At 41.7% G+C, this 72,089-nt stretch overlaps 1 protein-coding gene across 1 annotated transcript; it reads right to left on the reverse strand.

Moving 5' to 3' along the window:
- Positions 1-29,887: 29,887 nt before the first annotated feature.
- LOC147610261 (osmosensing histidine protein kinase SLN1-like) lies at positions 29,888-50,567 on the reverse strand. The gene is made up of 9 exons (XM_086786435.1): positions 48,114-50,567; positions 46,528-47,547; positions 46,284-46,400; positions 46,017-46,138; positions 35,448-35,673; positions 35,055-35,163; positions 34,409-34,967; positions 33,659-34,328; positions 29,888-30,617 (listed from the first exon to the last, which is right to left on the reverse strand). Exons 1-9 carry the CDS (start codon positions 48,474-48,476, stop codon positions 30,405-30,407), a joined length of 3,399 nt encoding a protein of 1,132 aa, XP_086642561.1. The 5' UTR covers positions 48,477-50,567; the 3' UTR covers positions 29,888-30,404.
- Positions 50,568-72,089: the final 21,522 nt, after the last annotated feature.

Consider the following 72,089-nt stretch of genomic DNA (forward strand, 5'->3'; position numbering starts at 1 on the left):
TAACATCTATATACCTTTTGCTCAAGGGAATACCCAATAAATACATATTTTTTTGCTTTTGGATCTAGCTTAGTATGCAACTCATCTGGCACATGTACATATGCAATATATCCAACAACTTTCAAGTAAGACAAATCAAGTTTCTTGCCACAGTAAACTTCTCCTCTGGTGTTACATCATGTATGGCTATAGAAGGCATCCTCCTGTTCATGATATAAACTGCAGTAGACACAGTCTCAGTCCAATAACTATGCGGCATATTCTTCTCTGCCATCATTGCTCGTGTTATCTCTACATTGGTCTTGTTTTTTCGCTACGCAACTCCATTTTGCTTCAAAGTGTATCTACATGTAAATTGTCTCTGAGTGCCATTCTTTCGCAAGAATTTAGAGAACTCATTGGAGAAGTATTCTCCCCTCCATCTGACCTTAGGCACTTCACGTGCTTTCCTGTTTGTTTTTCAGCCACCATCACTCTAAAATTCTGAAAATGAGTGAACACTTCACTCTTCTCCTTCATGAAGTACACCCACACTTTTCTCGTGTGGTCATCAATGACTGTTACGTAGTACCTGCAGCCACCCATAGACATAGTCTTTGCAGGACCCCATACATCTGAATGCACAACATCTAGTACATTCCTGCTCACATTTTTGTCATGTGGAAATACATGTTTTGTTTGCTTTCCAAATTGACATGCTTCACATACTTTCTACATACCTTCAACTTTAAACTTAGGCAGCCTTGTCACAATTTCTTTAGTCTACATGGACTTCATTCTTTGCACATTTACATGCCCAATTCTCTTATGCCAAATGTCTATCTGTAAAAACTCTTGAACCATTTGCAAACATTGCAGCACTCACTTTAGGCATATTTACATTCAATGTAAACATTCTACCTACTTTGTTGCCTTTGCAACTAACCTGCACTTATCTTTAAAGTCTTCTTCAGGGTTAAACCGAACCTGCAAAACCTGCTCAATCATCTGGCCAATAGAAACCCCGCTCAATCATCTGGCCAATAGAAACCAGATTCTTTGTAATGTTCAAAACATGAAGTACATTTGTAAGGTACTTCACCTTACCATCCTGCATAGACAATGGCACATCTCCAGCATGGACAATTGGATGAGCAGTGTCATCCCCTGTTTTAACAAAACCTGGTTTTTCAAGACTCTTCATTTCCTTGAACCACTCACCATGACTTGTCATGTGGTTCAAAGCACCTAAATTAACATACCATACATCATCCTTACATGCTGCTACATCATTTCCAGACACAACATTTACTACATGTTGCATAATAAACAACCTCTCATTATCCTCATTATTTCTGCTAGAGAATGCACAGTTGTTTTGCTGCACTTTTCCATTTGGCACGTCACTCTATTTCTTATAGAGCAATTTGCCTGCACATGTCCAGGCTTACCACAATAAAAACACCCTCGTGTATCATATGTTGCCTTTTCCAATTACCACGATTTCTTTGACTCCCCTTTCCTCTAAACTAGTCTCTTCCACCTGTGTATTGTTGTTGTGAATCCTGGGATTATTGCTGCTGTGCTGACCATAATTCTGATTACCTATTCGGCCCACCACCTTGGTGGCCACATCCACGACCTCTACCTCGTCCTCTACCTGCACTTGTGTAAAAGGCCTGCTACTTTGAACTATTTTTGTTTTGTGAAGATTGTTGATCTTCACCCAAGTTCTTCTGAATAGACGTCTTGAACACCTATATTGTGGCCCAACAGAAACACCAATTGATGCAAGGGATTCCAAAATACCCTTGATCTTCAAGGCATAATCATTCACAAACATATTCTTCTTCTCCACAGTATGAAGCTCATTCTTCTCAACTGGATCTTTCGTGCCTTAGTGTTAGTTTCATACAGCTTCACCATACAGCTTCACCAAGGTGTCCCATGCCTCCTTGGGTGACTTGGCATCTTGTATATGCTTAATCATGGTGTCCTGTATACTAATAGAAATCCAATACATGATTTTCCTTGCTTCTTGATTCCAATCCTTGAACTCTTTTACATCTGCAGTAGTTGGATTAACCTCCGGTATCTCTGGTGCCTCCTCATGTTCACCTTCAATTTAGTCACACTAACCTTTTCCCATTAGGAAATTTGTCAATCTAAACCTCCAAGAATGGTAGTTGTTCTTGTCTGGAACAATCTGGTTTATTCCATCATTGGACATCTTTTCTGCAACACAAATTTACCAAAAACAGCACTCTTGTTTGACTTACACAAATTGTTGTATTCCTGCAGCGGTACTATACTGTACCCAAACTGTTACAACCAGTGACCTCAATTTGCATACATACACCCAAACTGTTACAACCAGTGACCTCAATTTGCATACATACACCCAATGGCAACTTTGAGACCTCTTTGCAGCACACATAGTGTCTGCACAACCAATCGCCCTTCCTGCAGTTTCAAAAATAGAGTTCTGCAGAGAATTGAAACTTACCCGCAGTGCTCATGAACGCATGTGAACTAAAAAACGGAGGTCCAGGCACGCCCGAAATGCGTTTTTGACTCAAATTTTTTTTTCCCAACGAACGGTATAATTGCTTGTAGCTCTGCCCTCGTGAAGAAAGCTTCTCAATCAGAGTTTGTTTGTCGGTGCCTCTCGAAGAGCTCCCGACAAGGCTGTGGTAGTTAACACAAAGGGGGAAGAGTAGATGAAGCTCTTACCCTCGTACCGCTTCATGTGCTTCTCTTGCTGCTGCTTAGCTCTTAGCATGAACTAAGCTCTGATACCATGAAAAGATGAAGGGGAGGAGAGAGTTTGAGCTCTTACAAGCATACACACACTCACACAAACCCTAGAAGACAACACACAAGGTGAGAGGCTGAAAATTCTTCTTCTTCTTTACACAACAAAAGAGATCTACAAAGAAGATAAAGTGACTAACACACATAATAGAGTATATACAAGCGGTCCATAATGTGAGCATGCTAAGAGGAGTGGGTAGGTGTGGACTAGTTGGTGTAGTCCAGCTGTAGAATCTGTGGCGAAGATATGTCGTTTGCCAGCTACCAAACCCGCCAGTGATATAAATGTCAAACGGTCATGTAGGCACCTCGTGAGTGTCAACTCATGTTGAGCTTGACATCTCAACATAATAAGCCCTCTATGATAGGCAGAGTCACCACGTGGCTGCTTATCTTGCTAGAGTTCGATTTCACTATTATGGTGAGAAAAGTCTCTCAACATGTTCTAGCAGACCACGTGTCAAGGATCCCCAATGGAGAACCGCCAGTGGGAGTAGACGATGATTTACCAGATACAACTCTGTTCCAACTTTGCTTAATTCCTGAATGGGGTGAAGAAGTGGCTCACTTTTTAGCCACCATTGGCTTACCAATTGATCCTCTCCTCAACAAGGATCATGCCTGTTGCTTAATCAAAAAAGCAACCCTGTATCAACTGATCGCAGGTCAACTTTACAAGTAGGGCAAGGAAAAAATCCTAAGACATTGTGTTCAGGAAGAAGAATATGTCTTCCTCCTTGAACATGCTCACTCTGCCTATGCTGGCGGGAACTTTGCCTGCAGACATCAATGCTCGTAAGGTTCTCATAGCTGGGTTATGGTGGCCCACTTTAATGGCTGACGCTGTTGAGTATGTCAAATGATGTGATGAATGCCAACGCGTAGCAATCCCTCGTTTCAAGGATCACATGCCCCTGAGAGTTCAATTAATCATCTAGTTTATATACATAAATAATAATAAATCTCAAATAAATACTTATGAAGTATAGTTGTCAATTGCTGCCACGGACTACTGCACCCGGGTTGGTAGAAGCTCACGCCTCACGCAACCCGCAAAGCTGATGCTCAATGAATGGCCAAATTTCTCTATGAGTCTGTAATCACATGCTTTGGGTGTCTTCTCGAGCTTGTCAGCGACAATGAAACGCATTTCATCAATGAAGTAATCAAATTCCTTTTACAAGAGTTCCTTGTCATCCATTGGAAGTCCTCCCCTTACTATTCTCAAGCAAATGGCCAAGCTGAAAGTACAAACAAAATCCTGTGTGCCATTCTGACCAAAACAGTGGAGGCCAGTCTCAACAATGACTGGGAACAAAAATTGATGGCTGCACTTTGGGCTTATAGAACTTCATATAAGGCAGCAACTAATGCTTCCCCCTTCAGTTTAACCAATGGCACTGAAGCAGTCATGCTCATGGAGTTCTTAGTCCTAAGCATACATGTCGCAGTGCACGAAAAACTCACCAAAAATGCTTAAGCTGTCGCCTATTCAAACTTGAAAAGCTCAATGAAACCCACCTCCTTGCAGTCTACAGCATGATCGTGAAAAACTAAGGCGTAAAAAGTGGTTTGACGACCGACTCAAGGACAAACAGATGAATGAGGGTGACATGGTCCTCTTATTCAACACAAAAATACATAAGAAAAAGCTTAAACTCCGTGGGTTAGGACCTTTTCTGGTCTCTAAAATCACACCACAAGGTGTTGTGCACATTGAAACCCTAGATGGTGTCGAGATGGCAGGATAAACGCTACTATGGCCCAACTGGGGCCACTTTGAAGGCCATCCTCCATGATAAAAAAACAACAAAAACAAGACCATGAGGATATGAAAAAAACTACGCAAGAAGAGGCCAAGGCGAGGCAAGCCAAGCTAAGAAAAATGGGTAACATGGCCCAAGTAATCGACTTAGAAGAAGAAGATTGGGAGGTGAAGCTAGCTCAGTTATGGTTAGGAATGAACACATCAACCAGCTTTTCCCAAACATTAGCTCTTGTTGATATAGGGGGGCTAGTTACAATTTACTGTCCTATGAAACATGGTGCTCCCTTGGGAGACCCACATTGAAAGAAACACCTGTCGTCGTCACCACGGTTGCCTCACAACATATTCATTGCATTGGCAAAATCATACTTTTGTGCCAAATTGGAAATAATCCCCTAGAACGGAAGTTTTATGTGATGCCTACAGGAACTATGAGTGAAGAGATCATCCTCCGCAGGGGATGGATGGGGCATAATAGACGCAACATCAATTGGGATGCACAGACGGCCACCCTACGATTGGCTTCTGGCTGGTGGCCACGGCTTCTGGCCACGTTACCGTTCTAATGACATATGAAGAACCAGTTCCCGTTACTCCCCCATGCCACGAACTCCCATTCCCACCACCCACAAATACCCCAACACCTCACCCTTATCACTCCGTTCCCCCAAAAAAAGAGGCCTCTCAACATGCCATCCACACCAATGCCTCTCGCACCCACACACAGTGGTAGTGCGCTCTCACATGGCCAAATCACAAGAAGCTACCACACCACATCATACTAACCAAACTAACACTACTAACCATACTAACAAATCTTCACAGGGTTTGATATCTCACCACTGGGTGCCCAAGCAACTTCTTGCAAGACAAGGCTACTATGAGGGAACATCTCCATTGTGGATCCCCAAAAAGGTCCCACCATCCCCCGCCAAAACGGGCATCTAGAGTTTCTCGTCCCTAGAGTAGGCCCCCCATTTGCCAACCTCAAGCCTACAAGTTACAGGATCGACACAAATCTACGTGCCCTCCTAGGTGCTCGGACCCTTGACCGAACCCTAAACTCAACCCTTCAGTGGATCCCAAAATCTCTTCTTCTCGCTCAACATTACTATGAAGGCAATCATACCCTATGGATCCCCAAACCTCTCCAACCTAAGCTTCTACCTCATGCCACACCTCAGTCACCTACCCTTCAATGGGAACCCAAGGCAACATCTGCAGTTAAGATAACTCAAGACAAAAGGGAAGCAAAATGTCCTATGTGACACAATCACCCCCAAGCCACCAATGACAAACTTCATCATAGATATACCCTCAACGTCAGCAATTCCTCCACCTATCATTCAGAGGCTCTACAGGATCGCAAAACTCCCTTCAACTCCCTCAGCCCCAACTACTTCCTTGCCACTCGCATATCGGAATCTCTTCACGAAGTGCTACCCCCTACTTCGGCATTACCTAGTTTGCATAAACTCCTTTCTTTGGCAAACTGGGCATGCAGTTAGTACAAAACCTGTAATGGGGTGCTGGCAGCATAGCCTTTGTGTACAAAACCTGTGATAGGGTATACACCCTAAATAATAATAATCAAAGTGCCATGGCCGTTCCTTTCTCAGAATCAAAGTGTCACGGCCATTCCTTTCTCATAATTTTAAGTGTCACAACCGTTCCTTCCTCAAACACAAAGCCCGTGGCCATTCGAAGTTTTGTGGCCGTTCCCTTCTCAAAGTTTGACTTGCCCACGGATGTTTCTAGTTTGGAATGGCCATTCCCTCTCCCACACATTGCCATGGCCATGCCAACTCTCTATTAAAAAGCCCTGGACCATTCAAACTAGTCCCACAAGCCCGTGGCCGTTCAATCATCTTGCTGTGGTCATTTGATCATCCTGCCATGCCATGCCTGTACGCTTATAGTTGCATGCCCGTTCCCAAAACTTTCCCACGGTCGTGTCTTCTTTACAGACCTATATATATGGGCCCCCTGCTCCCATTTTCTCACTTTTCACTCTCAGCCTAGCCAAACTCTTGCCAAATTTTTCCACAAACCCTTACCCTCACAATCAGCCTTCAAGATGTTCGAAGCTTCAAACTCCTCCCTGGAGGTGCTCCACCATACTTCCTAGGCGAAAGAGACCTACCAGTAGATGCTTCGAGGAGTACATGAAGCAACCCACCCAACTCTCCCATCTAGGTGAAGCACTAATGAAGCACGTAAATGGACACACTATCCATTCCCTAGATGAACCATTGTAAAGTTGACCACAAGCTCTTTTACTACACAGGGCCGTGCTATAGAGCTATTGTAGCTGACTCGGATTAGGACAACTACCCACACTGGAGCCTTGGGGGCCAGACTTGTACAACACATTACATTTCACAAAGACCTATGATGCAAATCAGCACACAAGTATCATTTTGGATATCGAGGGCATCCAGTCCATCTTAACATAGGACTTGTGTGAGAGGCACTAGCACTACCACAAGTGGAACAACCATATGTCTGCCTCATCAATGCCCTTAAGCTCACCCGTGGTATGTATAGAGGGAATGCCAACAAGGATGGAGTTGAGTGAGGCAACATTTCCCAGATGACCTTGTAATGCCAGCACACACTTTGCAGTTTCTTCATGACAAGGTGGATGGACAGGTTTAGCAAGTGCAGTGTGACAACCTTGGCTCGTGTACACCAGCGCCATCAGGTCAATTGGGCCGACTCCCTCTTTCAAGAGCTCCATGTAGTCTTCTCCAACCCCCATGGCAAGTTGGCAGTTGCAACATTACTTATTGGGGTTCTTTATTATGTGGTGGGATGGGATGAGCTGCCCCCAGCCATCTAGTTGAGCGAACCCAATGCCACAGTTGCTTCTTTATACCCTCCATCCACCTCTCCCATTTCCCCACCAGCCAAAAGGCCCCACCATGAGCTCGCACCTACAGAACATGCACAATCACCCCCAAGCCCTAGGCCCACATAGGAAGAGATTGCTGCTACTGTGCAACTGTGAGATCCCATTGCCCCCTCCGCGCACCGGATTCCCGGTTGCTAGCAGCAGATGTAGCTTCCTCTTACGCAGGAGGGCAGGGTTTCCCACTCGGGGCCTTGCCCTTGAATGTTCGGACACGAGACTAATCTGGTGGTCATTTCGAAACCGAAACCAAAAAAATTTTCCTTGCCCGAAAAACGGGGACGATTCCACCTTTTTGAATTTCTTAACGAATTTTCTAACAGGGTCAAGCGAACTAAACTATCCTTCACCTGATTAAACCAGATAGAAAGAAAACTATTACAGACTTAACTTGAAGAAATCAACGCTTTTTTCCTAACCACAATCAGGCATAGCCGTTGATCTAATCATTTGAGAAGTCTTCAGGTTATTATTTAAGTACTCGAGTTCTAAGCGTATTCCTATTATTCAATTTCATTATTAAAACTCCACTTATTCCAGCCTAACCCCATCCGGCCCATGGATTAGCCACCACCCAACCAGTGGAATTGGTAGAACCAGACAATTACTCACCCACCCATAATTAAATGCCTTTCTTAACTTTTGCTTTCGAATACAGATACGCACACACTCCTCTTTAAAACTTTAACTTATAAAACAATTGTTACCATATTATAGTAGTGATGTGTGTGAACACACTTAGGACCGCCGGGGCACTTTTTCCCTCACTAGGAGGTTTTTTCCCCCGTGCATTGTATATACGCCCATTATCTTCTAGGGCTTGTTATCTTTCATTTTTGGCACTCATAATACACTACTGTGTTGTGCTCAAGCTTCCTCATCTTCTTGAAGTTGTGTGTGCATTCCTGCAACCCTAATTCCAACAATTGGTATCAGAGCAGGCTTCCTCCTCCCGGGCAGCATCACCGGCACCTGCCGCTTCATCTCCTCCGATTGCGACGAGGTTTCACGAGCGTCTGCAGGTTAGTATATGCCGTGGGATAGGCCGTAGGGCTAGTTCGTTTCAGAATTTTGATCTGAAGTCATTTCGCCCTCCGTTTTTGCATTCCAAGTACTACGCAGGCAAAATCGTCCTACTGTGCAGATTTTCTGTCAAGATTAAAATCTGCAGGACAGGTGCCCATTCGTCTGTTTTGGGATGTGCTACATAGCACAGGTCGATTTTATACAGGTTTACCTCTTACAGACAGCATTTACATCTAGTAGTACAGTCATTGGCCATGGCTGACAACAATGATGTATTCCGCATGTTGGCTGCTGAGGATAAGATGGATGGCACCAACTATCCATTGTGGGCATATATGATGCGACATGTATTGGTAGCAAAGGGGTTATGGAACATTGTGCAGGGTATTGATGCACGTCCTATTGTGGCTGGGAATGCTGCAAACACATCAGAAACAGGTACTGTTGATGATGGTGCAGGCACAAGTGCTGTAGCAGCTGTTCGAGAACCACCACTTTCAGCAGAGCAGATTCGTTGGGATGGTAGAGATGCGCAGGCTCATGCCTTGATTGCGCTGTCTGTCAAACGTACCATTATCCCACATATTCGCTCCTGCAGGACTTCTAAGGATGCTTGGGATGTACTTGCCACATTGTATCAGGCAAGAAATGAGGCTCGTGTTGCTTACCTCCGAAAACAGTTGGAGAGTGAGCATATGAACGAAGGTGATTCTATGGATAGCTTTTTGACAAAGATCAAGGATTTCAAAGAGCAGCTCATTTCTGCAGATGAAATCCTGTCAGACAGTTCACTTGTGCAGACTGTTTTGAATGGTCTACCAGATTCTTATCAGGGTTTTGCTTCCACTCTTCGCTTGATGATGAAAGGCAATCCCAATGCCTTATCATTTGAGGAGTTAGTTTCTGTTTTGCTGCAAGAAGACCAGTCAAGGCAAAACAGGAATATTATGCGTGTCGCAGATCAAGCTTTCGTTGCTAGTCAGAGAAGCGGGAAAGGTAAAGCTGGCTTTTCTTCTAGTAAGCAAAAATCTGCAAATGCTGCGCAACCAAAGAAGGAAGACAAAGATGAGAAGAAGGGTGACAAACAGAAGACATTCTGCAAGTACTGTAAGGGAAATGATCATGTCATCAAAGCGTGTCCTAAGCTGGCTGCGAAAGAGGCTAAAAAGAAAGAGGCTGGTATGGCTGTTGCAGATGCCTCTCCTTCTAACAATGAATCTGCTAATGTTGTTCAAGATACAGAATGGGCATTCAATGCGCAGTGCAGTTATGATCCATCTTTGCATGACACATGTATGTCTGCAGTAGATTCAGATGTATGGTACTTTGACAGTGGTGCCACTAAGCATATCACCTCGCAGCGTAGTTTATTCACTTTCCTTGAGTCTGCTCCCACAGGGAATACTGTCACTTGTGCCAATAACTCCTCTTATCCCGTTAAAGGAGTTGGACAGATTGTGCTGAATGTTGCAAATTGCAACACCTTTACACTTTTTGATGCATTGTATGTGCCAGGGATCAAAAAGAATCTGCTGTCAGTCTCCGCATTTGCCAAAACAGGTTTGGTTGTAAAATTTGTGGATGACAGATGTACTGTTCATGATCTCTCTTGTGGTGACATCATTGTAGCATCTGGTTCACTATGTCGAGGGCTGTATAAGCTCAATATGGATGGCAAATGTGTAGAGGATTCAGCATGTGCTATTATGGATACGCAGGCTATTTCAAATGCAAAACTGTGGCATGCACGTTTTGGTCATCTGAATTTTGCAAGTTTGCTGCGCCTGCAGAAATCTGAAATGGTGTCTTCTTTGCCTAAGCTTGAGGCACCTGTCAAGCATGTTTGTGAGGGCTGCATATTGGGTAAAATGCAGCGTGCTTCCTTTCCCAAAGATGGATCAGTGAGAGCTGAACGCAGATTGCAGCTTGTTCACAGTGATGTTTGTGGTCCCATGCAAACTCCATCATTTGGAAACTACCTTTACTTCGTGACTTTCATTGATGATTTTACCAGGCATGCATGGGTATATCCTTTGAAGGCAAAGTCCGAAGTGTTTTTGTGCTTCAAACAGTTTTTGGTTATGGCTGAAAATGTGTCAGAAAGTAAGATGGGCACCCTCCGTTCAGATCGAGGGGGGGAGTATATGTCTTCAGAATTTAATGCATTTCTGGCTGAGCGTGGGATAAAACACCAATGTACAGTGCCGTATACACCACAGCAAAATGGTGTGGCTGAGAGAAAAAACAGGTCTCTCATGGAAATGGCAAGATGTATGGTTAAGAGTCAAAGTCTACCACATGGTTTTTGGCTTGAGGCTGTCATGTGTGCCACTTATGTACTAAACAGGTGTCCCACCAAAGCATTACAGGTTGTCACTCCATATGAGGCTTGGCATAGCCGCAAGCCATCTGTTGGCCATTTACGTGTTTTTGGTTGCCTGGCATATGCATTAGTGCCTGTGCAACATCGCAGAAAATTGGATGACAAAGCTGTCAAATGTATTTTTGTTGGATATAGTGCTGAGAGCAAAGGCTATCGTTTGTATCATCCACAGACAAAGCGCATTTTGGTTAGCCGTGATGTTGTATTTGTGGAAGATGCAGTTCAGCCCTTGGTTTCATGTACTAAGGAGACAGATATCAGCTCACGTGATGTCTATGATACATTGTTGCCTCTTTTCAGTGGTGCACAGTCAAGTGCAATACCTCATGAGGCAGTTTTTCAGCCTATGCAGGTTTTAAATGATGGCACAGATCAGCCTATATCTGATGCAGATGTGCATGATGCACTTGAGGATGAGAGACAAGAGATTGAGGGCTCTAGGAACATGCCTAGATGGCTGGTGCAGACTTTGCGTGACAGCAAGTTGGATGCCCCTTTGTCTAGTCGCACTCGTTCTGGCTCTCATGGTGCCTCTTATGCGTCAGATTGTTATGCATTGGCTGTTTCTAGTATGTGCGATGAAAGTGAGCCTGTTTCATTTGATGAGGCACAAAGTTCAGAAAATTGGATGGCTGCTATGCAAGCAGAATACGATGCTATTATGAAGAATAGTACATGGTCTTTATGTGACTTGCCCCCTGGCAAGAAGGCCATTGGCACTAAGTGGGTATACAAATTGAAGCGTAAGCCTGATGGCACAGTGGATCGCCATAAGGCTAGGCTTGTTGCAAAAGGTTATGCTCAAGAGAAGGGCATTGATTTTGATGAGACTTTTGCTCCCACATGTCGTATGACCACTGTTCGTAGCATCTGTGCATTAGCAGCTCATAATGGTTGGAATGTACATCAGCTGGACATAAAGACTGCGTTCTTAAATGGAGATTTGCATGAGGAGGTGTATGTATCGCAGCCTCGTGGTTTTGTTCAAAGAGGGCAGGAAAACAAAGTGTGCAAGTTAAAAAAGGCTTTATATGGTTTAAAGCAAGCTCCACGAGCTTGGTATGAAAAAATACATGCATATTTGACTGCACATGGGTTTCAGAATAGTCCAACAGAAAGCACTTTGTATGTTAAACGTGTGGATGGTGTACATCTAATCATTGCTCTCTATGTCGATGACATGCTGCTCACAGGACCAAATGAGAGTCATATTGCTGATTTTAAGGCTGATTTGAATGCCTCTTTTGAGATGTCAGATTTGGGGCATTTGCATCATTATTTGGGGATACAATTTAAGCAGTGTGATGGAGGTATTGCTTTGTGTCAGACAAAGTATATTGAAACATTGTTGCGGAGATTTGGCCTTGAAGACTGCAAGCCTATTGCTACTCCAATGGAGACAGGTTTGAAGTTGAGTCTTCATGATGCTGGAGATCACTTTGATGTCACACTCTATCAGACAGCTGTTGGTTGCCTCATTTATGTATGCATTACGAGGCCAGACATTCAGTTTGCAGTCTCACAGGTGAGCAGATTTATGCATAGCCCAGGCATTAAGCATTGGCAGGCAGTGAAGCGTATCTTTCGCTATTTGAGTGGTACTCGGCATCTTGGGTTGTTTTATCCCAAAGGGGGATCATTGCCGCCAGATTTACATGTTTTTTCAGATTCTGACTGGGCTGGTTGTTATGACACACGCGTGTCCACGAGTGGTTTTTGCTTCATGCTTGGAAGCTCATGCATATCATGGTTGAGCAAGAAGCAGCCTACTGTGGCCACTTCTAGTTGTGAAGCTGAGTACAGGGCAGCTTTCACAGCTACGGTTGAGTGTGTGTGGCTCAGACGCCTTATGGCTGATTTGGGTGTTGGGCAGCCATCTGCCACCACCATCTTCACTGACAGTCAGAGCGCATTGGCAGTTGCGCGGAACCCAGTGTTCCATGCTCGTACGAAGCACATTGAGGTGCACTACCATTATGTCAGGGAGAGACTCTCTGCAGGAGAGATCAGTTTGGCTTATGTGCCAACATAGGATAACCTTGCAGACCTTTTCACAAAGGCTCTGCCTCGTGAGAAGTTCGAAGCTTTTCGCAAAGCTTTGGGCTTACTCCCTTTTGTGGATTCGTCCACATAGCTAGACACTTCCCTATACATGAGTGCTAGCTCTTGTTCACCGCATCACTCCAGGGGGGATTTGTTACCATATTATAGTAGTGATGTGTGTGAACACACTTAGGACCGCCGGGGCACTTTTTCCCTCACTAGGAGGTTTTTTCCCCCGTGCATTGTATATACGCCCATTATCTTCTAGGGCTTGTTATCTTTCATTTTTGGCACTCATAATACACTACTGTGTTGTGCTCAAGCTTCCTCATCTTCTTGAAGTTGTGTGTGCATTCCTGCAACCCTAATTCCAACAACAATCCATTGACAAACAGTTATTGGTTACAGATGTCATAACTCAAAATTTCCACCAATCCTTTGTTTCTCAAAAAACAGAATCACTTTGGACTCTCTGTTGACCAGCTAGTCAGCAAACGAGATCAGCAAACGAGATCTAGTATAACATAATACAATAATCATTTGTCCATCATACATATCTTCCACCCACGACATACGCATGGGTGTCCTAGGCACCGCGAGCCCGTGAATCGCCTGGTCAAAATCCTCCAGGATCCTCCTTAGGTGTCCTGGCACTTCACTCAGGGACCGCTTCGTCGGCCTCATCCATCGTACTACCGGAAGCGCACCATTTTAACTGTACCGAGGCTAGTCAAGACCTGGGCAGGCTTTGCTGCATGAGCTGTCCTTTGAACACTCCCCGCCACCAGCTGTTTGCAACCGAATTTCCCTTAGAAAAACACATATACCAAATGCTCCCTCCCCAACATTCTAGCGTAAGAAGTCCTTTAAGAAAACAGGGTTTCTATGCAAGTTTCCAGTTTGATTTTCTTTTGAATACAATGAGTATATCTTAAATCAGTATCCCAAAACTTCTTGATCGTAATTCTGAATTCCATAACAGAATTCCTTGAATTCTGTAACTTGATCCACAGATCAATTCAAAGGGTCTCAAACTTAGTTTTAGGTTTGGCGGGAGATTTGAGTGTATTTCCTGAACTGGTCACATCTTCTTTCCTCGAAACTAACGAAGAGTTTGGTCTTGGTCATAGTCTGATTCAGGGTTCGAATCTGATAAGATTTTTCCTGAACTATCTTTCTCAAAAAGGGGGTGATATTTCAATTACTATTTTACTGAATTTCATTCATTGAATATTCACTTAACTGATTTTTAAATTAATTATGAATTTTGATGAAGAATAAAGTAATCATTTATCTGAATATTTCGACTTCGATAGATTTTTTAAATTTTCTCTTTACAATCCGAGTGAATATAAAACCATAGAAATTTCTCTCTCAGAGTATTTACTTATTCATTTATCAATTACTCATAGAAATTAAACATAGAATTAAAGAGAATTCTAATTTTGATATAAAAATTCTTTATGCATCTATTTATGCATAAAAATCAACGTCAATGGGAATAACACTTTTATATAAAAGAAAATTCTTTTATGCATCTATTTATGCATAAAATCAAATTTAATAGGAATAACACTTTTAAAATAAAAAAGAATTTCTTTATGCATCTATTTATGCATAAAAATCAACTTTTACAAGAATAATGCTTTTTTTAAACAAAATTTCCTTTATGCATCTTTCTATGCATAAAATTTAAATTCAATGAAAACAACACTTTTATAATAAAAAAATTCCATTATGCATCTTTCTATGCATAGAAATTAAATTCAATGAAAATAACACTTTTATAAAAAAAATTCCAATTATGCATCTTTCTATGCATAGAAATTAAATTCAATGAAAATAACACTTATAATAAAAATATTTTCAATATGTATCTTTCTATGCATAGAAATTAAATTCAATGAAAACAACACTTTTATAATAAAAATATTTCTAATATGCATCTTTCTATGCATAGAAATTAAATTCAATGAAAAGAACACTTTTATACTAAAAATATTTCCAATATGCATCTTTCTATGCATAGAAATTAAATTCAATGAAAATAACACTTTTGTAATAAAAATATTTCCAATATGCATCTTTCTATGCATAGAAATCAAATTCAATGAAAACAACCCTTTTATAATAAAAATTTCTATTATGCATCTTTCTATGCATAGAAATTAATTTTAATAATTAATATCAGTGATATCCATGCATATTCATAGGCATATTCATAGGCGAATATGTACATGGAGTAAATAAGAATATTTCTTTTAGAATGCACAAATGGTGGGAATTACTCTTTTACAATTACATAAAAATAAACTTTCTTTTCCACAAAATTCAAGAAAATTTTGCCATAACCTCCTTTGTATGGTTGACCGTTTCTCAAATTTTAACATTCTATTTTCTATTTAAATTAACCCCAATAAGATATAAAGGACTCTAATCTACACAATTTTCATTTTGAAGAGAGTAAACAATAAGAAAAGTTTAATTAATTTATTTGTTAATCATTCTAGGATAAAGAAAGGCTGAATTGTAAAGAAGAGAAGGGGATAGCCTTTTCATCAAGGCATAGCATCAGAATTCACTTTTAATCAACTATAAAAAAACAAGGAAATCAGAAAACCATAGATTTAAAATTTAAAAAGTAGAAATTTTAGCTTACATGGAGTTTGTAAGCTTTCCTTTGGCTTGAGGTATTAAGGGTTTTACTCTTCTTTGGATCAAGAGGGGCCACCAATTTCTTTGGAGAGGATTAAGTCAAAAACAATTGAATTATCAAGAAAATTCAATGTAATTGGCTCTGGGTAGGAGTACAGTAACAGTGCATAAATGCTATTAAGCTTTTACAAAGGGGGAGGCTTCTATTTATAGGAGAAAGTGAGCCTCAAACCAAGCAAACTGATTCTAGAATTTTTCAGAACAATTTGGTCAATTTTTGACCATTTTTGGGTCAGTTCAGCTTACTTTTTGGAACTAGACTTGAAATAGGAGAGAGGAGAGATGAAATATCTCATTTTATTGATTTAAAATGGAAAATAATGATGAGAAAAAAGGTGCCTCCTTTATGAGGGGGAATCCCCACTCTGAGGTGTCAAAAATTCAGTTTTTTAATGTTTCCTTTGGTCCTTAGTCCACTCTTCATCTTATGTGAGCATTTACTCATTTTTGGGGGGTTTTTCTTTATTTCTTCAATTTATCTCCTCCCTACATTTGGATTAATCTTATTGGTCCCTCAGAACCTTAATCCAAAATTTTCAGAAAATCTGGACCCTTAGGCTAAGGTCTTTTGAGCAGATTATAATTTATTTCTAATGCACCTTGGGAAATTCTTTTTAAACTTCTGTTTCGAGGAAATTTATTTTAATAAGAAAGGATATTTTTCCATCCAAAGATATCTAAAAACTAAATTATCTCTCTCTAGAATATTTTCTCTCTCTAGGCAAAACAGGTAAAAACAAGATCTTTTATTATTCTGAAAAGGGGATTGATTACAAGGGAAGATACTGGACATCTGGAGGGACTGGGGAGGAATCTTACAGCAGCTATGAAGAAGCCACCACGCAGGTCGCAAAAGAGGGAGAGGATTGCCAGAGGCAAGAATTCCTTCACAAAAGTCTATATGAGACCCCACCCCCTGATAGTTTCACATAAATGCAACCTCATGATCAAGCCGGGCCCTCATCCCCCCAGTGACACCCAAAATACCGTTAACACTCTCCATTGGGCCCGCGCTGGCAATTTCAGATCTAGCCAAAATTATGCAGAAAGCATCCATGCGGCCCGAGGAGACATGCCCAATTTTGCCCAAGGTTTTGCTAATATGGCACGAAAGCTCATCCAACAGATGATAAACTGCATCTCCCGACAACAAGAAGTGGCACAAATTTCACAAAGGGAAATGTTATTAGCCAAAGCCCAGGAGAGAGAGCAGTGTCTGAGGAGTTATACAGACAAATGTCCAATTCATGGAGCTACAGAAAAAATTCGATCAACAAACAGAGCAGCTAGGCACAACCATTTTAAGAATTACTGAGCTCCACCAGCAACACGTTAACCAAGCCCATGCAGCGGCCGCGATAGCCCACATAGAAGGATTGCATCAAGAGGCCATGAGATGGGCCCCAAACAGCAGAGGAAGCTCTAGCCCACACCAGCGCAGATTTTGCAAGGCACTGAAACTTAACAGAGGCCACCCTCCATCACTTACATGAGCAGCTCGGAGAGGCAGAGGCCCGGGCTGCCCAGCTGCCAACCACTCCATTAGCCCCTTCATCTAGCTTGGTCGATCATAAGGTGGACGCACTTATGGAGGCCGCAATAGAGCTCCCCATTTTGGCATTCCCCCCTCAAACCCCTTATCAACTCCTCGACCTATAGTTCCGAGCCATCTGCCTGAACCTCCTCCAACGCGATATTTATATAGAGGAGTCCCTCTCTTGCCAATAGTTTACTTATGCTCTCTCCAAGATCCCCCTCGATAGCCTAAGCCTCATCCCCCATTTTTTCTTCCGGGGCTTGATCACCTTTCAACACCCTCATGACTTCTTTGAACTCCCCTTCCACCCCCTTCAAGCCACCCTAATAGCCTAGAGGCTATTGCTTAGATATGGTTTCCCTGCCTCATGACTTCTTTGAACTCTCCTTCCACCCCCTTCAAGCCACCCTAATAGCCTGGAGGCTATTGCTTAGATATGGTTTCCCTGCCTCATCCCCATCTAACCTCATTGAATTATCCTTACCAGATGGTGTCTGCCCCTACCCTCCCCCTCCTCTCGAGCCAGGCGTTGCAGTACCTTCACCGCCGCTGGCTGGCATGTCGTCCAACATGACTCCTACATCTCCCTCCTTATAGATCCTCTACCACCCTACTCAGAACCTGGCCTCCTCATTCTCTACCACCATTGCTTCACCCAAATCAAGGTCATGGAGGCCACTGGCATATGCCAGTTTGATGACTCACACATTGCTTTTCCATGGGAGTTTAGCAAAGCCAAGGCTGCAATTGCAGTTAATTTCTTCTATGCCCATGGTCCTCAGGTTGGCGTTGACTGTTGTAGCTGGCCCTGCCCTCGATGACAACGATGATGGCACAAATGGCAGGGTAGCTTGCCACCTCCAAACCCATAAGCGTCTTCACCACCACCCCCTCCTCCACCGTCAGGGCCCTCGTCTACATCTCCTCACACACAACCCCCACCCCCCCTCAAGCACCTCCACACTTCCACTTTTTGGTGCCCCAACTTCTTCTCCCCCCTTCACTTTCCCACTCCACCCCCCTCGCCACCTTCACTATCCCTTAACTTAGGAATGCACACAGCATTCAGGGATATACCCTCCAGCTCCGCTAGACCCCCACCTTTCCTTGACGCGAGCCTCACCACCCAACCCAACCTTCATCATCGACACCCCCTCCACCCACCAATCCACCACTCGAAGAAGGGGAGATCCCGCCACCACCACCAGAGACATGATCACCCACCCCGAACCTACGAGGCGGCTACCACCGGCGGCACCCAACTGCTGCGTCCCATTACCTTCGATCTCATGGGCGAGCAGTCGGCATGGCAACGGCCCTTTCTCAACAGACCCTTTATTTGAGAGGTCTATTGCAACACACCCCACACATTGAGGATCAGCCCAGATTACCTCCCCATCCGCAAACGATGGGCCTAGAAAACTTTCCACGACGACGAACAGCAAAAGAACTCGAAGTTGCAATTAAATTTCCCCTCTTGTTTGCGTCCCTGTCACTCACCCCGCAAAATCTATGTACAAAAGAAACCATGGTCAAGAACTTCAACGATTTCATCCACCGTTATGAGACGAGGTCCCAGACCCAGCAGTGATTGTGCCACCATCTACTTCTTCAACCTTATCATCACTTTGATGGAGTCCTTCCCGACATGGGACCACTAGTTCAAGGGATCCCAAGGCCTCGCCCTTTGACATCAGCAAAGGGCCCACACTCAAGCAGCTGTTCGGCTACTACGAATGCATCATCACTTTGATGGAGTCCTTCCCGACATGGGACCACTACTTCAAGGGATCCCAAGGCCTCGCCCTTTGACATCAGCAAAGGGCCCACACTCAAGCAGCTGTTCGGCTACTACGAATGCATCATGTGGATGCCTGCTTAGCGGCTCCAAACTTTCAAAGACATGATGGAGATGACATTCTACACAAGCTACCACGTCTTCCATCGTGCCCCTCCCACTCCTACCTCGCGATGGGACTTTGTCCGCACATACTCTATCTACTCTATAGATAGCTTTTTCGACAAGTTTCGAGAATGGACCTGCAATCAGGAGGGGGGTATGTTAACCACTCTAGTTAACATGACTTTTTGCATGGCTACCACACTATCTTTGTAATCCATCTTTTTTGTAATTGCGCTAAGCGCCAATTGTAAATGAGACAAGGGATAATTGAGCTTATGGCTTGTGTAATGCTGGTCATATAAGGAATTGATGTACATAGAGCTAGTTAAACTAGGAAGACTAGTTTTGGGCCCCTATTTGTAATTGGGTGGCCAGACATTGTAAAAATTGAGCTCACGTATATAAGACATTTTATGGAATATGAAAAGGGGACAATCCCATTTGTCTCAATTGAGTCTTGCCTTCTCTCCCTCTCACTCTCTCTTGAGCTTATGGTAGATTGCTTGCTTGTGATGCTTGCATGCTTGTGATTGTTGGGGTATGTGAATAAGAATGGTGTTGCTCTCCCTTCTCTCCTTCTCTCCCTTATCATTTCTCTCCACCTTGTCTTGTTTGCATATGATTGGCATGAGGTAGAGGTTGATCTCTCCCGACACCACTCCCAAATGGATGGACAGATAGAGAGGATCAATCAAGTAAGAGAGGGTTACATCTATGCCTATGTGAGGGCGAGGATCAGAAGGATTGGGCTTACAGTGACTAGAAAGGGCCCATCACTGATCTACCGCTCTCTAGCAAACAGAGTCTTTCGTAGTCGGGTCTTGGTGCTCAACTACCTGAGAGCTTGCCTCTCTTATGCTACCCCCTAGTGAAGATATGAGTGGGGACCGAGAGGAGGGGGGACCACTTGGCGGTCTCTTAGACTAGTGCCAAGGGAAAGCTCTAAGCGAGGTGTCACATCTACCAGCAAATGAAGCATTGGCTACTAGGAAGGCTGGATGTCATTGTCCGGTCAACAAGACCGGACACTTCAGTGGTTTCAGACAACCTAGTCAGCTCCTAGAGAGCAACGACTATCTCAACAGTGCCCAATGCGACAAGCCAATGCCAAGCATTGAGCTACCAGTCTGCTCATGCTTAGGGGAGTTAATCATGACTACTACGTGCAAAGGTTAGTTCCTAGATCCTTCATGTTTCTGGATAAAAGGGAGTGAACACATAGACATGCATGCAATTGACATAAGTAGATAGAACTATGCATTACAGAGAATAGGGACAAGAGAGAGAGAGACAAACCCACAAGACATTCTTGAATATTAGCTCAGACTCTCAAAAGCACATCAATCCGCCATCTACTACTGATCTCCTATATCACATAACATCGTGGAGAGTTCCCCATTTTTCTTCTTACATCCATTAAGGTACTACCCGTTTACAAGAAGCCATTACAAGTTTGTTTTTACAAACAAGAAGTCTTAACACATGATCAATTTGTTACTAAAAGGAACTTTGGGTGATGGGCTGATCGGTCACCCCAACACCTAGCGATCACGGTGGTGGTGGACACTTGTTAATGGTTTAACATGCTACCCCACAAACACAAGAGAGAAGAAGAAGAGAGTGCTTGCAAGAGTTGAATCTGGTGATTTGCACTTGGCCAAAACCCTATGAGGGTTAACTCCCCGATGATGTGAGGCTGCTAGGGGCTCACTCTACACTCTCTTTGTGTCACCCAAAGAGATATCCAAGTAAGCTAGGTAGGAGCAAGAGGGAATGATATATAGGATCTTAAAAAGTTATTTCCACATGTTGCTCAAAAATCGTGTCTCAATTTGAGATGATCGTTCGTTGTGGAAGCCCATGGTACTTGAACACATGTGAAAAGTATAGTTTGGTTGTGAGGTAAGCCATTATGGGTGGCTTGGCAGGGATGAAATGCTGCACCTGCTTGGTGACGTAATCTATCACCAAAAAATTTGTGTTGAAACCATTGGATGGGGGAAGATCTTACTCAGTACATCCCATGGCTAAGCCGACACTGGCATTGTGTGAAGGAATCTAGTTGGTTTGACTCGTTGCGCCTTGACCATCTTTGGCTAGAAGAAGTTCTTCCTCCTAATTTTCTCCAATGATCGTTTTTTCCCACCATGACCTGCCAACTTGCAGTCATGGGATTTGTCGGCAGCCCTTCAATACTTATCCTCTAAACAAGCAATGGTTGCCGCACCTAGGCAAAGGCAACATCAAGATCTCTAAGATACTCATTAGTTATATCATCCTTAGTGTGTAGGATGGGTGGCAATATCACTTTGCCATAAACAATTCAAACAGGGTACCACTATCATCATCTCTTTTTTGTGTGTGATCCACCTCCGCTCTGTTTGAAAACTTCTTTGATTCGTAAGCTATGGGATAGCCATCTTAAAAGAGCACACCCCCAAAGCCTCATTGGATGCATTGATATATATCTCGAATGGCTGTCAAACTCACAGAGCACACCCCCAAGGGGATGCATTGATATATATCTCGAATGGCTGTCAAACTCACAGTGCACAACACATTGCCACCTTCAGCTTCTCAAGGACACTTTCTTCCTTGCTTGTCCATCTAAACGGGCATCTTCCTTTTGTGATTTGTGACAATGGGGTTGCAATCTTGCCATAGTCTCAAATGAATTTTCTCTAAAAGACTGTAAATCCCAATAGCTCTCTTATGGCTACCATGCTTCGAGGTTTTTCATTGGATCTAACATAATTCCCTATTTTGTAACCTTGAATCCTAAGAAATCTATCTCTTGCACTGCAAACTCACCTTTTTCTAATTTTGTGTAAAGCTTATGTTCTCTCAAGAGGTTGAATACCTTTTGTAAGTGATCTTTGTGTTCTTTCAATGTTTTTCTATACACCAGGAGGTCATCAAAGTAAATGATTAGAAATTCCAAGTGTTTTCTGAATATCTGGTTCATCATGGTAACAAAGGTGGTAGGGGCATTGGATAGCCCAAACAGCATCACCATCCATATTTTGTTTTGACAACTATTTTGTACACATCCTTGTCTGCTATATGAACTTGGTGATAACCTGACCTCAAGTCAATGCGAGAGAAATATTTGGCACCACCTAACTAATCCATGAGTTCATCTATGAGATTGACGCCCAAGTTTGCGAGTGACAAACCAAGTCAACTAACAATAATAAACCCAAGTAGCATGACATTAAGTGTTACATGTGTTATAAGCAAGGTTGTTTTGCTGGGGATTGTGCGATAAAGAAGAAGAACAAGATCACAACTCAATGCACAGCTAACAATGATCATCTCAAGCAAGAGGGTAATCTTGACAACACACTATCTAATGGTGAAGGTTAGTAAAAATCTCTATCTATAATTTTTATAATTAGTTCACAGTATTTATTGCATTCATCACACTTTGTATCTTTAAAATATTTTAAGCAAGATTTAGCTAGTAAAACCTAGACGATCAATAAGTATTGGTAGAACCTTAGTCAACTCGTCGAGACTTTAGGCAGGTTTCAGTGTCCCTAAATATTGGTAGTGAAAGACTCAGAGTTGGAGCACATTAAAGAAGTATTTGCAGATACCACAAGATTAAGATTAAGGCTAAGCAATTTAAATTCATTGCATCAATATCAATATCAAGACTCTAGTGCAAGCTCATTAAATGAAAAATTGAACTGTTGAGGGATAGTATATGAAGTTTAAAGTCATTGCACCAATATCAAGATTCTAGTGCAAGCTCATTAAATAAAAACTGAATTGTTGAGGGATAGTATACCAAGTACAAGACTTATATAAAAGCTACTCAAGTGCATGGGGCCTATACAAGCTTTTAAAAGAAGTGAAAAAATGGCAGTTCATACAAGCTTAGGAGCCAATTCATCAAGTAATATATTTTCTCAAATTCAAGATTCTCTTTTTGTGACCTCAAGTTTTAAAACGATTTTAAATCAAGAAGATTATTTGATTCCAAGAGCAGTTAAATTTCAAGAATGGTGAAGTATAGAGAGCCATTTAAGAATGTAGATTTACCCATGGTTGTTAGAACTATTTCAAGTCAAGAAGATTATCCAATTCCAGGAGCAGTTAAATTTCCTAACAAGAATGGTGAAATGCATAGAGTCATTTAAGAATGTAGATTTACCGATGGTTAATAGTACTACTCTAAGTTCGATAATACTAAACATATGCGAGACAAAGAAAATGCATTATGATAAAACCTTTCATTAAGCTATTATTAATTCAAGACAAGGCTAAATATTATTAAGTTGACCAAGACTTCAATAAGTTGACCCAAAAAACTTTTATTCCAAGTCTAAGATTCTTCCAAATTTATTTGCTAAGTATTATAAACATTAAGTTTAGACAACACCCTTAGTAAGTATTGGTTGATTTTGAAGTTCAAATTCAAAATCAAAGCATTTAGACTCTTAATTTTGTAAAAATAGATTTTGAATTCAAGTGGTGACATTCATCTCAAGAGTCTAGATTTGAAGTTCAAATTCAAATTCAAAGCATCTAGACTCTTAGTTTTGTGAAAATAGATTTTGAATTCAAGTGGTGACATTCATCTCAAGACATCTAAAGAAAAAAATCAATTTAGGTCGTCAGGAATTATTTCAACATTACAATAGATCTATAGACATTAGCAAGATAAGTAACTACAAGAATCCAACATGATATTTACTCATCTCTATGATCTGACAAGACTCCTTCATTTAAGCAGACTTTGCTTATATTTATTTAGACTAGCATTATTATTAATTGAAGAAATTTTGAATAAAAATATTAAACGTTATCATTAGTTTTTGTAATTCTGTCGAGATGTAAAGTTTTAGGGAGAACTGGCCCTTATGTCATAAACTTATATTCTTAATAAGTCTTTTAAATGGAGTTAATCTGGTGGTATTATGTGACACTTAGATTGATTTTATATGAATAGAGTAGATATATTTATATCTCTTATCTTGTACCAACAAGTGTTTGTTTGTGGAATGTGCCTTCATAATGGTATGAGACACTTAGACTTGTTCACATACGATTACTTGATTGGATTTTGAGGATACCTATCTTTTTAAAATACAACATCGTGTCTTCCACATTCAACATGAAGTCACATCCACTCATACAAATATATAACACGATAGTTGCAAGTGAGAATGATATGAATTATCTATCTATGAGTTTATTTGGGACATTATATTTGAACTATAGGGCACGTATATTATTTTGATATCTACTAAATGATCATTGGTGGATGGATTTCCATGAGTGGGTAGATTCCCATATGTTTATGCTAACATTTTGGTTATTTAGTATTATATATTTATTATGTTGTGCCTATTTCTCATGATCTTATATTGGGATTGATTAATGTGACTTCAATGGATTATTTAACTAATGCAAGTTGTTATGTTTGTGAGTTTTAGGTTATGAGCTATGCGAGGGTACTGATAGAGGTGTCAATGCGAGGGTACTGATAGAGGTGTCAATGTGAGGGTATCAATCGAGTTATCGCATGGATGATGGATTGAGCGGTCGTATAAAGATTGAGATCTAAATATCAAATATAATATTTTGTGAACATACGATGATGTAAGAGTATGTAATTGATATGATATTCGCACAGCTCGACGTTATTGTAATGTACGTGTGTGTGCAAGGTGAATTATTTTATCTATAAGTTTGCATAAACCTTAGAAGGTTTGAGAACAATGGTTATCTATATGTGAAAAGGTCCAAACATGGATGTGTACTCTATTATTGGCTCAAGGGCGTATTTTGGATATACATTAAGAAATACCCATGTCGATAAGAGGGCCACTCATGTTGGGGAATCATTTGGACATACTGGAATTCCACTACAATAGCTCAATCCACAGCGCCACTGGATTCTCACCCTTTGAACTTGCCATAGGAAAAGATGTCATAACCCCTACAACTTTGGCATCATGGCAGATCTAGATGGATGACCCCAATGTCGAGTTTCTCACTGCTTGGAAGTAAAAGATAGATCTCGCAAAAAAGAGCCTCGTCACAAGAGTAAATTCAAAATGGCACAAACACTGCAAATTAGCATCGTAGGGATGTCAAATTTCATGAAGGAGACCTACTTACCCCCGCAAAAGTGAGCATTCATAACGCATTTCATACTAGTCTCCTAAGGAATTCAATCCTGACACTATGGCAGGATGCTTCCCATTCAATCGGGCAATATTGTAGACCCACTATATAAGCCAGAGGTCATTTTGAAGTTTCGATTTACCCACAAGCACCAACCCATTTTTTTTGTAAAATGGAAGGGTCAGCTTATGACAGCAGACTATAGTTGGCTATCCGAAGAAAAGATGCTCGAGATACCTCGCCCCCTAGTCAACCAATTTTACAACATGGATGACCCTTTTGTAGCATGAGGAAATAGCTTGAAAAGGACTTCAATCTCTTTTTTGAAGGGGGTTGAATGTGGGACGTGGCTTAGCCTTGGGAAAACTATCCCACCCCCATGGGGGCTCTAGCCCATACCAAGGATAATGCATCTATGTGGGAGACCCTTGGAGTGTGGTAGTAACGTGACCTAGCATGATCTCTTCCACCTCAATCACATTTTGATACACAGGACTAGTTAGCAAGGTATCCCCATGCTCGGAACCTCATAAGTCCACCCACCATTTGTAAATTCGTCGCATGATTAATACAAGCTGATAAGTTCCATTATCAATCATCTCGTGCACCGTTTTTAGTATTTCTTGGGTGGCGAGTTTGATGTTTTGACATTTCTAACGGCTCCGTGACATGTTTGGAAGGTTCAAGGCATAACAGTGGGGTTTGCACACTTTTGACTAGTAAAACATTAACATTGTAAGACATTAAATCAAAATAACTATCACAGTAGTTAAATCAAGGACAAGTTTTCAACAATTTGAAAGGTTGAGGGGGAAGTTCAAAATACTAGAGCCACTTAATATATTAGTTCTCAATAACAACAAAAAGAGAAGATTTTGGTCATTTCTAAAGTTCATCTAATGCTTCACAAAAGCATTAGAAGAAACAAAAACAAACAAGGAGCATAGATTCTAATCGGAATGGTAGTCCACCCAAAATCGAGTTTGATCCTCCCTAGCACCAACATATAACTAATTTCTCAAAAAATGATCCAAATAAATCTTAAATTTTAATCCAAATTATTGGAATCATCTAATGTGAGACATTAAGATAAAGTTCCTTGTTATGAATTGTCCATCCATGAGTTTATTGGGGGGACATTATATTTTTAGTTCTTAATGGGGACGCCCGTGTGAACTGTCCCAAATGGGCATGCATATTATTTTGATACCTGCTAAATGATGATTAGTGGTGGATAGATTTTCATGAGTGGGTGGATTCCCATGTGTTTTTTATGCTGACGTTTTGATTATTTGATATTGTATTTTTTTTATGTTGTGCTATTTCTCTTAATCTCATTGGCATTGATTGAGGGTATCAATAGAGGTGTCACACAATGTGAGGGTGCCGATTGAGGTGTCGCATGTATGATAGATTGAGCGGTGGTGTGAAGAGTGAGATCTAAATATCAAATATGATATTTTGTGACCATAAAAAATGACATTAGAATATTTAATTGATATGCTATTTGCATAGCCCGACATTATTGTAATGTGCATATCTACACAAGTAGAATTATTCTAGCTATAAGTTTGCACAAACCTTAGAAGGTTTGAGGACAATGGTTATTTATATATTGCGTATCTACACAAGTTGAATTATTTTAGCTTTAAGTTTGCATAAACCTTAGGAGGTTTGAGGACAATGGTTATTTATATATGAAAAGGTCCAAATACAAATGTGTACTCTATTATTGGCTGAAGGGCCTATTTTGGAAACACATTTAAAAATACCCACGTTGAGAAGAGGGCCAGTCATGTTTTTTTTGGGGGGGGAGGGGGGAGAGAAGGAGGTGGGAAGGAGAGAGAGATTGCATCCAATGCTTTTGCCTTTGTTTTGATGAGTGCTTCCTACCTTGTATATGGTTTTGAGAGCTAATCTCCATGCTTATTTATTGTATGCATTCTTGCTAATATTTAATTTGAGTTTACTTGTATTAAAGATCCTAAGAGTGGTATCAGAGTATAGGCAAGAAGGGTTTGCCTTAAAAACCAATGCCTTCTTCATTCTTCATGGTGGAAAGCGTTGTTCACCTTTTTTAGACTAGCGGGGCAACTTTGTCATTTCCACTACTTGTTATATATATATATATATATATATATATATATATATATAGAAAAAGCCTAAAAGCCTTTTAAAGTAAAAGGCTTAATAAAAGCCTTAGTTACAAGCCTTGTAAAACCTTAAACAAAGGCCTATATGGGTGGCCTTAAACTCAACACTTTTAAAACAAGACTTAAGGCATCAACAAAAACCTTATATACAAATTCTGTTTTTCTTGAGAAAAACAGCATTAGAGCATTAGAGGGGTTGCAAATTTTCATGGAAAATTTCTCCTCGTTAGTCTCTTAATATGTACCCAAATTATTTTTTGGGTTTCGATATATATTCATTAAGCAATGAAAACGTATTGGATAGATGAATTAAATAAGGTTTGAATTTAGCATCTACATGTGGACACTTATAGGCGCATGCAGAAAGGTCTTCTGGGGTTATATAGCTACCAGAAACTCAAATATGTTGCGTTGAGGAAGATGAATTTTCATCACTCCGTGGAGTGTTACTCCCTGCTTGGGAAAGAAGAGAGAGGGGGTGGTCGTGGAATAGATGGCGAGGAGGAGCAGGAGGAGACGGAAGGGGCTTGGCCGTGGAGAGGAGGAGGAGGAGGAGACGGAGGGGGTTTGGCCATGATGGCAAGGAAAGCGAGGGGGCGGCCAAGTAGATGGCAAGGACGAGGGGGGGTGGTCGTGCAGAAGATGGCGAAGACGAGGAGGAGGAGTAGACTGATAAGGGACGGCCAAGCCGATGGCGGCGAGGATGAGGAGGAGGAGGAGGAGGAGGAGGAGATGGAGGTGGTCGCCGCCGTTGAGCAGAGCCGATGGCGAGGATTGTGGCGTAGGAGGGACTAAGGTTATTGCATTAAATAATGCCAAGTTAGTGGCATAAATTTTTTTGCTCTTACTATTTTTAATTGTTCTCTCTTTTAAATTTTAGATATGGATAAATTTCCACAGCTTATACAAAGAATGAGAGTCATGGGAAGACTTGGAGAAGAAAATCTTGCAATGTTTGTAGAGAAGAAGTAAAAATAGATCAAAGAAAGATGAAAATGTTAAGAAACTTGACAAACCAAGTCTGACTAACAACAATGAACCCAAACAGCATGTCATTAAGTGTTAGAAGTGTTGTAAGGTCATTTTGTTAGGGATTATCCGACAAAGAAGAAGAACTAGATCATGCATAGGGTACTTGTTCTCGTGCTACTGGCCTCACCGTGGGCCGTTTTACCTTTTGATGACTGTCCCTTCGGCATTCTCTTTTCTCCGGATCGACCTCCCCCACTCGGTTCTAGCTGAGAGAGTTGCTCTAATACCAAGTGTTATGCCTCAAACCTTCCAACATGTCATGGAGCCGTCAGAAACATCAAAATGTCAAACTCGCGAAGAAACACCGAGAAAAACAGTGCACCAGATGATTGAGAATGAAACTTGCCGAGTTGTATTAGTCATGCAATGAATTTACAAATGGTGGGTAGACTTATGAGGATCCAAGGCGCGGGGATACCTTGCTGTGTATCAAAATGTGATTGAGGTGGAAGAGGTTGGGCTAGGCCACGTTCACACTCCAAGGGTCTCCACATAGATGCAAGCATTACCCCAGAGCCCCCACAAGGTTGGGATAGTTTTCACAAGGCTTATGGAAGGCAAAGTGGGCTATTATAGCAAAAAAGTACACAAGATAGAGAATTCATGATACATTCATCAATATATATAGCCTATGAGGCCAAGAAGCACATTGTATGAACAATTTGCTACTACTACTTCATAGCTATCATTAAAAAGGTAAAATCGCCTAGTGAATTCTCTCGTCATTTATTCTACTTCTTCTTGTTGTTTCTAGGGCATGGCATCAAAATTAACTCTTCTAACTTTTCAGCAATCCAAATCACCTAAATTTTTAAAGTTGCTGTTATCATCAACTTTCACATGATAACAACAGAACGCTAGAATTATCAACCACACAACCAAGCCTCGTATGCTCCCACTGAAGAGGGAGTTTATTTTGTGTGTGTGCATGTGCACGCACTAGATATGTGTGTGTGTGTGCGCGCGCGTGCGCGCGCATAACCATATGGATGCCTTTGCAAGGGCAATGCATGTGCTACTGATATTTTCACATATTCCAAGACAACTGTAAAAATTAAGGTGTTGATATTGCTTGTAAAAGGAAACTATATACCACTTGAATGGCAATGTTTTAGTGTTGATTCATGTAGCAAATGTTAACATAAACACAATAGACAAGGTTGACAGTAGATGACAAGAAAGTAGTACTGATCCTGAGTGTGTGTTTGAACATGTATGTGTGTAGTTAACACAAAATTCTGATAAAGGAGTGACAAAAAAACTGATATGGCCATCCCGCACGCATGTGTACATGCACACACAGACGCGTATATAGCTGTAACCCCAGGTAATTTATCCATTGTGTAACAACTATATGGCTGTAACCCCAGGTGATCAATGGATGAATTACTAAACTGACATTGGTATCCCCAGCTGATGCTCCGGTATTGCTGTTGGAGATCCATAATAAGTTTCATTGTTCGTCAATAATTCTGAATGCTACCATTTTGTTAAAGAAATCATCATTTCAAGGCCATGCTTTACTATGTTGTGTACAATGATGAGTATCAATGAGGTATTCAAAGACTTGGCCATCTCAAGGCCAAAAGCACCACAATGTACATTAGAGTGTAAATTGATGGTCTTGTTTAACATATCGGGGAAGAGAAAACTCTCCAATTGCTGATGCTACTTCGAACATTAGAACTAGAACTTTGGGTTAAGATGAAAATGTAGGAGCATCTGGCTTCAAATGCTGTGGCATTCTCTTACATTTACCATTGAGACGTGCGGAGTGGCAAGTTGAACTCTCTCCACTAAAGAGAAAGGCACTATGGGACATCACATGAGGTATCTGTACACATGCATTGGCGAACACATCATACATTTGTGCTTGTTTTGCTTGTTTTGTGCAGAAGATGTCTATATTCCCTTGTGTTTGTTGTCATCTCAATCACTTCCTTTAATTGGTTAGTATCTCCTATGTTGCCTTTGTGTTTGGTGCCGTGTGAAGCTTTGCTTTCTAGTGCTGCATTACTGTTTGAATGACTTCAATTAGCTGCTTTGCTTGAAAAGGCTTGCAAGCATACGCATCCATCCCAGCTTCCAGGCACTTGTCTTTGTAACCTTGTATGGCATGAGCAGTGAGGCCAATGATTGGCTTGCGTGAAAACCCAAATTCCTGCTCATCTGCTCGGATTATTTTTGTTGCTTGGAGTCCGTCCAAAACAGGCATCTGTTCAAGTCTCAAACCATAAGCATATAAAGGATACATATATATATATATACCTAGATGAATCCAAGAACATGCCCAAATTCACCTTATAAGAAAGTGCAATTTATAACCTCATGGTAGTCATCCACAAGACAATACCATCAACTCCATCATGCATAGTATGTACTAGATACTACAAGATCCCCACTAACGTCATCCAATAGTGGGTGTAGAACTTGGTATCAATATATGCTCCCACACACACACACACACCCCACGCGCGTGTGCGCGCGCGCGCACACACACACACATAAGAGCATACATTCATACAAAGGTCTTTGTACTGAGTTTCTATCAGAGCTCCGGAGATACATGACATCAAGGGCATAAATACAAAAATATAAGAAAAACCGAGGTCAATAGGCAAGACGCCTCTCCCACACACACACCCCCCACACGTGCGCGCGCGCGCGCACACACACACACACACATAAGAGCATACATCCATACAAAGGTCTGTGTACTGAGTTTCTGTCAGAGCTCCGGAGATGCATGACATCAAGGGCATAAATGCAAAAAGATAAGAAAAACTAAGGTCAACAGGCAGGAAGGATATACATGACATCAAGGGCATAAATGCAAAAAGATAAGAAAAACCAAGGTCAACACGCAGGAAGCCTCTCCCTGCCCTCCCTTTTGATGTTTTATTTTTTCCAAAGAAATATCCTTCTATTAGTTATAAAGAAAAACCAGCCATACGGCTGAATACAACCCTGCTAAAAAGCAGTCCAAATATACATATGAGATAAGGAAGTCGGGGCTCCCCCTCGGATGGCTGCTCTATCGGAGGGAGGCTACAACTGGAGGCAGATGGAAAAGCCACACTGGGGCCTGTAGCAGCTCCACCATTCTCCCTGGATAGGAAGGGTCCCAGGGGTCTAGGCACGGAAGAAAGCCTCATGCCACTGTTGCATGCACTCCGAATCACTGGTCAAGCACTAAAAATGGCCCTGGAGGGTGTGTATGAGGCCACCCAAATGGAACGGATGAGCTCCGCTGTGGGTTTGGGAGGGGGGGGGGGCGTTGGGGGGGGGTTGTGTTGGTAATCAAGCCCTTGATGGCCTCGCTCCATCAGGCTTGTGAGATGTGCCAAGCTGCTATCCTGCTGATGATCTCCATCATGAGCTAGTGCGTGACTCTAGATTCCAAGGCAGTATTAGAGCTTGTCATAGAGATGCGCATGTGAGTGAGACTCAAAAGCAAGGCCACACCTGCCTCTGCAACCCAAGCTACAGCCCCCCATGTGACGGTGTTAGTGGTGCTCGGATCAGAGGTGAATAGGCGGAGGATGCCATACCTGTTGTGCCTTGGGGCAGTTCCACAGGCAATGTCTCTGGCTCTCCTTAGGTAGGAAGGCGTGAGGAAATGCGGCTGATTTGGGAAATCCTTCCAGGGCTCCTCCCCGGGCTGCAGTCTACGCACCATCAGCTTGTCCAAAAGGGCCCTGCTCTGGGTCACAGGATCTATCAAGCCCAGGCCTCCCTGAGCCCAGGCTGGAACCCATCCCTTGGGATGTTGGGATGTGCTAGTGTCCTTTTCTTTTTGATGCTTTCTAATAGGATGTTGGGAGATGCCTTGGGGGGATTCAGACATGTCCGTGGAAAGGGAAATGTCAAGAAAGCAGGCATCCGTAAGCTTTTGCCAAATGCCACTGCTGACCAGTGGGTTTTCCCAATTTGCACCTGGATGGTGGGGCTGCTAATTAAGGCAAAACTAAACCCATCCTCATGGTATGAGATCCAAATCTTGCTGGCCTCACCTTGCTTGACCTTTCTGCAAACGTCCAGCGAAATGCAGGCTGGGAAATTTTGTCAAAAAGGAAAGCCTGGGTGTCGACTGTAAAGACGTGTGATCAGAGGTGTCGCACTGTGGCACTTATGGCTTTGGGAGAGTGGTCCGTTGGTCCGCATACAGTGGGACAATGGTAGTGGAGAGACCCATTGATTCAAGATCCCGAGGAGGACATCCCATTCTTTGATTACTCTGCCCAGCTCGGCCGTTGGATCCTCCTCGAGACCACAGCTAGCAACCCGGCAGTGCAGCAGATTGGCAGGCACAGGGAGTCCCGACTACTTTCATCAAGGATTTCTGGCAGAGACTCTAGTGCAGCTTCCAACCCCGGAAGATCTCCTCCTTTCTCTGGCTCTCCCACTTCCTCCCCTTGCGGCCCACCACGTGGACCTGCTGAGGGGGGAGGGAAGGTCGTCGCCGATCTGCCCTGTCTGCCATGTGAAAAAACAAAAACCACAAGGGGAACTCCGGTGCAGGTGAGAGAGGCCATCCACGGGATATCGGGGGGGATCCTCGGGAGGAAGAAGCCAATCCGATGGAATGGCAGAGTCGATGTCACAGATCATATTGGAGGCTCCTCTCAGGGTACCCAAGCAATCCTGCTATGTCGGCTCCAAGAGTTGATGGTAACTCAGCCAGGTGCCCAGAGTCTGAGCTGGCCCCCCATAGAGCCCGCCCCAAGAGAGGTGAGATTGAGCGCCAATCAAGTGTCCTGAGGGAGGCGGAAATGACGGTTTCAGGCCATGGGCTGTCTCTCTCTCCCCTCTTGGCAAGTGGTGGGAACCTGAATGAGGGTGGGACAGAAGCTGCCAGGTGTGGAAGATGCTTGCTCTGCAAATCGGTCCTCAAAGCCAGTGCTTAGATCGAATAAAAAAGCACCTACGGGCGGGTGCCTATAGGCGGTGAAAAACGATAACTAGAGGATGATTTTGGGCCTACTAAGGCCAGTCGGGAGGTTTTAAAAAAAGATATCAAACAGAATCACACAAAAGCATACCATTCATGCAAAGCCTTATTTAGCCATCATGAGTAGGGTTGTGCCACTGGCACACCCATACATATTCTGTATGCAAACTGTCTTGGAGAAGACCTGCCTCATGGCCACATGCTTGCTCTAAATATATGCAATTGAATCCCTGTAATTTTTTCTGACAATCAAAACAAAAAATAAAAATAAAAAAAGAAAAGAAATCAGAAGTAGAGGCATATACCTGTACATCCATGAGGATGAGATCATAATCGTCCCGGCCCTTTTGAAGGGCATTTAGACATTGTTGTCCGTCACTCACAACGTCCACTTCGGTTCCAAACTTCTTGAGTTGTTGGCATGCTACCTTCTGATTGACCAGATTATCTTCTGCCAGAAGAACCTTCATGCCCTTAAATAGAAGACACTGAGAGGCCGTCTCTCTGCCTTCTGATGACACAGTAGCAGAGCTCTTGACTGGCTCACCTCTCCTTGAGTCTTCACCAACCTCCTGCAAAGCTCCGACTTGAGATGCATTGACCTTCATGCTCAAAGCATCATTTTCTCTATTACAATCACCGGATATTGGCCGTTTTGTTGCCATCCTGTCTTCATTGTTCTCTACCCCATTGCTACTTGGACAACACTGACCATCAACCGATTTAACATTTGCATCATTGGAAACCTCACTATCACATTTTTGGCTATTAAAGGATGCCACCCGGGTCATGACAGAATGATTAAGAAAGACTTCCTTAAACCTATTATCTACATTTTGTGGGGATTTTCCCAACACCTTGGGATCACACAATGAGTTTAGATTCCCTTTCTCGAAGCAAGCTACAAAGTAGAAAGTGCTCCCTTTTCCTAGCTCGCTTTCCAGCCAGATGCGGCCGCCCATCATCCCTAATAACCTGATACCAAAAAAAAGCGTGTTTGTTTTCCCACACTATGGCATGCAAATGAATGCGCACAATCACAAAGTACAATATACCTTTCCACAATGCTAAGTCCCAAACCAGTCCCTCCATAGAGTCTTGTCGTAGAACTATCTGCTTGGGAAAATGCCTTGAAAATTTCCTTCTGGTTGTCCTTGCTTATGCCTATCCCCGTGTCAGAAACTGCAAACAGCACGGCTACTTTCTCGACTGCTTTCACATCATGCTGATGTGTCCGGACACTTTTTGGCATATCATTGGACGTCGATATCCGGAACGCCAACGAATCCCTTTCCACTTCAAATGAGGACGCCCCGCTACTTCTGCCTCCATGAGGTACCTTTGTAATGTTTCCCGAAACATAATGTCCACCATCATGGAGTAAAACAGCCGGATTTACACCGTCACCTTTTCCTATAGTCTTAATGAAGTACTTTGAGGATCCACTTGTAGACATGACAGTCCCTTTCTGGGGCCTCTTGTCGTGTCTATCTCTATGAAGGGATAAAGAGCTTTTAATCCCCTTTACACCCATGTCTTCGAAAACCTCTTCTGTGTACAATTCTGCTGAGAGAGACACTAAGCCTTCGTGGGTAAATTTGATTGCATTTCCAACTACAGAAGGAAAGGAAGGAAAAACAGTCAGGTTAAAGTTTGTGAAATAAATGTTTTAGTTATCAAACTTACATACTTTTGCCTTACCTAGGTTAAGTATGCATTGTTGCAGCCGCCCAGCATCCCCAATCAGAACATTAGGCACATCAGGAGCTACATCCCATGACAACTCTAGATGCTTTTGCTTTGCTCTAACCTGCCGTAATAATCCATTTAGCATATAAATGACTCTCTCTCTCTCTCTCTCTCTCTCTCTCTCCCCCCAACACACACCATGCATGTGCGTGCGTGCATGTGCGCGCGCGCGCGCGCGCGCGCGTGTGTGTGTGTGTGTGTGTGTGTGTGTGTGTGTGTGTGTTTATACATGCACATGAGTGTGCATGCCTGCACATGGCCACATAGATGGGATCATAGCTATATTTGTTATTTGATTTAGCAAAGACACTCGCACATGTTACAATAATTCGGGATGGGATGTACTTGAAGCATCTTCATGGTTGACTCAATGGTCCCACAAAGACTGAATGGCATATGCTCCAGCTCCAAACGCCCTGCTTCTATCTTTGCTAGATCCAGTATTGCATTCACAATGTGAAGGAGGCAATCAGCAGACTGTGAAACGGTTTCAAGGTGCTCCCTTTGTTCATCTGTAAGATCTGTATCCAGTGCCAAAGATGCCATCCCAATAATGCCGTGAATTGGAGTTCTGTAAGGCACACACAAACCAAAATAAAAATCCCAGAAAATAAACTTAAGCAATTTAACCTCTCAGGTCTTCTATTGTAATACCAAAGAAAACAAGTAAATACCTAAGTTGATTCTCTCTCTCTCTCTCTCTCTCTCTCTCTCTCTCTCTCTCTCTCTCAGAGAGCCGAGGACATCCCAAGAGGGGTGGATATGCAGAGTGTGAACCATAGGGAAAGTAAAGGACGAGGCCCAGTATATGTTCAGATGCCCAGTGTATTATGAGCTGCGGTGGAGATTTCACTGCCTCTTCCCAGAGGGGTTTGGGCCACTGGTACGGGTGATGTACCTGATAGAGGCAGGCCACACAGAGATAGATCTATGAGATTCATGACATGCCCTCACCATAGCCACATCTGCCATCAGGAGGCTTAATGAGTAATGTCTCAGTTTTCAGTCTTCAGTTTTTTTTTTTGGGTTTTGTATAAAAGAACTATTTTCTTTACTATACGCAAAAGGAAGCCCTCAAGGCAAGGGAAAAATTCCTAGGATGATACAAGTTAAAAACAGTGAAAAAACAAAGCCAACTGGCCATTTGAAAGTAGTGATAGCATGCAATCCTTACGGAATGAAAAACCAACTGATTTCTTGCATGCTATAAAGCCCAATATCTAGTCCAGATTAGAAAGGGCCGTGCACCAAAAGCCAAAAAAAAAATTCTAGAGAAAGAATACCTTGGGAATCTGAGTTTTAAGAGTGAAATTCGCCAAAGGAAACTTTTGGTCTTTGGACAAGACCAAAGAAGATGCATCACTGTTTCCTTTATGCAACGACAAGAGGGCAGTTTGCAGCAGCTATGTGTCTTTTTTCAAGATATTCTCCAACTAGGAGAACTCCCAACAAGCATCACCATAAAAATAATCTAGATTTGAGTGGCAATTTTCTATGCCAGATTTTCTTTAGGTTTAGTTTCCACCACCGAGTTGTCTTAGTGAGGATGCATACCCACGGCTTTGAGCTCGAGGAAATGACGGAACATTTCCTTCAACATCAACAACATCTTGGCAAACTCGAATGCATATTGTAGAAAGAAAGTAAGCTTGCCATGGGGAACAAAGGGCCAAAGGAGTAGGGAATGCATGGCTCCAAAAGAAACTTTCTTGTCTCAAGGTATTGCCAGTCTCAGGAGGTCTACCCGATCACTGAATATATTGCAAAATAAGCGTCTCGTCTGCAAGGAGACGAGAGACATCTATGTTCACATTAGAGCAGAGAGCTGCAATCATAAGCATCCAGGGGTGTTCTTGCACAAGAAAAGAGTGGCTAGAACATGATAATGGATATTTAAAATGTTAAGCCCTCCATGAACTTTTGGTGAGCATATGAACTCATACTTAAGGCCGTCTTATAATGAGAATTTGGCCAAAAGATCTTAATGCTTTTTGTCATAAACAAGAGATTTGGTTTTTAGACCATGCCAGAAGAGGGAGAAAAAACTAACTATAAGCCACCAAAATCAATTGAACTGTTCTCAATTTGACATGAAGTGGCCAAGTAGAGAGTTTCCAATATTCCAACTTAATCATAAGTTTCTGCAGCACCCAATCTGTAGCATCACGAATTGAAATATTCCATCCCACAGGATTTCCCAAATGTCTGGCATGTTGTGTAGGCGATATGATTTGCTCATGCCATAGAACGCAATGCGAGTCAACTTCGCTAAGAGACAACACTTTCGATTTTTAAAAAGACCTGCTGCCATTCCGAACATATGCAATGAGACATAGCAAATCCAATTGCGTATTCTCAGGAAAGAAGAAAGAGTCATTAGCATATGCCTGAGCAATCAAGCGCCAACCATCAGGCAGACAAAGCCCATGTAATCTGCCAGCCTCAGTGAGCTTATCCATATATGTCAAGAAGGGATGAGTAGCAATAGCATAGAAAGAAAGAAAGAAAGAAAGAAAGATTTTATTAACGTCTTCCAAAAGACCGAACTCGGCCTATGAGACAAATCGGAGTACCTGTATGGGGTATCCTCTGTCATCCCAACAAAATGAAAAAGTATTGAATAAAAAAAAAGCTGAATCTGGGTGTGCACGGGGATGGAGCTCTACGACTAGGAGAATGCAAAGCTATATGCATGGTGTATACAATCATGATATGCAACCTAGCTAGCTAGAGAGAGGGTAGCCTTCTCGAACAGATCTACCCAGAACCCATAGAGAGGATAAGCCTTTTTCCAAAATGCATCTGGCAGTGCTATCTTGATACAACGAATAAATTATGTTCTGCATATTTGGACCAAAACCTAACTTTGCCATGACTTCTGCAATGCAGTCCCATTAAACTATATCAAAAGCCTTAGCAATATCAACCTGCAACAATAAGATCCCTGCTTGGTATATTTTGCATACTCTATGCCAAAATAGACATTAGCAATGTTATCTGATATTTGTCTACGAGGCACAAAACCATATTGTGTTGGATGCAGACCCCTATTCAAGATCTTTTCGAGGCGATAGAGATCATCTTAGAGATCAATTTATAAATCATTCACCTCAAGGTAATAGGGTGCCAATTAGAAAGTTTTTGACACAAATCCTTTTTTGGCACCAGTCTTACCAGTCCCTCCTGCCAAGCAAAAGGCAGGAGCCCGAATTCCAAGCCTCATTGATCATAAGCAAAAGTGACTCTTCAAGCATAGGCCAAAACTGTAAAAAGACCTCCACAATCAATCCATCCCATCTTGGAGTCTTCCATTTACCAAGTGCCTTTACTACCCTGTTTAGTTCCATAGCTGAAAACATGGGCTCCAAATCAACCGCCTCATCCGTATCTACAATGTTGGAAGCATGAGACAAAATCTCCTGTTGAGCCCTACGAATATCAGGAGTCATCTAGGGAGGTGTTGCAAAAACATGTTGAAAATGCATAACACATTCATGCTCTAGTTGGTGCATGTCATGTGTCCGATTGCCATCCTCTTTCATCACTCTAGATATACATTGTTTTTTGTCTCAAAACATGCAAGCTTTTGAAAAAAGCTTGAGATGAGTAACCCTTATACAAAAGGGTTTTTGGCATGATCTATCTTACCATTTCTGCAATTTCCGATGGTCATTGAGAGCCAATGCATGCTTTGCATAGACAATATGATCCTCCTCTTGCTCGAATAGCATGCGAGTATAACTGGTCTCCTCCAAAAACTGCAGCATATCCTTCAGCTGATATATGTGTTGTCTTTGTTCCCCCAAGTACCATTTGCCATATTCGATGATAACCGTTTACATACAGGCAACAACATGATACCATGCAATGTCCATGTTCTCATACATTATACGCAGCAATGACATCAACAGTCATATCGTGAAACAGTGCATGCGAGGGAGGAATTGTTCACCAATAGAAGCCGTTTAGTGGGTAAAGAAGCCTCATCAAAAGACATATCAAAGTACAAACCCAACCAAACCAGCGCATGATCAGAAAGGTTCAAAGAGTTATCAATCCATTTACAACACGGAAAGTGTCAACATAATCTGCATGCAAGAGGTGCCAACGATCCAATCTTGCACGATAATCTAAATGCGCATTGTGGTGAAAAGTAAAACCTCTCTTATCAGGAGAAGTGGCTGTCCATAAATCTCTCAATCCAAGATCAACCACAACATTTCTCCAGGCCACTTTCTTAGAAGCAATCATATGAGAATGATCTTGAGTATTGTCCCAAGGAGAAGAGTTATTAAAAAAATAAGAGCATTGGACAACCAAGGATACCGACTCATAAAATGCCACAAAAGAGTTTGGCGGGCTGAAACTGTAGGGGAATATAAAGAGCCATACTCATAGAGCTCCCCATTGAGCATGCACCGCAAAATAATCAGTATGCCATCTGGATCATTATAAGCCACTGCAGGCTGTAAAATCTGCTTGATCCACCTTTCAGTGTATTTGCTTTGTATTATTGGATTGCAATGATGTTACCAATGAGTATTGACTTCGTGTTGGCTGACTTCCAGGCGATAGGACAGTATAGACTTGCTCACCCAAGCTGGATCTATGCTGGGGCAGGCGACTGGCTGATGTCTGGGTCTTGACACTTGTATCTTGTAGATCTTGCACGGTGCACCCTAGGGCTAAGATCTCCAATTGCTGAAAACTGATTGCTGCTAGTCTTCAATATCTGTGGGATGGTTGAGATATCATCCACAAGGAGGGACAAGTGGTCTATTTATAGGCACAATTTGCCTCCCTTTTGTGGGTCGAGTAGACTTGCAGGGCTGTCAGGCTGCACCTAATGAGTCATGGAGCTGGTCAGCTACATTAACAGAGTCATGGGCTTGTCAGGACTAACACTGCCTAAACTGCACCAGTGTAGAAAGGGTGGCAGACTGTGACACATCAGTTGCGGCAAAGTCATGGTCGGGCTAAGAGGGCAAACCATACCATTGCACTGGCATATATAGGGAAGATCAGACCCAGGCCCCAAACACTTCACAACCACTATCACTGGTTTCTTTCAGCCTGTCCTGGATAGATACACCCAACAGAAACCACAAAGGCCCCAGGAGTCAAAAGACCTCACCAGACAGGCAGCGCTAGAGAAACCTTGACCACCATGCCTTTCAGTCCAGTTACAGTGTGAGACGTCCAAGGCCAACTAGACTCAAACAATTTTTGCACAACAGCTACACATCTGAGAGATCCTTCAGAGACACAAGAGTTCTCCAACCATAAGCAGTGGATGTAGAGTGTCTGTATGAGATCACACAAGTGGGAGACACACGGATTCATGTTGGCTGGATAGAGAGCCTGTATCTGAGATGATGAGTCCTCTGTTTCTTTTAGCTGGGGAATTTTACTTCACTACATAATTCAGCTACTACATAGCTACATTGTAAGATTTTCACAGTGTGAGATGTCAAAGACCTTCTAGACTCGAACGATATTCGCACGACAGCTGAGAGATCTTTCAGAGACACAAGAGTGCTCCAACCATAAGCAGTGGATGTAGAGTGTCTATATGAGATCACACATGTGGGGGGACATGCGGATTCATGTTGGCAGAGTCATCATCACTATTCTCCACTTCAGAGTCCAAATCATCTTCCTCTGATTCACCATCTGATTCCCCATCTGAATCTGAGTCCTCACTTTTCTTTTTCTTCTTCTTTGATTTGCCAACTCCCAACCTTTTCTCAACTCTGGTAGCTGTTATCACGATTTCTTAAAAAAACCCGCTGCAATATCTACATTTGCAATTGCACCTCTTAAACTTTCCCTTAATCCCTTCACAAAGTAGCTGGACAACATTTTATCTGAAGGCCTATCATGACGTGTAAGCCTAACCTAACCCTCTAAATTTCTGGGCATAATCCTCCACCAACATATCCTTCTGCTCCATAGCCTTGATCTTCCTTAAAATGTCATTAGGGGTCTTTTCCCTCCTAAATCGACTCAAGAATCTAGTTCTTAATGCATCATAATCATTAAAATGATTCAACCCATACTGGCTAAACCAATTCATTGTTGCAAAGCCTTCTAAGGTGGCAGCAAACTGTTGCTTCTTCACCAGATCCCCATATATCCCTTCAAATCCACTAGCTAGCCATTGGGTCTCAAATTGAGCCACATGGCAATCAGGTCCTCTTTGGGCTTCCCTGAAAATTTTGCTAATCGGACCTTTGGGTTGGGTGGTACTGGTTGTTGAGCAGCCATCTTTGCCTGAACCTGGGTTTGCTTCTTTGATCTTGGCTTAGATTTGTTAAAAGGGTCAAACTGTAACCGTCTCTTGGGTGGAGGTTGTAAAGATGTCAAGGCTAATGTTCCTACCCATTGATTTAGGTGCCTCTTGCAATTAATTGTGGATTATTTACCTGATCTTGCAACTTCAGGTCAAATCTAGGCCGAGTTGCTTCAAATTTGCCTCCTGCAGAACCACTTGCATCCACATCCTCATGTAATTTCCCACATTGTCTGGGACAGTCTGCTGATGTCCCTCTCCAGATTGCTCTCCTAAATTACATTCATAATTAAATGGATCTACACTGATGTCGGATCTTGCAAACTGGTCCTCTAACTGCCTAGCTTGCGACCGTGTATAGTACACCGTTGCCTTCTTTCGATCCTCCTGACCAGACATTCACAATGCACTCATGAAACATAAACATGCAACAAACAGTAACTCCTACCATCACTCCTAAACACACCTAAATCTATTGCCACATAACCTTCCTAGGCAATCGAAACCCACAGGATCACCAATGTGTACATGGGTGTATAATGCCATGTACTTGCACAACAAAACTAAAACTGCCATGCTACTCTGATAATCAGGTAAACTTATCACAACAATGAATAGACCAACAATATACACCACTTCGTCATCAAGAACACACCAATATTGAATAACTTCAGACAAAACATCATTATTTCATTACAGAGAAAAAAGTAAATCAAGAAAGATCTGACATGCAGAACACAAATGCATCATGAACACAATACAACCCGAATTTACAGAATAGGAAACTCTTGAACTTGAAATTGACAATCTCCATCTTCTTGCATTAATAAGAAAGACAAACTGAACAGAACATAAGCGAAAACGTGAGTACCCTGAACATCAGGCACCGCCTGGATATATATATATATATCCTAATCTAACTCCTAACTACCCTTTCCTATGACATTCATCAGATATTATTCGGTTTCACAACTGTCAAGGCTTTCCCATGAACTTACACGTGCCAAATCGGATATTCCACCTAATCTATTAATATAGCTTATTCTAGATTAAGGTTCAACAATCGCGCAAGGCTGCAATCCCTCACCCGGTCCTTGATCACTAGATATTTGTCATGGATTCACAACTCATTGATTTGCTTCTCGGCATGAAGGCATCCATGGATGCGCAAGCAACTAAAATGGAGGCTATATCTGCCCGTCTCAATAGGATGGAGTCGGCACCTCGAGCACCTAGTGTTCTGAATCTGCAATCTACAAGGGCCCGTGCTTCAAAGCAAGTGTTGGACGATTCTAAGGAAGAAGTGGAAAAACTTTCTAAAGGAGGATTTTCCACTCCTTTCAATGCAGGCAAGGATGCATTGGATGAGCTTCACTCCAAGTCCGGCAGTCATCATTCTACACCTGCACGTAGTCGGCGGGAGAGACGCCGTTCGCATCACCAACAGTCTCCTTCACAGAGTCCCTCTCCACCAACAATTCCCACTCGCCTTCACAAGCTCGACGTTAGGGGACTACCAGTTTGCCGAGTTCTTCCTCCATGCCTCCTGAGGAACGAGTTCAATTAATGAAGGTTCTGAAACCTCCCAAGTTCAACAAGAAGATGGATGGCGAAGTCAAGAAGATGGACGGGGAAGTCGTAACCAACTCGACCCACGTTGGCAACAACAAGAGGTTCAGATATTTTTCAGCTCCATTTGGTGCGTACGGCTTTGACCGATGCCGCTCTCTTGTGGTGGGAAGACCACCTTAGGAACCACTCTATGACTTGCTAGGATGACTACCACAAGGCGGACTTGAAGCAGTTTATTCCCGTGGATTACGAGTATGAATTGCAGAAACAATGGAAGCGTTTTATGCATGAACATGGCAAACCAATAACCGACTATCTCGCTCGTTTCTAGAAGCTTTTGCTAATGTCCCCAAGGACTGTCTGAGGGTCAGAACAAGTTGAGCGATTTGTGGATGGGTTGAAACCGTCTTTGCGCGCTGACGTTCATGCACATTGGCCATGTGATCTTTCAGATGTAGCTCATCTTGCTACAATCCTCCAGACACGAGAAAGTTCCAAGTCTGGGACTCAACAAAACAGGCAGCACAAAGGCAAAGACGAGGGTAGTCAATCCAAGGCCAAGGATGGTAAGGACAAGGCATGTGGGAGAGCCATGGTGACTCGTCTCACCCTTGAAGAGCGTCACACCAAGATGCCTACTCGACAGTGCTTTTATTGTGACTCCACCGAGCACATCGCAAAGGATTGTCCGAAGACCTTGGATGAGCAATCCGAGGAGGAGGCTTCTTCAAAACCGAAGGAGCAATCCAAGGAGGCATCTTCAGAACCGGAGGATGAGCGTGAAGAAGATGCATGTGTGCACATCTTGGCTATTTCATTTCTCGGGTTGAGCACACACCAAGGGTGCTTCATTGCATCAAGCCACAAGTACGAACAAAGGAAGTTTTTAGCTAGGTCTCTGGGGAGGGTCTTCACAGTTGCCATTAGCACTTAGTGGAGAATCTTTGGCTTCAATGGCGGTCACTTCAGTATCTCGGGTCGTTCAATAGGACTCTTTCAACCTACCATTTGCATTGGGTGGAGTATCTTCAATGTCTGATGTCATGAAGGCACCACAAAAGGACATGTCATCAGATTTGTCTTCATCATGGGAGGATAGACCATTTGGTGTATCTTCACAATACACAGATTTCTTGGAGACTATACCGACAACAACCAGGGTATTGACTTCCGTGTATCAGCGGATGTATTACTTGGAGTATGTTCCATAGGACATGAGTGGTTTAGACATACAGCTGCTGTGAGCAGTACTAAGATGGATACGAATTTGATGCCACATTTCGGAGGAGTATGGTTCTTAGTTCTGCTTTCTTCCCTCAAGGTGCATTGGAGACAGTGCAAGCAGTTCTTGTGCTCCATATGATCCGATGCATTAGTGGCTAGAGTTTGGATAGCAGAGTTTTGCTCAACCATTCTCTAGAGTGTTCTTCTCGTGGGCTACCGGAGGATACTCGGAGGTTTGCACAGTTTTTTCATGGATGGTTGGATAGACGGAGAGTGCTTGATCAAGTCGAAGTTGGTCATCCGCCCGCAGGTTTCTTCGTGCTGACCCGGCAAGGACGAAATGTGAGCCTTCGCAGTGGACACAAAGTGGTCTCGCAGAGTTCGGGATCTTGGGTCTCTTGGATGAGCTTTGCTTGGATCTTTTCCTATTATGGAAGGGCACATTATATCGACACCGTGCAGCTGAGGACAGCTCCAATGCAAGTAGGGGAGAATGTGGCACACCTACGAGTACGCAAGGCAGAGCCAAACATCAGATAGCAGCCGTCAAGTAGAGTCGGACAACGCAAGTGGCGTGCCGCTGCACGTGGCAGTGATGATGTGGCACTGATGACATGGCAATCGGGTAAAGTTGGCCAACAGCTACTACTGGCCGACTAGGAGCATTGGTGCATATATATACATGGGTCGCCAAATCGTCAATAGTCATTTGCTTTCCTCAGCGTTGTACTTTACACAGCATTTCACTGTAGGCGAAGCGCTAGCCAAGAGTGCATAGTAGGTCACAGGGCTGTGATTTGACATCTTCATTCTCAGCCACATCTTGTACTTGAATTTCAGCTTCTTGTACATAATACAAAGCAGTAGTTTAGGACACTTGTGTGTGCTGGATGTGTAATTCAACCGCACTCTTCTTTCTATCTCTGGAAAATCCTAGCACATAGGTGCAAGTGTTCTACACTCTCCACATGAGATAAGGCAGTCTGCTGGTTGCTGTCCGCTGAGGCTGTGGATGTGTGTTGCCTGCAGTTTGTAACATGTTCCTGAGTGCTCCCCCCTTTCACCCCAATCGCCCAGTCTCTGCCCCATTCACCCATTTGCCACCCCAATTACCCACACCCTGCCCCATTCGCCGTCCCAATGAGTGCAGATGGTTTTATCCAGATACCAAAACACTTGAAGATTCATATTTTACACACGCTAAGTATTTCCATGGACCAAAGCAGGGTGTGGGACAGACTTCAGATGATAGTTTCCAGGCGTTTCAGAAATAGCTGGTACGAAACACATTTCAGCAGAAGTTTCAAACAGGTTAACAGATACTTCTGTTAGTTAAAAAGCCTCATGTGAAATGCCTGTCCAGTATGTTTTGTCACGTGAAAAAAGCCTGTTGGTTTCTCTTGCCTATTGCTCTCGTCTGGTGCTTCTTCCTCTTTCTTGTATTGAAGAATAGAGGAGATCATTGTTCTGGTTACTTTACCTTGGATTTTGTCTTCATCTGCTACACGTGTTCATGGTAGCGTATGACTGATGGGATACATTCTCAGCCACAAGAAAATCGAATGTCCTAAGCTGCCAAGCTGGTAGTGTATCACAAAGCAATCCTCCCGAGATCGATTTGTGGGACCATGTTTGGCTTGAAACCCTACTAGGCACTGCATTTCTTTCTTTTTTTTGGAGATGTATACTTTCTAGTTATAGTGTATCACAGCATTAAGGCCTAGTTTCTAGCCTGGGAGGTGAAACCCCTCACCAGCAGGCTATACATGCCCATGGACTGGCACCGCCTCTTAACCCAGTTCAAGGTTTTTTTAAGTACCAATCACCTGATTTCATGGCTCATGTTGGCAAGAAACTCTGACTTGGCTTTGCTGGCCTCTTCTGCTGCAGCTTGTGAGGCTTGCAGCTCAAGATTTGCCTTCTCGAGTTCCTTTGTGCGCTCTCGAACCTGTAGAGCAATAAACATGACATGTGTCCTTAGCACAAGCATGCTAGAGACAAAAGCTCAAAGATCACATATGATTACAACAAAATCACATAGACAACAAAAACATGCATGTCATTACATGCAAAAGATAGATTTTCATAAGTACCTGAGATTCCAGAGTAAAATTCATTTGATTTAACTCTCCTTCCATTTGCTTCCTATCATGCACTATTGCCGCCAGTGTGATTGCCACCATTGCCAACACACTAACAAACATTTGCACCTACCAAAAAGTAACACCAATATCTATCAGATAACTTCTCCAAACTCAAAACTCGGTCATTTTTTTCCCACCGAATTCTCTCTTGACCTTGAAAAGGTGTTCCAAAAAAGAAGAAGGAAACCTCTACCTGTAGCAATGAGCTGTCACTGCTGTCGCTGTGATAGAGGGGTCCGTGGTGTTTAGCGGTGCCCGTACTTGCTATTACAGCCACCACCACCACAGCCAGAGGTAAACCAACACGGTTGAAACGAAAGGATGCCCAAATGACCACAGGAAACACAAGGTAAGACAAGTGCTGCACAAATGTGTTTGTCGGGGCCCCAAGATTGAAGAAGATGAACAAGGACAAGCCGATTAGGAGCACAAACAAAACCACACACTCGGCCAGCCTCATGAGAAAGTTCTGGATGGAGAAATCAGGGGCTTCCCAAACACAGCGCTTATTGGTTGCGTTGGCAGCCGCAAGCAAAACCGGATCCCCTTCAAGATTCAAATTCCAGGGTTGAACCCGTCCATTTCTATCACTGTCATGACACCGGGCACCTCTGGTATCAGAGATCTCTGTCCGAGCATTTGCCCTATGCCTTTGCAATTTGCACTTGTGGCAGCAGCTTCCCATTAGCTTGTTCAGCGACACAATATGCAGTGAGACATGATCTTTAGTTAAGGAATTCTCATTGGAACAGCCCTCCTCTGATATTGCAACCTTGATGTCTACTGTACTCCTTTGCTCATCAGATTGTACCTTAAGCTTGTTGCAATCACCTGCTAGGGTGTTTGATGGCATAAATGCGGGTGGTTTGACATGGCAGCATGCTTGCGATCTCCTTGAGTTAACAAGCTGGCTTCTTTGAGCTGCCAAACAAGCTTTCATTTGCTTGCTTCTGCCCCAGCAGAAAGTGTTGAAGTCTTCCTGGAAAAGGTTCCAAACATGAAGAATACATGGCGTGTAGCAAAGGATAGCTGACAAATCACCAAGGACCCATGTCGGCCAGATTTCCATGAAGTGATTCCATGTGGAAAGCCTCGACAATGAGAGCACAAGTGCATTGCCAGTCCCAGCAATGAAGGTGGTAATTGGAGCTACGATAAACAGCCATAATGCATCATGAAATGTGTCAACAGTAAGAGTACCGGCCCTTGCAACCTGCAGAGAGACAACACCCAAATTCAGGTTGATATTTACCGAATTCACAATTATGTCTGGGGAGTGTAATAACAGCAGAAAGTTTTCGGCTAGCTCGTGCGTCATACACTATTGTATGATGATTCCAGTGGGGTTTTTCAATAATGGATGTTATGAAGAGTATAGGATTCATAAAGGCGCTGCTAAAAAGAGTGAAAATGATTTCTTTGAAGAACTCCAACAATTCCACAAACAAGGCTGTCCACGACATCATCCCCCCCCCCAACACAAAAAAACAAAACATCAATGAAACCAGGCGGGGAGTTGGACAGGTGGGCAAGTTTGCCCGTCCATCTCTGGCAGGAGGCAAGTAAGGCCCCAGCTGACAGGTAGGTACTGTTGTGCAACAAACCTAAGTATTTTTTAAGGAAGAGTTATATAAGAGCTCATGTATATTCTTGAGGGTTTTCTAGAATAAGAGGGTACTTAGATTGATTCTGTCTAGATTGATCCCTAAAACCTTGAAATTAAAAACACACGCACACACAATGAATTGCCCAAAAAAATTTGAAAATTTTCGAAGATACCTGCCAATGAAAGCAGCCATTCTTGTAGCAGAGAGGATGCTTGAGCAACCAAGCACAGGAAACTGACTCCACCAACGAAAACAAGCCGAAGCCAATGGACGCCGGGAAGTAACACCGCAGTTTGTGCTTCCGAAAATACCACACATTGATTGCAATGGTACCAGAGAGTATGCCTGGGAACACTTTGTACCCAAATATCAACACTGCAGCTACCATGATCCCAGATGGAGCCCAGATGGGAGAGGCCTCCTGGGAGCTCAGTATTGACAGTGTATCAGACAACTGCCCGGATCCCCAATACACAGATGCAATCATGAAGTTGAGGAAGAACCACTTGGGTGACCCCCATCTGAGATCCTTCATGTTTTTGGTTCTCTTGGTAAACCATGAAAAGTCCAGGTTTTTCAAGCCAACAAAATACCCCCGTCACCACACTTCCTGTAGTGCACAGCTTCCAATTCTAGGCTTGCAGAGCATGATTTTTCATGTAAATTCGGTCCCCTCTGGCCAGTGTAGGCTCTTTCATTCTGTAGTGCCTTTTTCTGAGTGCCCAGAAAAATAAGTTTACCTGAAAATCCAAAAACTGCAAAATTCCAAGTGCCCTTCCTGAGCCATCTCTTCCATGTGAGATTTTGGAGCAATTAACCCATTACACCTTCCCTTGTAAAGCTTGAGAGTACAGAGAGAAGCCCCCTCTGCAAGGCAACCTTCTCTTTGAAATGGGTGCAAAGAAAAAAAGCTCCTGAAAAGCGTACCTGTCTTAGAAAATCAAAGAAGACCTCACAAACTGAGGTTAGCTGCGCAGTTTTGAGGGCCCAATTAGGATTTATAACTGCCCAATTTTGAAAAATGTTTGTGATAATCTGCCCAAATTTGAGGGGCCTGGTTAAGGTTTATAGCTGCCCCGTTAAGAAAATCTGATAAGGTTTTGTGGTTATCTGGCCAAATTTGAAAACCCAGTTAGGGTTTAGCGGCTAGAATTATAGCCCAATTACGCCTGCAAATCCAAATTTTCAACCGAGAATGTCTGAATGAGAAAGCCTATCACGTTGCTCACTTTTCCTGTGCAAAGCACCCAGAGGCAAAGGTGTAATCAGACTCGAGTTGAGATTAGGAACTGCTGTTAGATGTGATTAGTGCAAGCTGTAGGAGTAGTAACCCAACTGCGAGTACTTGTTGCTAATTGGAGGTGCTTTCTAAAAAAGCTTGCTTCAGATGTAGAGATTTTCAGAATGCGGCAAGCCTAAAAGCTCACACAAGACGAGAGGAAAGCTGCGAGAGATGAAGATAGAAGGTGCGGTTGCAGGCAGGAGAGAGACACTGCACACACATTGGGCTTTCTCCCGGTCTCTCGCGCGCGCGCGCTCTCACACACACACACACACACACTAAAGAGCAAAAGCTCACTCACTAAAGAGCAAAAGGAACTCCATTTTGGAAAGAGGAGAGGAGGGCCAGAGACTAGGACCTGCAGAGGAAAAAAAGGAGTGAAAGCCCACACAGGAGATTCTGCGCATGTGCCCCTACCTGTTGGTTTCGCATGCTTTACATTCTTTGGAACCCACCCTCACCCCCACCTGAGAAGGTGCCCAGCCCATTCTGTAGCAAAAGTACAGAAAGAGAAAGAGAGAGATAAGAGGGAGAGAGAGAGAGAGAGAGAGGATGGCCAAGACCTGCAATTGCTTGGTGCTTTAGAGAGAGAAGGTGCACTAGAAGGGCAACCCTTCAGAGAGAGAAGGTGCCAAAGATACACAATTGCTAGAAGGTGCTCAAGAAGGGCATCTGCTCAGAGAGCTAGAGAGAGAATTTGTGCCCGAGAAGGGCATTCAGTCAGACAGCTAGAGAGAGAATGTGTGCCCAAGAAGGGCATTTCGCTCACAGAGCTGAAGAGAGAAGGTGCCCAAGAAGGATATTTGCTCAGAGAGCTAGAGAAAGAAGGTGCCCAAGAAGGGCACATGCTCGAAGAGGTAGAGAGGGGGGAGCATATGTTCAGAGAGCTGGAAAGAGACAGAGAGAGAAAGAGACAGAGAGAGCTCCTGGAAAAAACTCTGTGCCTAAGCTAGCCAGGCAGCCTGGAGTCTTGCTAGGCTAGTTTGAGTTTTGTGTGATGATCATTGATGATGGTGGTGGTCGTGGTGATCCATGCAAACGAAGCCTTTCTTCTTGGGAGAGGCAGCAATTGAGGAACGCATTGCAATGCAATGCAGGCTTGGCAGAGTACCGCCACCCCCTATGTGTGTGTGTGTGTGTATGTGTGTGTGCCTAGGGAGTGGGGCAAGGGTTAACACCTGAAACAAATGATTGATCATTGAAGCAAAGCTAGCTAGAGAGAGAGGGGGGGAGAGAGAGAGAGAGAGCCCTACATTCTAACACACAAGGGGAAGAGAGAGAGAGGGTACCCTTAGCTAACCTAGATTATGGAAGATTCAAGGGGTTAAAAAATCATATGAGAACAAAAGAAAGGAAGAGTGCCATGCACCCTTATTCACCTTGGGGATAGTGAAGACAACTTACACTCCCATTTCCATGGTAAGTCCTCAAGGTAAAAGTGAGGACAACTTACACACCCTTATCTTGGCCCTTACTCCGATGGTGAGTGAAGAAAAAAAAAATAGTAAGGTAAATAAGTACCTTGGAGTCACTCCAAGCAACTATGACCCATACATACATTTTCAAGCAACACCCCAACCAAAAACAAAACAAAAAGTTGGCCTCTTGACCTCTTCTTTTCTTCCCACAAAAGGCCATGTGTGCTTGTGTCTTGAAAGAAAGAAAGAGTACATGTGCGCGTGTGCTGCAGGAGAGGAGGAGGGGTGGGGTGGATAGCTAGCGCTCACAATTATGCTTTCGCTTGCCCTAACTACCTAAAGTTTGTGTATTTATGCATTCATCAGTAACCATATTGTAATAAATGAAACATCGTCAGTAAATTGAAATTTGGATTCTAGGACAAAGTGAGGAAAACCTAAATATGAGGCCAAAGATGTACCATCACTACTATGTATGAGACATGACTCATGACAGTAAGTCGCATTCAACATTGGACAAAAACTTGAATACAAAACACCAACGAGACAGATACGACCCATGCTAAGACAAAACCTTGTAAAGTAAAACCCTTACAAGTCCACAACATCACCCAACTTGGTGAAACAAAAACTAACAACAAGAGCCAACAACTCCAAATGCATGACACAAATAATCCCCTTTGAGACAAAAACTCAAAATCGAAACATGTACCTACACCCAAGACCCAAAAGAGCTCCAAATGTAGAACATGTACAAGAGTCAACACAAAAGAAACTACCTGTAGAACACATACTACTTCAACAAGACCAAATGTAAAACATATACAAGAGTCAACACACAGAAACTACATGTAGAACACATACAACTTTAATAAATGATAAGAGACATGAAAAATCAACTTTGTACCAAGGCACATCTAGTGAGGACAAATCCATTGTTAGACAAAGAAAAATGCCACAATCATTTATCAGGAGAGAAACCAATAATTAGCCTTTTCCCAATGAGCCAGATTAAGGAGAACCCTTGGGCTCAACATCGCCTAATTCTTGACAACATTTTCCATTGTTAGACAAAGAAAAATGCCACAATCATTTATCAGGAGAGAAACCAATAATTAGCCTTTTCCCAATGAGCCAGATTAAGGAGAACCCTTGGGCTCAACATCACCTAATTCTTTACACAAAATGATGGCTTATTCTTTTCTATATACAAAGCTAGTGTGAGAAAACTCAAGAAAACAATCACAAGCACTGCCCTCCTACCTTCAAGCCAAGCCTTCAAAGTCATCTTCATCAATCCTCATTCACTCCATGTTTGCACAACATCTCGACTTGGCAAAGAATCAATTGCATCCTCCTTTGAATTATCTAGATCACTATAAAAAACTTCAATGCCAATTTGGATGAAATATGGAATCTCCTTTGTTGAATACTCTTTAAGCGGATCGACAACAAGTTTTTTGAGCCACAAATTGTACTCATATGTAGTACCAATGACATTGTGTTGATCTGAGAATGCATCCTATGGAACAACCCGATAAGAGATCATGCAAGATGTTGTACATAAAGATCTTCTTTTGATCAAGCTTCCCTTGCATCTAGTTATTTTCACTTGCCTATACTTGGTACCTCAGGGTAGATCTACCATCAAGCTATGACTACAACTACTACATCTCAGACTATATGGACAACAAGGTGGATAGCAAGAGGGAAGCAAAATAATCCAACATTGGCTCCTCCTCCTCCGCTAAGAATAGCCAAGAATCCTCTACCATTGAAAATTCCAACGAGTCCAACCCATTATAGTACTCCCAAGATAAGGAATGGGAAGAGACTTTAGCCAAAACAAATCAAAACGAGAAGAAAACATCTCCTCAAAGGACTCCTACAAAAAAGCAAAGAAAGAATCATGAAAGCAGGCCCAGAGAAGGTGCAAATCACTCTAACTTAAGTAGACTTCTTAGATCGGTTGGGCTCACACAATCACTTTAACTTAGGCAATTATAGTGGGTGCAGTAGCAACTAGTAAAGCTTGCATTGGTAATAGTACAAGACATGTATGTCTTCTATTTCTCCATATAGCATAGCTTGACATGCCTTACATCTACATGTTTTGTTATGATTTTTGTGTATGACTCTGGCATGCATGACGGCAGTTGTTACTTTCATCTCCATGTGAGTGAGGTTTCTTATCCGCTTGCCCTTCTTTTTCAATACAATTGTATATTGATGCCATGCCTTAAATTTAAAAAAAAAACAATTGCAAAAATGTACACAACAATGAATGGTGATGACCATGTGGCAATAAGACTTGAGAGACCCACTATAAAACAAATGTGTTCAATGGTGATCTACCTATTCTTCACAAGATGAGATATGATCTCATAAAAGACTAACACACATAAGATATTACTTTTGTTCAAATTTTATAAAACAATGAAGGATGGTAAAACATGTGCAATGGATCCCATTTAATGATATGCTAGATTTAAAAATATAAGGAGTGAGAAATGGTGAGTCATTTTATGATATGTATGATGGAAAATTGTAATTCATGGATCTAGTTTCAAAAGACGTTAAAAACCAATTATCTTTTGACTTACAACCCCATTATTTTGTAACATGTGTGATGTTATATTTTTGACTTACAACCCCATTATTTTGAGTGTGATGTCATATTTTTCTTCGAAAATCTTGATTATAAAGGACTTAATAGCTTTTGTGTTTATAAATTTGCTTTGGGAACTCAATCATTTTGTGACATGTGTAATGGCATATATTGTTCATTGGCAAACTTGATTATATAGTGACCGACCTCCACCCCCCTTTTCTCTTTTTAACTCCCCACAAAAGCCATCTTTAGACAACTCAATGTTAAAAAATTTCCCATCATCCCTCATCACTTCTACACAAATGCATGCACAAGACACCCATGCACGTCTATGCCTATGGTGGTGAATGATTATGTGCCCAACCTTTATATGACTTGAGAGACAAGAGATCCATTGCAATAAGTGTGTGGTGAATGGTAATTTGTTCAATGCTTTGTATGACTAGACATGATATTAGACCAACACATATAAAATTTGACCAGATTTTGCGAAAGATTGATGGAGGGAGAAACACCTGCGTGAATGGTGATGGATCCACCAGGCCATTCAGCCACATCATAGATTTGGAAATCTAACATGAGACAATGACTTAATCATTGTGATAAGTGTGATTTAAAATTAGGTTTTTCAAAAATAAGTATAAGAGACATTAGAAGCCAATTATTTTGTGACTTGTGTGCTTTGGGAAACCAATCATAATGTGGCATGTGTGATGGTGAAAAAGTTTATTGTATAGGACAAGATAAGTTTTATGCTTGCAAATTTGCATTGGGAACTCAGTAATTGTGACATGTGTGATGGGATATAGTTTATCATCAAATTTGATTAGTGAACAAAAAACCCCCTAGGGGACCAATCCACCCACGCACCCCAAAATGTTGATGAACCTTCCAAATGTTATGACAATCCAATGTGCAAACAATATTCCATCGTCCACCATTCTTTTGGTGGGGTGCACACACACATGTGGATGCAAGGAGACACCTACACATGTCAAGGTCTTCCCTCTCGCATGCATGCACAGGTACGCATATGCACCTCTCTCTCTCTCTCTCTCTCTCACACACACACACACACACACACACAAAACATGATACACATATGTTGTCACCACACATGGACACATGCATGCACATGACATACGAGCACATGCATGCATGCACAAGCATATACACTATCACCACAATTGGCATAGCTGCATTTGGACTATCGAACACCGGGTTGGAAGTCGCTTTATCGGGCTCGGAGAACCGTTCCCTTGCAGATCAGGCAGCCTTGTTTCATATTCGCACCATGACATGGCCGTTCACGCGTCGACATGCATGATCAAGTGCTCTTCGAACCGTGCTAAGATGGTCAATGTTGTTTGTTTAGCATTGGATTGGACGGATGTCCGGACATGTGATAAAAGAGAGAGAGAGAGATGACAACAAATGCTTACGAGAGAGGGGGTACGGCGAGGGGTGGTGTGAACACAAACGTTAGAAGGGCGTACAAATGTGGGTGACTTGGTGTACTTTGTATGGAACCTGCAATCATGTCCTTGCTTGCAGCTTCACGATGCTTTTTACACTAGGAAATAAAGGAGCCCCCCGAAAAAAAAAAGGAAAAAAAAAGCATACATGTCTTTTCATTAATTTCTTTATTCGCCGCCTTGGAAAACAGGGGGCACCATTTTTATTTATTTATTTTTTAATTGTCGTAGTTATATTTTGCATGATTTCAGACGCAACAGCCAATCAGCATCTTTTTATTTTTTAAAAAATCTTATATAAATAAATACACACGAAAACCAAGCAAAATCAAAAACAGGGGCTGCCAACACCACCACAAAAAGAAATAGGAGCCCAAAAGCCATTTGAAAATTTCCACAAAGAAAAAGGAGCCCAAAAGCCATTTAAAAATTCCCACAAGAAGTAAAATTTCACAAAAGAAACAGGAGTCCAAAAGCCTTTAAAAATTTCACAAGAAGGGACATGACATCACTGTCGTCTCCTACTAACATCAACACTTTCTTTCCTCTGTTAATTGTTTATCCAATGAGAGTACATATCAGCACTCCTCTTTTTCAGACTTGAGAGAAGTATGCATGGTTCTCCACCAACACACTCTCCTTCATTGGCTTAACACATGCTTTACACATCACATGTGTATGTGCACGAAAGGCTAGAGATGGACAAGCATTATGTCACTCCATGTTCAACTACCCAGATTCGTGAGACGAGCATATAAGATGTGTAAAGCCCCTCAAGCTCATGATAACAGGGAGAGGGATGGAACCTTGCTAATATATTGCATATAAAGATCAAGGGTGGCAATGACTAAGAAATTCCTAGGAGGGGGACTAGTGAGCATGGACCTACAAATATACTCGGAGAGAGAAGGCAATTATGTAGAAGCAATAGAGAGGGATGGGCCTAACAACTCTGCACAAAAAGAACATGAATGGCTAGGGAAAATAAAAGGTCAATGAGGGATTCGCTTAAAATAAGATTACAACATATGGGAAGGGAGGAGGGACATGTGACGATATCTTTGTTTCAAAGACTTGTTCTATATTTAGTCCGTCGCTTCAACAAAAGAGGTTTAGTCATCAAAAGTGTTTTTTACAAAATTATACCATAAACCTTCAAGGGGGTAGAATCTTACATGTATCCAAGCACCGAGAATAATCAGGGACCACACCTTGAGCAAACCATGTTATAAATAATAAACATCATTAAACATGGCTCTTCGATAATACTTTTATTCAAAGGGGAGGAGGTTTAGGTTTAAGAGATGCTACTTCACAAGACATATATGTTTTAAGATACCAACATTAAGTGCTTAATGGCATTAAGTAACGACATGATTATTGACGTTAGATAAGTGGAAATGAATATTCATTTTGGGAAAATTCACCTTCCTCCCTAGCATGTGAGCTCCTATAAAATAGCTCAAGCTCATCACAAGAGGGGCTAAAATAAAAAGGGAAATGTTCTAGAAAGACAAGCACTATTTATGATTATTTTAAATTTCATGTTAAAGTCATACTCTATAAATAGGACCAAAATAAACACATGGGGTATCTAGTAGTATTATTAACCTGCCATGTTTATGAGATATTGCTTCAAGAAGAGCTCTCAACAATCAAAGCAAGATAAATGCATTTTTCTTGGTCATTCACTACCCCCCTTAGTTGGAATGATATTTCTCGATTGCCAAGAAAATCTTTCATTAAGATGGGAAGTCTTTGAACCTTGTTTAAAAACCCATATCCTATGAAGTGTCAATATCAACACACATGGGATAAAAGGCCCTTTTCACAAAATTATGGAGTTTCCCATGGATTGTCTTTGCCTGTGTATGCGGTGCCCATTCCAAGTGTCTCATATTCACCCTACATGGACCTTTCTTAATCATCATTTTTATCACACCCATGCCAGCACACACCTTTCTCTTTCAAAGGATTGGAACTTGGCCCCCTTCCCTCCTCCATTCTACCCCTCTCATTTTTCTAGAACCATTCCCTCTTTCTCATGTAAGGAAGATGTGTCCCACACCTAAATACAAACGAATCCCTCTTTTTCCTCCCAACAAGATGTCCAATTCATGTGCCCTATTGGCACACGTGCGAATCCCACATCACTATAAAATAGAAAGACACCACGATGTGTGGTAATGCACTCAAAAAAAAGTTGTGTGTGTTGGTTCAAGAATGCATTCATGTCTCTCTCTCTCTCTCTCTCTCTCTCTCTCTCTCTCTCTCTCTCTCTCTCTCTCTCTACATATACACACACGAGAGGATGATGTCCCCTGCTACGTACATGGGCATGGGTGGTGTAGTGCTCTTCCATGATGCTCCATTGGTAAACCATGCATGGGTCCTTGCATGAGCCCAACCCATGACTATTGAGTATTTCTCTTAGCAACATCTACCTACAACCACCACTCCCCTCACCAACGTTGCCTAGTGTCCACCATAGTAACCCTTAGTGCTAGCACTCAACCACAATGAGTGTAATAAGCTGCATAGCTATAGTTTTTTTTTTTCAAACCCTCAAGATTTTTTTTTCAAACCCTCAAGAATAGTTTTTTTTCAAACCATTAAGATTAGTCTTCAAAGTTTGTTTTGATTTCTAATTTTTATTCATGAAATGTGTGTTGAACATAGATAGTATCATGATCATAAAAGTAAACATATAATAGCAACTAAGTATATTTAATTTTTCCATGTTTTCAATACAACATTAAGAAAATGCACTAACTATAATCGAGCTTCAAGAAATTAGGTATAGCTATTGAGAGAGAGAGAGAGAGAGAGAGAGAGAGAGAGAGAGAGAGAGAGAGAATGGTCACACACATACTTTCTTGTAGGAATTGTTACATTACGTCAATAGAAGGGTACTAGCAAACCTCCATCAACCGATCGCATCTCTTCTTTTGAAGAAATAGAGGTATCCTTTGACTCAAAAGTTCAATCGGAGCCTCGTGACTTCTCTTCAAAATCCTTTGAATCAAAAGTTTAAGAAGGTGTAGTGTTGAGGAAAAAAATACGTAAAAGAAAATTTAAACACCCTTAGAGAATCTATCTTTAGTAGGTGAAATGTAAATGTATCCTTTGAATCAAAAGTTTAAGAAGGTGTAGTGTTGAGAAAAAAATTGTAAAAGAAACTTAAAAACACCCATAGAGAATTTATCTTTAGTTGATAAGGTTATACCCTTCATGAGATGCTTTCATCAAATGTGCAAATAATATGCTAAACACTAGTGGCCATCTCTCTAGCTCAAAAAAATCATATGTCATATCTTGAGGTAGCCCTATAAAGATGGCTAAATAATATGCAAGAAACAATATTCGGCTTGAGGATGTATAGGCTACCACCATATGGTGGTGGGTGACTTAAGCAAGACTAATTTTTGGAGGGTCTCTTGAGTGGTCTCTATAGGTTAGCATAGTGGGAGATGTGCTCATACCTACACCACCTAATGACACAAGTACCACCTAGTCTTTAGAGGGAGCCATGGAAGCAACAAGATAGTGAAAGAGGTCTCACCGCAAGTTGAGATGGTTTAGTATAGCTCTATCTTTCCCTTGGTAGGTGCTTATATCTCCCCTCAATGGCGGTAAGAGTACTAGTGGAGCTAGTTCAAGTGTCTCAAAATTTAAGGAATATCCTTTAAATTAATTCTTTTATCAACCATGTAAGCCCATCTCTCTAGCCCAAAAATATTCATGTTGTTAGATATTTGGTGTCACTACACTGTGAGGACATGCACTTATGTCACCATGGGCACTTTTGTCCCACTGGATTTTTCCCCATGGCTATCCAAGTGTGAATGGGCACCTTAGGGTTAGCTAGTATATAAGCAGCCTCATCTTTAGTTTAGGATTGTTGCTTATTTTGTAGATTGTACCTTGAGCTCTTGCTCCTAGTGAACTAGCCTTCTACACACACACTCTCTCTCCCCTTGTGTTCTCTTTAATATGTGGATATTGAGTTAGTGAGTTTGCAGCTTTGCTTCCATCAAAGCTAATAATGGTATCAAAGCAAGGCTTTTCTATAGCTTGCTTTCTGGTGTTTTTCCCTACACTATGTCAAAGCTCTCCATTGCTTGTTTCTTTGGTTTTCAAGCTTCACAACTTTTTCAATCTTTCCAAGATTTCATTGCAGGTGGTTTCCTTGCTTATTGTAGTTCTTCACACCTTGTGTACAAATAACACACAGTTATAGTGTAGTCACAATAGCTACAGTTCAATGAAGCATAATAGTTAAGTGTAGGCAGTAGCTCACACTTTATTAATTTCGTTCGTTGTAGTTTCATTAATTGCAACATCCAAACTTATGTCAATTAATTGATGGATGTTGATTCCGTCGATTGCAACATCCATCTTTTGTCAATTAATTGACGATTATTATTTCCATCGAGACAACCAGATCCATCAAACTTGCTCCATCAAAAACCACTACTTCACGAGCTTCTAACATGTTGATAGATAACCCGCCACGTGGTAGATAAAATAATGCAGCAATTGTTAGACTATGCAATCATTTGGTTCTCTAATCACTCGACTAAGCAATTGTGGTGACAATACAATTGTCAAACTGTGCAATATTGGTTCTCCAATCGCTCGACTAAGCAATCACACAGAAAGTGCAATCATCCACTAGTTCTCTTATCGGTTGGCTCTCCAATTCCCTCGATTGGTGATGCAATCATACTAGTTTTTCTAATTGGTTGCACGTTTCTCCGATTGCATGATTGCACTCCAATCGTCAGCTTCTCCAATTGCTTTGGTTTTCCAATCGTGGATTCTTTAATTAGCCAGTTCATTCGCCCGGCTATACTTTTCTAATTGTCCAATTGGTGTTTATCAATTGTTTGATCGATCATATCCAATCCTTCAATCAGTGGCCTCTAATTGTCTAATCGGTGGTTCTCCAATCATCCGATTTCACCTTCTCCAATCGTCCAATTTCACTTTTATGGCTCACCCTAACGCCCTTGAAACACATCCAACAAGAGATTACTTGGTGAACCGTATAACTGTCGTGAGGATCTTTCCAATGGCTGAGCTTGTAACCCTCGAGGTCTCCAAGCTCTACAACGCCTTGAGAAGCAATTCCACCATGTCTCCTACGAGCGTTGTCACACCGTCGCATTGCACTACGGGTACTCGTCTCTCCTCTCACCTCACTTCACTCACACACACTCAGCATGCATTAGGGAGAGAGATTAGCAAGAGTAAGACTCTATTGCACAATGGGAGAGTATATTGTATTATGGGAGAAATTCACTTATATACATGGCCATAAGTGTTCACACTCACTTAAACTGTGGTCAGCCAGGCACTTAAGGCTCATAAGAGATCTAATGCTATTACAATTACTCTCATAATATATCCATGAAGTACATCACTTAGGACTTCATCCTAACTTACTACCACATGCTCAAGATTGAAGCGAGAATCCCCATAAGTATTCCGTCACACCATTACGAGCACCCATCCAAGTTGTAGATTTGGATGCCATTGCTTCATATCTTGAATGTATGACCTTTTGGTGTATCTAGATACCTTGATTCCTTGATATAAGATAGTGGTAGTAGCTCTTGTTAACAATAGGAATAGGTTAACATTCACCTTCTTCAATCGATGATTCCTCTTGGAGTTCAATTGGTGATTTATTCTACTCTCCAATCATCCGATTAAAGCCTCCAATGGCCTGATTAGAGCCTCTAATCATTCGATTTCACCTTCTCCAATCGAGGATCCGACTGATATTTTCCAATAATTTTCAACAAGCAATTGTTGGCATCGGTTTAGGCTTAATGTGACAACGCTCTTCGCAGGAGGCGCGGTGGAATTGCTTCTCAAGGAGTTGTAGAGATTGGAGACCTCAAGGGCTACAAGCTCGGCCATTGGAAAGATCTTCACGACAGTTGTGGTTCACCAGGTAATATCTTGTTGGATGTGTTTCAAGGGGAGTATAACATTTTTGGCACTGTTGTCGGGGAGCCATCCCTTGGCTTTTTCCATTGTTTTTCCTCTAATCTACGCATTACCCATTGTCCATTATCTTGATTAATGGTTTTCCATGAAAAAGATGTGGATTTGATGGTGATTTGTGTGTGATTTGGTGTAGAATAGCTCTCTTTTTTGTTTGTGTTTCGAGCTTAATTTATTGTTTTTGTGGTTTTTCATGTTCTTAGGGCTTGCACATAGTTTGTATTAGGCTTAGTTTGCATCCATTGCATCAAACAATGCAATAGAATATAATTTTTAGTGAATGTTAGCTCTCTTTAGTATTAAACATAGAACTAAAATCATTAATTTTAGCTTAGTTGTGTGTTCTTTATTTGAATTGTTTGCATTAGAGTGTTAACAAGCATTAGGAGTAGCTTAATATTTTAAAAAATTTCTTAAAACCATCAAAAAACCATTGAATTTGACTAATTTCTCTTAATGGACTGATTTTGTCATTAAGGGTGATTAATCTTATTTAAGGGGCTCAAAAATTAGAAAATATGCTAATTAAGATCTAAATTGATCATGTAAGTAGTTGAAATTAGTATTTTTGAGTGTTTTGAGAGCATCTAGATGCATCAAAACACCTAATTACTTTAATTTGAGTGTTTTGAGAGCATCTAGATGCATCAAAACACCTAATTACATTAATTTCTTCATCAATTGGAGGAATTTGACTCTCTTTGCTTAATTTTTCTTAAAAGAAGAGACCAAAATTAAGAGTCTAATTAATCTCCTATTTTATATTAATTTAGATAATTGTTGATGTACATAGCTTACCATTCCCTTGCTCTATCCAATGATGTGCTTAATTGTGTGAATTAATCAGGGATTAGTGCTTAATTAGAGTCCTTGATTAGTGTAAAGAGGGAAAGATTAGTGAAAGAATTAATCTTTGATTAATTCTTAATTACTTTTTTATGTAACTCATTAAGGCTAAATGAGCATTCAATGAGTAGATGCTCATGAGTTGTCAAATTATCCATTTTTTGGGGGTCATTTATGAAGGGTGTAAGGGGTGTCATAAAAAGGTTGACTTTTTTTATTCCCACTTATCTTTTGGGTCCTTAATTTTAAATTCAAAAAATATTCTCCCCAAACAAGGAAATTCGTATTTCCCACTACACTAAAAAAAAAACTCGAGAAAAAATGGTTCACACCATGAACCATTTCTACATCTTCATGGCCTAAGGTTTCACGCCTTAGGAGTCCGTGCAAAAAAGAGCACATCGTGAATCATTTCTACACTTTCACGGCCTAAGGTTTCACACCCTAGGAGTCCGTGCAAAAAAAAATCAAATTTAATTTTTCCCGTGAAGTCCAGTTCATGGTGTGAAACCTTGGTTTACGCCAAAAAAAACGAATTTAATTTTTTCTGTGAAGTCCGGTTCACAGAGTGAAACACTAGGTGTTTCACGGGGTGAAACAAGGTTCACGCCCAAAAAAAAAAAGCAAATTTAATTTTTCTATGAAGTTCAGTTCACGACGTGAAACAAGGTTTATACCAAAAAAATAAAAATAAAAATTTTCGTGGTCCCATTCATGGTGTGAAATACTAGCATTTCTCGATGTGAAAAAAATTTAAAATTGATAAAATTTGTGGTCTGCTTCACGCCGTGAACTACACCCTGCTAGTTCACGACGTGAAATGGCATCCGTCGGCCAAAAAAAAACTCTAGAAAACACCATTGTTTAGAGGCTCGTATCTCCTAAACGGTAAATCCGATGAAGGCGCTCTAGGGCTCATCGAAAAGCTAACATCGATCTCTTCAAGTCTAGTCTTGGTTGTCCAAAGTCAAAATCGATCGTTTTGACCTCCAACCACCAGCAGCCTCAATTCGACCCGAAAATCGAGGAAAAAACAGCCCGAAAAGCACAAAAATTGTAAAAAAACAGCACGAAAACGACATCAAACCATATTCGGGCTACTTTTTGAGGGTCTAAACGACAAAATCACGAACGATTAAGGGAGACAAAGTTTTAGTACTCCAAAAATACTATAACTCTCTCATACAGAGTTTTTCAAAATTCCTTTTGGAACACCCTCAAAACGTGCTGCAAAATAGGAAAAAATTCTCGAATTTTTTTTTCGTCTTGAGACAGTGATGGAAAATATGTTTTAGGACCTCCTCTTCCATATGTGGGAAGTTACTAAGAGGTTGTTCACGTCCGTGTAGCTTCAATGAGCAAGTCTAGGCTATGGAATGCACATGGAGTCCATACAATCTGCGGGAACTCATCCTCTAGCATCCGTTCCATAGAGACCAGGGTCCCACTAAACATGATTGCTAAAGTCTATGAAGAGAAGGAAGAGGACTGGGCGTATCCCAAGGACTGAGTGAGTCCCTACCATCAAGAGCACTCACATACGGACTCAGTGTGACTCATACAAAAATATAGCCATACAGATTTCCACAATCAAGGGCAAATACGACAGAACAACAAATCCTATTCAATTCATATGAACAGTGATGCGAGGCCTTTGAAACCCCAACTTCCTCACTAAGGTACCTGCATTGAACCTATGCTTAAAGGGAAAAGCTAGTCGATGGTTCATCACATTGATGCCGGCAATCAAGACCAAATTTAGCACCTTGAAAATAGCCTTTATCTACGGTTTTTCAAGACAAGGTGATCGGTGGAGTGCAGCAAAAGAACTCTATTCAATTGGGTGTAAACCAAATGAATCCATTAGAGACTTTATCCTTTGGATAAAACTCTTGGACTCACAATGTGAGTCATGGGAAAAATTAAACGATTCTCAATTGAAGCGATGTTTCATGATGGGCTTAAGGAATAACAGCTTAAACAACTTGATCATTGTATCCAACCCACAAACATTCGATCAATGTTGTAAGGAAGTAGTATGTTTAGATGACAACATGTTGGAAGATGATCATGCTATGAGGTGTTCCTCATCTAAACCAAGTGAAGCAATGGCAAAAGAAAGATTGATCTTGGAATTGTCATTCCCCGAATTCTATACAGCCTTGCTTAATAAAAGGTTTCAATCGACGTCTCTAAGAGAGGATGATCTACTTCAAAACCAATCATCCTTAATGCCTCTACAAGTGAGGAGAAAAATGCCTTGTGTTTAGTGCAATCACTACGATCATCCCAATCCCCATTGTGCATACAAGGCACCTGTTTTTCTATACTGTATATATTCTAAATCCTTTGATCATGATACTAAAAAGTGTCCCAGATCATCAACAATTGACTCAAAATCCCCATCTCACGTGTACCAAATAGAAACAGTCCAAAGGGTAGAAACCACTCAAGAGGCAGTTTATCGAACACTTCGGTGTTTCTATTATCGTGGACCTCACAAAGTGGCAGACTGCACAGTTTGGAATACTTCCATGCCCATAGTCAGTGACACTTTACAAACCATGTGTGAACGATGTGGCATTGATCACATGTTCCAAGATTGCCCAAGACGAGTTGCTTCAATGCAACTTGTCTCACAAAATACAACTCTTAACATGTTAAGTGTATAAAACAAGCAATTGTCCATGGTACCCTTGAATGTGCTTACACGCTTATAAGCCAAGGCACGAGAAACGGTCAAAAAGAACGCAAAAGACAATACCTTAACATGGGTAGAAGAACATGCTTTAAAGCAGAACCCAAAAGAAAAAGCAAAACCTTCTAAACCCAAGAACAACAAGGGACAACAAACTATCGAAACTAAGGTTGAATTAAACGACAGGGAAAAGGAGCCAATGGAGGACATAAACCCAAACGGGGACATAAACTCAAAAGAGCCAAAAGCTATACATGATGCAGAAGCATCCACCACCACACAAACCTCAAAAGCCATATGTGCGACTGATGGTACAAAAGCCCAAAAGAAAATTTGATCTCGTCGTATGGGCAAACATAATAAAAACCTGACAATCACCACACAGACCAATCAAGAAACTAGAACCCACCCAACCACCTAAAATTGAAAATCACGATCACATGACATATGTGGAACGCAAAAGCAAGCTCATGAGAGCATGCTTAGCATGGTTGAGTGTCTTACAGGATCACCGGTTATGATTGAGCCTAATAATGCCAAACCTAAAAAAGTAACCAAAATACAAAAAGAACGTGAATGGCTAGGGAAAATAAAAGGTCAATGAAGGATTCTAGGAGCGCTTAAGATAAGATTACAACATATGGGAAGGGAGGAGGGACATGTGACGATATCTTTGTTTCAAAGACTTGTTCTATATTTAGTCCGTTGCTTCACCAAAAGAGGTTTAGTCATCAAAAGTGTTTTTTACAAAGATTATACCATAAACCTTCAAGGGGGTAGAATCTTACATGTATCCAAGCACCGAGAATAATCAGGGACCACACCTTGAGCAAACCATGTTATAAATAATAAACATCATTAAGATGTAAACGTGGCTCTTCGATAATACTTTTATTCAAAGGGGAGGAGGTTTAGGTTTAAGAGATGCTACTTCACAAGACATATATGTAAATTAAGATACCAACATCAAGTGCTTAATGGCATTAAGTAACGACATGATTATTGACATTAGATAAGTGGAAATGAATATTCATTTTGGGAAAATTCACCTCCCTCCCTAGCATGTGAGCTCTTATAAAATAGCTCAAGCTCATCACAAGAGGGGCTAAAATAAAAAGGGAAATGTTCTAGAAAGACAAGCACTATTTATGATTATTTTAAATTTCATGTTAAAGTCATACTCTATAAATAGGACCAAAATAAACACATGGGGTATCTAGTAGTATTATTAACCTGCCATGTTTATGAGATATTGCTTCAAGAAGAGCTCTCAACAATCAAAGCAAGATAAATGCATTTTTCTTGGTCATTCACTACCCCCCTTAGTTGGAATGATATTTCTCGATTGCCAAGAAAATCTTTCATTAAGATGGGAAGTCTTTGAACCTTGTTTAAAAACCCATATCCTATGAAGTGTCAATATCAACACACATGGGATAAAAGGCCCTTTTCACAAAATTATGGAGTTGCCCATGGATTGCCTTTGCCTGTGTATGTGGTGCCCATTCCAAGTGTCTCATATTCACCCTACATGGACCTTTCTTAATCATCATTTTTATCACACCCATGCCAGCACACACCTTTCTCTTTCAAAGGATTGGAACTTGGCCCCCTTCACTCCTCCATTCTACCCCTCTCATTTTAATAGAACCATTCCCTCTTTCTCATGTAAGGAAGATGTGTCCCACACCTAAATACAAACGAATCCCTCTTTTTCCTCCCAAACAAGATGTCCAATTCATGTGCCCTATTGGCACGCGTGCCAATCCCCCATCACTAAAAAATAGAAAGACACCACGATGTGTGGTAATGCACTCAAAAAAAAGTTGTGTGTGTTGGTTCAAGAATGCGTTCATCTCTCTCTCTCTCTCTCTCTCTCTCTCTACATATACACACACGAGAGGATGATGTCCCCTGCTATGTACATGGGCATGGGTGTTGCAATTAATGAAACTGCAATGAACGAAATTAATTAAGTGTGAGCTACTAGTAGCCTACACTTAACTATTATGCTTCATTGAACTGTAGCTATTGTGACTACACTATAACTGTGTGTTGTTTGTACACAAGGTGTGAAGAACTACAATAAGCAAGGAAACCACCTGCAACTGAAATCTTGGGGAAAGATTGAAAAAGTTGTGAAGCTTGAAAACCAAAGAAACAAGCAATGGAGAGCTTGGACATAGTGTAGGGAAAAACACCAGAAAGCAAGTTATAGGAAAGCCTTGCTTTGATACCATTATTAGCTTTGATGGAAGCAAAGTTGCAAACTCACTAACTCAATATCCACATATTAAAGAGAACAAAAGGGAGAGAGAGAGAGTGTGTGTAGAAGGCTAGTTCACTACGAGCAAGAGCTCAAGGTACACTGAACTACAAAATAAGAAACAATCCTAAACTAAAGATGAGGTTGCTTATATACTAGCTAACCCTAAGGTGCCCATTCACACTTGGATAGCCATGGGGAAAAATCCAGTGGGACAAAAGTGCCCATGGCGACATAAGTGCATGACCTCACAATGTAGTGATACCAAATATCTAACAACATGAATATTTTTGTGCTAGAGAGATGTGGCCTTACATGGTTGATAAAAGAATTTATTTAAAGGATATTCCTTAAATTTTCAGACTCTTGAACTAGCTCCACTAGTACTCTTACCACCATTGAGGGGAGATATAAGCACCTACCAAGGGAAAGATAGAGCTATACTAAACCATCTCAACTTGCGGTGAGACCTCTTTCACTATCTTGTTGCTTCCATGGCTCCCTCTAAAGGCTAGGTGGTACTTGTGTCATTAGGTGGTGTAGGTATGAGCACATCTCCCCCTTATGCTAACCTATAGAGACCACTCTCAAGAGACCCTCCAAAAATCAGTCTGGCTTAAGTCACCCACCACCATATGGTGGTAGCCTATACATCCTCAAGCCGGATATTGTTTCTTGCATATTCTTTAGCCATCTTTATAGGCCTACCTCAAGATATGACATATGATTTTTTTGAAGTGTGAGACACATCTTCCTTACATGAGAAAGAGTGAATGGTTCTAGAAAAATGAGAGGGGTAGAATGGAGGAGGGAAGGGGGCCAAGTTCCAATCCTTTGAAAGAGAAATGTGTGTGCTGGCATGGGTGTGATAAAAATGATGATTAAGAAAGGTCCATGTACGGTGAATATGAGACACTTGGAATGGGCACTGCATACACAGGCAAAGACAATCCATGGGCAACTCCATAATTTTGTGAAAAGGGCCTTTTATCCCATGTGTATTGATATTGACACTTCATAGGATATGGGTTTTTAAACAAGGTTCAAAGACTTCCCATCTAGAGAGGCTTTTGAGGAAGAGGCTTGTAGCTTTTTGTGCTCACCATCATATAAATCTTTCAGCGTTGGAGCCGCTTCCTTATAGTATGGTACCGTTAGCTTTGTGTCATTGATCATCATGATGACCATATTGCTAGCAAAGCATAATGGTGCTTGGGAAACAATAGTCCATTTATGCCCCAAGATTAAATCTATTTCCAACACATACTCAACCACAACAACGAGTAAGGGGGTTAGATTCTATATTCATTGTTTATTCAAAGTACCCCAAACATGGCATGTTCATGTATTTTGTGAATGAAATTTTCTCTGGCTAAGCTTTTAGTGTTGGTTGACTTAAAAAATCCCATAACTTGAGGTTCATGAGATTGTGCTCTCTCCATAGATGAAGTTGTGCTTAGATTGTGTTGATTTTAATGTAAAGCTCAAATCTAACCATAACCCTTGGGATATTCTGAGTAAGATATGTTGGGAGTTCCAGCTCCTCCAAGGTCTCTTCCTCTTGTAAGAGAAATTTCACAATGCTTATAGGAGTGTTCAAGGTGACTGTTTGCATGGATTCGGCAATTGAATACCACGAGTCATGTACCCAAGTTCCACCAAGGATGATATTTAAGGGAATCTGGGTTTGCATGGAATTCAAATTCCATTATTTGATTGAATGTTTGAGTAGCATAGCTAAAGCAACCTGAAACTTCAATGGTTTCTCCATTGGCACCTATTGCAAGAGAATTTCCTTTAGAGATGATTGCCAGTTGGTCCAATGATACCTGTGTCTATTGTCACAAGGTTATGGCTTGCTTGAGGACTAATTAATATGTGTTTGTGCTCAACTTTATTTTCCATAGGGAAATGTAACCATACCATGATAAAATCCTCAAGTGAAACCATGGAAGTTTCAGTTTTTGTTTCAGCTTCAGTTCTCATTTGGGTTTCATATTCCCATTCACTTTCATCCTCTTCTTGGCTCTCAGCTTTTTCAAGAGTGCCCATTGTGTACAATGGTACCTTGGGTCCACTAACCACGTTAACTGAGGTTTGTTTGGAAACTTGCGAATCCTTACAGTCCCATTCTATGTAGCTCTTGAGATCTTGGTACAACTCATGGTTAGCCTTTAAAGGTGCAAGGGCTAAAGCTATGTTAGCCTCACCACCACGAGAGAAGAGCACCCCTCCAATTGAGGATTTGAGAGACTGCTTAAATTTCATAAGAGATTCATCGAATTCCTCACGGGCTTTTTCAATTGCATCATTTGCGCAATCTTCCTTTGATGACTCTTGGCTTGATGAGGTCATTTCTATAGAGAGTACCTCTTCCCTTTGAAAGGGTAAGAAATACTCCTCTTGTTTTTGGGTTTCGGTTGCTTTTTTAGGTTTGACATTATGAGGCTCAATCACAACCGATGATCCTATTTGACACTCGACAATGCTAAGCATGCTCTTATGAGCTTATTTTTTGTGTTCTTCATATGTCTAAGCATGCTCTTATGAGCTTATTTTTTGTGTTCTTCATATGTCATGTGATTATGATTTTCAATTAGGGGTGGTTGGGCGGGCCCTAGTTTCTTGATTGGACTGTGAGGTGCACTAAGTGACGAGTCGAAACTTGTTTCGTCCTCATTAAGTGACATACTAGAACTTGTTTCATCCTTTAACTTGCCTTGGATCATCAGGTTTTCATTATTCTTGCCCAGGCAACGAGAACAACTTTCTTTCGTGCTTTTGTTTCATGTGTCGCACATGTGGGTTTTGTGGTTCCAGGGGTAGTCTTTGAGGTGGATGCTTCGGCATCATGTGTAGTTTTTGGCTCCTTTGGGGTCTGATCCTGCATAGGCTCCTTTCCCTTGTCCTTTGTTTCAGCCTTGGTTTCAACAGTTTGCTTGCCTTTGTTTTTCTTGGGTTTAGGAGATTTTGCATCCTCTTTTAGTTTATGTTTTAAAACATGCTCTTTTACCCAGTTCAAAGTGTATTCTTTTGCATTCTATTTGACTGTTTCTTGTGCCTTGGCTTGCAAGCATGTACGTACATTCAAGAGTATTATGGACAATTGCCCATTTTGCACACTCAAGATGTTAAGAGTTGTATTCTGTGAGATAGGTTGCATTGAAGCAACTTGCCTTGGGCAATCTTTGAATATGTGATCAATGCCGCATCGTTCACATGTGGGTTGCAAATTGTCAGTGATTGTGGGCATGGAAGTATTCCAAACTATGTAAATTACCACTTTGTGCGGTCCACAATAATAGAAGCATTGCAATGTTTGCTTAACTACTTCCTGAGTGCAGGTTCTACCCTTTGGACTGTTTCTGTTTGAGGCAAGGATGATTGAATCACTGTGGGTGAATTAGGACATTGAGATGTGTCGTGACCCAAAGCTTTGCAATGTTTATAGAATTGAAAGACAGGCTTCCTGAGTGCAGGTTCTACCCTTTGGACTGTTTCTGTTTGAGGCAAGGATGATTGAATCACTGTGGGTGAATTAGGACATTGAGATGTGTCGTGACCCAAAGCTTTGCAATGTTTATAGAATTGAAAGACAGGCTTAGGGTACACACATTAGGAATTGGGGTGGTAGTGGTGGCAACAATGAACACAAGGAATTAGGTCCACCACTTTGAGAGGCATTACAGATATTTGGTCTTGAGGGTGCTCATCCTCTCTTTGATATTTCTGACCAAAGCTTTTAAGTAAGGCTATGTAGAATTCAGGGAATGACAATTCCGAGAGATCAGTTTCTCTTTAGCCTTTTCTTGACTTGGTTTAGATGAGGAACATCTCATATCATGATCATCCTCCATCATGTTTCCCATCTAGACATTTGGCTTCTTTGCAACATTGATCAAATGATTCCGGATTGGATACAATGATTAAGTTGTGAAAGCTGTTTTTCTTTAGGCCTAGCATGAAACATCTCTTTAATTGAGCATCGTTTAGTTTTTTCCCATGGCTCACATCGTGAGTCCAAGAATTTATCCTCCGAAGGGTAAAATCTTTAATGGGGTTTTGTTTGGTTTTCGCTCAATCGAGTAGATTCTCTTACTGCACTCCACCGATAACCTTATCTTAAAAAGCTGTGGATGAAGACTATTTTCAAGGTTTTAAAATTTTCCTTACTTGGTTGCTGGCATCAATGTGATGAACAATTTACTAACCTTTCCCACTAACCAAAGGTTCAACACATGTACCTTGGTGGAGCAGTTTGGATTTCCAAAGGCTTTGCATCTCTGTTCAAACATCTGCATGAATTGAACAAGATTGGTCGTTCCATCATACTTGTCCATAATTTTGGAAATCTCTATGGCCACGTTCTTAGATGGAAATTCCCCTTCCTAGATTAGTCAATATGTCCAAGGTTTAGGCATCTAGGGGTTGCAAAGGGTTGGTACCTATCACTTGTAAAGGTTTAGAACTTGTGGTAGTGCTAGGCAAGGGAGCAAATCCCAGAGGGATTAATGTGACAAGGGGTGTAAAACCCGATGACACGCTTGTTGTTGGCATGGCAAATTGGGAGATGCATGTGGGGCATGGATCTCAAGGGCTCGAATATTTCAGACATTGGGTCCAGTTTGGGTATCGGCCTATGTAATCCCTCTATCGTTGTCATATTTTAACCTTGTCAATTTCTCCTTAATGAGAAAGCACATGTGGTTTTTTATTTTTTAGGTTTTCTTACACCCTGTCAGTCTCAGGAAGCCTGGTGCACCCTTCTCTGGGTCAACCGAGGGGCTTTTTGCCTTAATTTTCTTAGGTGCTAAGCGCACGTGAACCTCTTACATATATTTTTTTGAAAAACAAGTGCGTGCCACTAGTGTGTCAGATGGAAGACGAGGTCTCACAAGCGCATGTGAACGCCCTTAGGATGAAGTTTTCCAAAAAGTGCATGCAAGTAACATCCCAGATGGAAGAGGAGGTCTCAACACCTATTTTCCATCACTGTCTTAAGATGATTTTTTTTTCATAATGATTTTTTTTATTTTTGCAACTCGTTTTTTAACATGTTCCAAAAGGAATTTGGAAAAAAGATGTATCAGTTGTAGTATTTTTGGAGTACTATAACATTATCTCTCTGTCTTTTTTATGTTTTTGTTGTTTAGACACTCAAAAAGTAGCCCGAATATGGTATGTGGTCTTTTTCGGGCTATTTTGGGGGATTTTTAGTGCTTTTAAGCCCGTTTTTTGCCTCGATTCTTGGGTCAAATTTTGAGGTTGCTGGTCGGAGGCCAAAACGATGGATTTTGCCTTCATATGCTCGAGAACAATTTCGAAGAGCTTCATTAGGGATTTCTAATGAGCACTAGAACGCGTTCAGTCTCACAATTTAGGAGAAACGGGCCTCCAAACAGGGCTATTTTTTATACTCTCTTTTTTGGGCTAACTCCCATTTCACGGCTTGGCCCATGTGAGTTTTTTTTTACTACCTCCTGTTTCATGGAACTAGCCTACCTCCCGTTTCATGGCCCTAGCTACCTCCCATTTCA

This window comes from Cibotium barometz, chromosome 49 (assembly GCF_041138505.1).
Source record: "Cibotium barometz isolate CiBa-2024 chromosome 49, ASM4113850v1, whole genome shotgun sequence".
Taxonomy (NCBI): domain Eukaryota; kingdom Viridiplantae; phylum Streptophyta; class Polypodiopsida; order Cyatheales; family Cibotiaceae; genus Cibotium; species Cibotium barometz.

What these genes read in the sequence shown, in the direction of transcription:
- LOC147610261 (XM_086786435.1), bottom strand. Translation starts at nt 48,476, where the DNA reads ATGAAGGATCTCAGATGGGGGTCACCCAAGTGGTTCTTCCTCAACTTC. An exon ending in ATGGCTGCTTTCATTGGCAG is followed by an intron (nt 47,548 to 48,113) that starts GTATCTTCGAAA and finishes GTCTCTCTGCAG; the next exon opens with GTTGCAAGGGCCGGTACTCT. An exon ending in AACATGAGCCATGAAATCAG is followed by an intron (nt 35,674 to 46,016) that starts GTGATTGGTACT and finishes TGTGCCTTACAG; the next exon opens with AACTCCAATTCACGGCATTA.